This window comes from Aegilops tauschii, chromosome 5, assembly GCF_002575655.3.
Source record: "Aegilops tauschii subsp. strangulata cultivar AL8/78 chromosome 5, Aet v6.0, whole genome shotgun sequence".
NCBI classification, from domain to species: domain Eukaryota; kingdom Viridiplantae; phylum Streptophyta; class Magnoliopsida; order Poales; family Poaceae; genus Aegilops; species Aegilops tauschii.
In genome coordinates, this window is record NC_053039.3 from 245137380 (window position 1) to 245209166 (window position 71787).

The window sequence follows — 71787 nt, forward strand, 5'->3', positions numbered from 1 at the left end:
GAGGGTGGCAGCGCGCACGGGGGAGTGGAAGACCATGCGGCGGCCTCCGGTGGCTTGGGCGGCGCTGGGTGGCGCCGTCTGCGCTGCGCCTGCCTCTGGCGGCCGCAAAGCCGCCGCTGGCGTCGGTCACAGGGCGGCGCACCTCTTCCAGCTCGTCGCCGACGCCCGCAAGCATCCAGGCGCTCGTGCGGTGCAGAGGACAAGGGGGAGGGGACAGGAAACACGGCGACGCCGGGGCACTGGTGAGATCGACAACAGACACTGAAGAAACGACAGTGGTTCAGACACTGTTAACTGAATTTGACTGAACATGACATTGACAGTGCTCTGAAGGTGTTCGATGAAATGATTTGGTGTGAAGAAAAATTTTCCTGGAGCTGGGACTTGGTGAGATGACCTCTCAATGCACCCAGAGGCTGCCTGATTTTTCTCAGAATTTTTGGAGAAGGATTTGAATGAATTTCATCAAATTTGGCAAATCTGGTCCAAACTTGCAGCAAGTATAGTTTGAAAATTTTGAACTGGAGACCAGTGGATCTTCATGGATCTTGGTTGAGGGTTCAAAGGACTAGCTAGGGAAATTGGTTTGGAGACAAAACTCAAAGCAGAAAGGGTAGCTCCTTTGAAAACCTCCAAGGATCAAGATAGAAGGCATAAATTGCATTTGATAAGATATAAATGGAAATAATTATATGGAGAGGTTCAACTTGCTGTAGTTGAGGTACATCATGATCCAAAGGTGGGGAAAGGTTTGTGGAAGAGGATTTGCACATAGGTCATGGGAAGAGAGATTTGTTGAAAGTGGAAAAAGATTATTCCAAAAGCTATAGGGCTTTTTAAAGAAATTTTCAAAGGACATTTTTCCAAGAGAAAAGCATTTTGGTATAAGTCCAAATAAAAAGAAAGAACCTCCAAGACCAAAATCATGTCTTGGGTGAATCCGAATAAAACACTTGTCAATAAGAAAAATATCTTGAGAGGAAGGGTTCTTTTGAAGAAAAATTTAAATCACCTCCCTCAAGTCAAAAATAAATTTTTTGAAAAATCCAAATAAAATTTTGGGTGTCACACTTATCATCTCTATCAGATCTCACTTTTGCAAGTGGCCGTGAAGGGATTGACAACCCCTTTATCGCGTTGGTTGCAAGGTTCTTATTTGTTTGTGTAGGTACGAGGGACTTGCGTGTGGCCTCCTACTGGATTGATACCTTGGTTCTCAAAAACTGAGGAAACTACTTATGCTACTTTGCTGCATCACCCTTTCCTCTTCAAGGGAAAACCAACGCATGCTCAAGAGGTAGCAGCAGCAGAAAATAAACCAAAAAATATACGTGCTGACACACGCCCCGTGTGTCGTGCGAGCAGGCGTGAGTTGACGGGACACATGCGAGCAGTCCGCCGCGCAGGCATACCGAGAGGCGTGCATGCAGGTGTGTGTATTGACGGGGAGGCGTGCGAGTAGCTGTGTGAAATGATGTTAGGAATGGCAGATGTCCGCCGCGCAGGCTCACCGGGAGGCGAGACAACTTTTGGCCCCAGCCTGCCTCGCTCCCACTGGTCCGTATTAATTGCGCGCGCGAGCCGCCGGACATAATAGGCGGCCGCACCCCCGGACTACAGTGGTCATGGATGTTTGGACTCCGAGTGTATGACGATGCCGCCGAAGCGCACCATCGGAGGGAGTGGCGACGCCGGGGCTGGTGAAGCACCCGCACAACGCGTCAAGCTGGCCACAGAGGTTTCCGTCGCCGCCGCCGAGGTCTCGTGCGGGCAGTAGCACGACCTTGAATTCATCGGCGCCGTCGTGCCCCCCCCCAGCTAGAGCCGGAGGTCAACAGCAACTCCGGCAACAACTGCAACTTCGACGGAAAATTGGTTAGTCGCCTACATATATGTTTGTGCCTTTTTTCTTCCTGATCTTGGGAATTGATTTCGAATGTCCTACATGTTATGCCCTTTTTTCTTTCAGATTGGTATGAACACAGACGAGGCTCCGACCAGCGCCGTCGGATGTAGATCTTGACCCGGCTGTGCGGCCAGAAGCGCCCCCTGGACCCAAGGAACTAGTAGAATCTCCGGCGGGCCGCATCAGCGATCTCCTGTACGGAATCCTTGGGGAGATCATACCTTCTCCCCACTAAGGATGTCTGCCGCACACAAGTCCTCGCATCTCGGTGGCGCACTCTGTGGCGCACCGCGCCTCTTAATCTCGACTGTCGCCAGCTATGTGTCGATGATGATTCTGAACTCCCCGGAGCCATCATCTCCTCCCACGGTGGCTCCGTTCAATGCATCTTCATCCCGGCATGCTACCTGCTAGACATACCCTGCATGGTGGCCGCCTGGCTGACATCCCGTTAATTCGATAAACTCCAGCAGCTTGAGTTCTACCATGACTATGTATGTAACATACCACGAACCGATGTATCTGTGCCCTCACCACTGATGTCCATCACGTGGTTTTCCTCCTCTCTCCACACCACCACCTTTGCCAGGTGCCATCTAGCAGACAATCTGGTACAAATGCTTCGACTCCCACTGCTAAAAAAACTTGCGCTTGTGGTGGTTGATCTGTCGGAGGCCGCACTGCACATCATCATCCACTCCAGCTGCCATGCCCTGGAGCGCTTGCTGCTTGTTTTTGCAATGGAAATTCATATCCGTTGTCTCAAAATAAAGTCGCCCCACCTTGTAAGCATGGGAATTTTTTTTGGACATGATCTCATCACCGAAGATGCCCCTTCACTTCAAAGGTTGCTCCTTGATTCTGGTATAGTAACTTCGCAAATAGCTATAGTCTCTGCGCCTAAACTGGAGACCTTGGGTACAATTCGTGATCCTTTTAGATGGTTCAAAATGGTGTTTGGCTCCACATATTGAGGTATTGTATATTATTCACGTAAACTTTTGTAATCTGCCTTTTTTATTTGTGCGCATAAGTTAAGTATCATCTTGGATTACACTTTTGGTACTAATATTATGTTCTATGCTCAATGAAGGGCTTGTCCGTTCTATCAGTGGTGGTGGATTCTGTCAAGACCTTACATATCATTATGTTGTGTTTTGATCTGAACATGATTATTGGCTTGCTGTAATGCTTTCCATGTCTGGAGAATTTGTATATAAAGGTGATGATTTCACGCACATTGAAAGCCCATATATAATGTACTATAATTAATCGTTGAGCTATCACTCTTTCAACATAATCTTTTTAGACATTAACTGTTTTCAATCTTCATCTCTATTTAGGCACTAACACATGGAGAAAAAGGTATAACCAATCGATGGTTCAAGAAGCACCGGGATTTTCTCAGATCTCATGACATTCGTTTGGAGACAGTAACACTGGAAGGATATGCATCCAACAATGCAAACACTAGCTTTGTCACATTCTTCATGTTGAATGCGAGGGCACTATTGTCCGTGAGGATTAAGTTTTTCGACAAGAAATTTCTTACGGCTGCAAGTGTTGAACAACATAAAAAGAAGTTTCAGGTGGACCTAAGGGCTTCTGATCGTGCTCGGCTTCTATTTACAACAGCTTGTCATCATGTACCAGTAGAATTTCTGGCCGGGGATCTTGATTTTATGGATCAGACCGATCCATTTGATTGTGACTGCCGAAAACTTTGGTTGAGTTAGATGTCATTGTCCTGTTCAGTCTGGTTTTTGTCTAAACCTAATGAGCAATTAATCCTCGTGCTTTTGTACTGTTTGTAAGCTGGAGTTAGATATTGTTTCCCTTTTCAACTCGGTTTTGACCCATATTTTCTTTCATACTGGGCCAATGGCTTGCCATTTCTTTCATTAAGACATAAATATTATAAGCATTCACAACATAGGGAAAGAACATCACTGCTACTGTTAGTCCAATTTGTGACAAGTTTTGGTACAAACTTCTTACAAACCGGAGCTTCTCTCAAAAAGGCTCATGGTTCCGAGAGGGACCTTGTCACCTATGTGTGCGGAACGACATACGTTGTCTCTTCCCGCCTTGATTTATTTTACAGAGGCAACATGCAACTATATATAGTAGTGTCGTCCTAAAAATATGAAATTATTCACGGTTCGTTTTGGCTTTTTATAAATTATTTGAGTTTCCTAGGCATTTTGGAACATACTTTCGTGTGTGCAAAGGTCATGTGTGTACTAGCCACATATGTAATTCTATGTTCAATCTGTTTATGGAATCAAGTCCTTATAAGGTATAAGTACATATGTTGTTGTTCTGTGTGCAATGACATCGCACACGGACCCTCCTGGGGAACCCGTCGATGATCATTTAATCAATCACTGACAATTGTATACCACCAAGTGTTTGCCCACAACACACACGGCTTATTAGCAGCAATCATCTGTGTTATTATGGATCTTCGCACACATTTCTGATTACAGATCCGTTTGCCGCGTATCACACACATCTTGTTATATTGAACTGTTTCTGTTCTCTTGGCTCAAAGCAAACAGTTCATCCGAGTGAACCGTATGTCGTATATCGCACACACCTTCATCTGGCTGGCCGTTTCTTTTGTGTTGCCTAATCACAAACAGTTCATCCGAGTGAACCGTATGCTGTATACCGCACACACCTTCATCTGGCTGCCCATTTCTTTTGTTCCTCATCATCACAAACAGTTCATTGAACTGAACCATATGCCTTGCATCGCACACACAACTAAAATCTGAACCGTGTTTGATGCATCCTCCATCGCAAATGTTTTGCACCTTTTTTGACGGTTTTTTACATCCCCGTTTGCGATTAGTGCATCGCACACAGTTTCGTGAAAGGGTCTCTGATCGTAGTGTCGCGTTAGCAGCATCCTGCAGTAGTGCTGGTGTTTGGAATTCATTCCCATTTCTTGCATGGGACCTAAGCATGCACCCAAGGACACAGATTTGATTTTTCAACCAATTTATATGCATTAGAGCATGTGCATGTAGTTCAAATTTGAATTATGCACATAAATGCATTGAAAACTCAATTAATAAATAAAAATGTCCAAACGAACCCCAAAAAATCCCAAAAATTGACACAACACTCCTGTTGTTCTATGTTGACACGAGAAATTTTTTGAAAGCAATAATAGGCAATGGATATCGGTTTGTTCCCAACCGAAACCATCAGGCTTGTTGTGAGAAGCTCTGATTTGTGAGAAGCATATCCCCAAACCTGCCCCAAATGGGAAAAAAATTACCACGACATGTTGATGCCGCTCCATGATAGCATGCCAAGTTTCATGAATTTCAAACGAGCTTTGGATTTACTAGAATTTAAAAACCAGGTATCTCAATGTTTGCGGCCGAGTGACCGTGGCAGGGTGTTTGACATTCATTCCCATTTCTTGCATGGGACCTAAGCATGCAACCAAGGGCACAAATTTCATTTTTCAACCAATTTATATGCATTAGAGCATGTGCATGTAGTTCAAATTTGAATTATGCACATAAATGCATTGAAAACTCAATTAATGCATAAAAATGTCCAAACAAACCCTGAAAAATCCAAAAAATTGACACAACACTCCGGTTGTTCTATGTTGACACGAGAATTTTTTTGAAAGCAATAAGAGGCAATGGATATCGTTTCGTCCCCAAAGGTGAGTGATGTCTACTACGCAACCTTCTTCTTGTAGACGTTGTTGGGCCTCCAAGTGCAGAGGTTTGTAGGACAGTAGCAAATTTCCCTCAAGTGGATGACCTAAGGTTTATCAATCCATGGGAGGCGTAGGATGAAGATGGTCTCTCTCAAACAACCCTGCAACCAAATAACAAAGAGTCTCTTGTGTCCCCAACACACCCAATACAATGGTAAATTGTATAGGTGCACTAGTTCGGCGAAGAGATGGTGATGCAAGTGCAATATGGATGGTAGATATAGGTTTTTGTAATCTGGAAAATATAAAAACAGCAAGGTAACTAATGATAAAAGTGATCACAAACGGTATTGCAATGCTAGGAAACAAGGCCTAGGGTTCATACTTTCACTAGTGCAAGTTCTCTCAACAATAATAACATAATTGGATCATATAACTATCCCTCAACATGCAACAAAGAGTCACTCCAAAGTCACTAATAGCGGAGAACAAACGAAGAGATTATTGTAGGGTACGAAACCACCTCAAAGTTATTCTTTTGGGTCAATCTATCATAGAATTCGTACTAGAATAACACCTTAAGACACAAATCAACCAAAACCCTAATGTCACCTAGATACTCCAATGTCACCTCAAGTATCCGTGGGTATGATTATACGATATGCATCAAACAATCTCAGATTCATCTATTCAACCAACACATAGAACTTCAAAGAGTGCCCCAAGGTTTCTACCGGAGAGTCAAGACGAAAACGTGTGCCAACCCCTATGCATAAGTTCACAAACGGAACCCGCAAGTTGATCACCAAAACATACATCAAGTAGATCACGTGAATATCCCAATGTCACCATAGATAAGCACATGCAAGACATACATCAAGTGTTCTCAAATCCTTAAAGACTCAATCCGATAAGATAACTTCAAAGGGAAAACTCAATCCATTACAAGAGAGTAGAGGGGGAGAAACATCATAAGATCCAACTATAATAGCAAAGCTCGCGATACATCAAGATCGTGCCAACTCAAGAACACGAGAGAGAGAGAGATCAAACACATAGCTATTGGTACATACCCTCAGCCCCGAGGGTGAACTACTCCCTCCTCTTCATGGAGAGCGCCGGGATGATGAAGATGGCCACCGGTGAGGGTTACCCCCTTCGGCAGTGTGCCGGAATAGGGTCCCGATTGGTTTTTGGTGGCTACAGAGGCTTGCGGCGGCGGAACTCCCGATCTATTGTGTTCCCCGATGTTTTTAGGGTATATGGACATATATAGGCGAAAGAAGTCGGTCAGGGGAGCCACGAGGGGCCCACGAGGGTGGGGGGCACGCCTCCCTGCCTCGTGGCTTCCTCGAAGCTTCCCTGACGTCTACTCCAAGTCTCCTGGATTGCTTCCGTTCCAAAAATAACTCTCCCGAAGGTTTCATTCCGTTTGGAGTCCGTTTGATATTCCTTTTCTTCGAAACACTGAAATAGGCAAGAAAACAGCAATTTGGGCTGGGCCTCCGGTTAATAGGTTAGTCCCAAAAATAATATAAAAGTGTATAATAAAGCCCATGAAACATCCAAAACAGAATATATAATAGCATGAATACTTCATAAATTATAGATACGTTGGAGACGTATCAGTGAGACGTTCCCTACCGAAACCATCAGGCTTGTTGTGAGAAGCTCTGGTTTGTGAGAAGCATATCCCCAAACCTGCCCCAAATGGGACAAAAAAATTACCACGGCATGTTGATGCCGCTCCATGATAGCATGCCAAGTTTCATGAATTTCAGACGAGCTTTGGATTTACTAGAATTTAAAAACCAGGTATCTCAATATTTGCAGCCGAGTGACCGTGGCAGGGTGTTTGACATTCATTCCCATTTCTTGCATGGGACCTAAGCATGCAACCAAGGGCGCAAATTTGAATTTTTAACCAATTTATATGCATTAGAGCATGTGCATGTAGTTCAAATTTGAATTATGCACATAAATGCATTGAAAGCTCAATTAATGCATAAAAATGTCCAAACGAACCCCGAAAAATCCCAAAAATTGACAGAACACTCCTGTTGTTCTAGGTTGACACGAGAAATTTTTTGAAAGCAATAAGAGGCAATGGATATTGTTTCGTCCCCAAAGATGGGACGTTCCCTACCGAAACCATCAGGCTTGTTGTGAGAACCTCTGGTTTGTGAGAAGTATATCCCCAAACCTGCCCCAAATGGGACAAAAAAATTACCACGACATGTTGATGCCGCTCCATGATAGCATGCCAATTTTTATGAATTTCAGACGAGCTTTAGATTTACTAGAATTTAAAAACCAGGTATCTCAACGTTTGCGGCCGAGTGATCGTGGCAGGGTGTTTGACATTTATTCTCATTTCTTGCATGGGACCTAAGCATGCAACCAAGGGCACAAATTTGAATTTTCAACCAGTTTATATGCATTAGAGCATGTGCATGTAGTTCAAATTTGAATTATGCTCATAAATGCATCGAAAACTCAATTAATGCATAAAAATGTCCAAACAAACCCCGACAAATCCCAAAAATTGACACAACACTCATGTTGTTCTATGTTGACACGAGAATTCTTTTGAAAGCAATAAGAGGATGGATATCGTTTCTTCCCCAAAGGTGGGACGTTCCCTACCGAAACCATCGGGCTTGTTGTGAGAAGCTCTGGTTTGTGAGAAGCATATCCCCAAACCTGCCCCAAATGGGACAAAAAAATTACCACGACATGTTGATGCCGCTCCATGATAGCATGCCAAGTTTCATGAATTTCAGACGAGCTTTGGATTTACTAGAATTTAAAAACAAGGTATCTCAATGTTTGCGGCCGAGTGACCGTGGCAAGGTGTTTGACATTCATTCTCATTTCTTGCATGGGACCTAAGCATGCAACCAAGGGCACAAATTTGAATTTTCAACCAATTTATATGCATTAGAGCATGTGCATGTAGTTCAAATTTGAATTATGCACATAAATGCATTGAAAACTTAATATAAAAATGTCCAAACGAACCCCGAAAAATCCCAAAAATTGACACGGTGCCGTGGTGTTCGAAATTCATCCCCATTTCTTGCATGGGACATAAGCATAAATGCATGGACACATATATGATTTTACAACCCATGTTGGTGCACCGGACCATGTGCATGTGCTTTAATTTTGAACTGTGCACCTGAAATGGCTAGAAAACCAATTTAATGTATAAAAATTCCAAACGAACCCTGAATAATTCCAATTTTTTACGACATATATATAGTTGCATGTTCACTGCAGATAAAAGGTCTAGCAATTCAAACATCGTCCATTGCCGCTGTGACCTCATTATGTAATACAAATCAAGACAAAAAATCAAGTAGATCCCACACAGTTTATTATCACCAACCGTGTGAGATGCGGCACAAAATATCTTGGAGCACCGTCGGATTATAGTACACATACGGCTTACGCGAGAAGGTGCGATGGCTACAGTCCACAGCCCGCTCTGAATAAGGGACCGTGTCTGATGACACTTTGCGCGCCAGTTTTTTCGCGGAAGCAATTCCAAATTTTCGGCTTCCGTGTAAATATCTACCTCCCCGCCCCCTCCCCCTTACCAAAAGCCACATTTCCCCTGTTTTCGCCTTCCTTTCCAAGTTGAAACCTTCACTCCTTGCTTGCAGTGCCGCCTCCTCGCCGGCGACCCTCCTTCACGTTGCTCGGCCTCGCCTATTGATACGTCTCAAACGTATCTATAATTTTTTATTGTTCCATGCTATTATATATTCTGTTTTGGATGTTTAATGGGCTTTATTATACACTTTTATATTATTTTTGGGACTAACCTATTAACCGGAGGCCCAACCCGAATTGCTGTTTTTTTGCCTATTTCAGTGTTTCGAAGGAAAGGAATATCAAACGGAGTCCAAACGGAATAAAACCTTCGGGAACGTGATTTTCGAAACAAACATGATCCATAGGACTTGGAGTAGATGTCAAGAAACGAACGAGGAGGCCACAAGGCAGGGGGCACGCCTACCCCCTGGGCGCGCCCTCCACCCTCGTGGGCCCCTCGGTGCTCTCCTGATCGACCTCCTTCACCTATATATACTCATATAACCTAGAAACATCAGATGCGGAGCCAAAACCCTATTTCCACTGCCGCAACCTTCTGTACCCGTGAGATCCCATCTTGGGACCTTTTCCGGCTCTCCGCCGGAGGGGGCATTGATCACGGAGGGCTTCTACATCAACACCATAGCCTCTCCGATGATGTGTGAGTAGTTTACCTCAGACCTTCGGGTCCATAGTTATTAGCTAGATGGCTTCTTCTCTCTCTTTGGATCTCAATACAAAGTTCTCCTCGATTCTCTTGGAGATCTATTTGATGTAACTCTTCTTTTGCGGTGTGTTTGTCGAGATCCGATGAATTGTGGGTTTATGATCAAGATTATCTATGAACAATATTTGAATCTCCTCTGAATTCTTTTATGTATGATTGGTTATCTTTGCAAGTCTCTTCGAATTATCAATTTGGTTTGGCCTACTAGATTGATCTTTCTTGCAATGGGAGAAGTGCTTAGCTTTGGGTTCAATCTTGTGGTGCTCGATCCCAGTGACAGTAGGGGAAACGACATGTATTGTATTGTTGCCATCGAGGATAAAAAGATGGGGTTTATATCATATTGCGTGAGTTTATCCCTCTACATCATGTCATCTTGCTTAAAGCGTTACTCTGTTCTTATGAACTTAATACTCTAGATGCATGCTGGATAGCGGTCGATGTGTGGAGTAATAGTAGTAGATGCAGGCAGGAGTCGGTCTACTTGTCACGGATGTGATGCCTATATACATGATCATACCTAGATATTCTCATAACTATGCTCAATTCTATCAATTGCTCGACAATAATTTGTTCACCCACCGTAACACTTATGCTATCTTGAGAGAAGCCACTAGTGAAACCTATGGCCTCCGGGTCTATTTTCCATCATATTAATCTCCCGTCAACAAACTATTTCTATTACCGTTTACCTTGCAATCTTTACTTTTACTCTTTATCACAAAAATACCAAAAATATTATCTTATCATCTCTATCAGATCTCACTCTCGTAAGTGACCGTGAAGGGATTGACAACCCCTTTATCGCGTTGGTTGCGAGGTTCTTATTTGTTTGTGTAGGTGCGTGGGACTCGAGCATGGTCTCCTACTGGATTGATACCTTGGTTCTCAAAAACTGAGGGAAATACTTACGCTACTTTACTGCATCACCCTTTCCTCTTCAAGGGAAAACCAACGCAGTGCTCAAGAGGTAGCACCTATCCAGCAGGTAATCCACACCCGACCCCCATCCTCCTCCTTCCACATCCCACATGCCCCGACCGTCGGCGTGAGCGCGACACCTTCCACCCAAATCACCGACCCCTCCACCAAATAAGCGCCGCCCTAAGCCATGGTGCACGCAGTATAGCCAGGATCTCAAGGAGCATTTGGTAGCGGAGAAGCAAATCGCGGCCGCACGCGCGGATGAGGTCGCGATGGCTGCCATTCGTGCCGACCCCCAGATCTTGGAGGAGCTGTTGGAAATATGCCCTAGAGGCAATAATAAAATGGTTATTATTATATTTCCTTGTTCATGATAATAGTCTATTGTTCATGCTATAATTGTGTTATCCGGAAATCGTAATACATGTGTGAATACATAGACCACAATGTGTACCTAGTAAGCCTCTAGTTGACTAGCTCGTTGATCAACAGATAGTCATGGTTTCCTGACTATGGACATTGGATGTCATTGATAACGGGATCACATCATTAGGAGAATGATGTGATGGACAAGACCCAATCCTAAGCATAGCACAAAGATCGTGTAGTTCGTTTGCTAGAGCTTTTCCAATGTCAAGTATCATTTCCTTAGACCATGAGATCGTGTAACTCCCGGATGCCGTAGGAGTGCTTTGGGTGTACCAAACGTCACAACGTAACTGGGTGACTATAAAGGTACACTACAGGTATCTCTGAAAGTGTCTGTTGGGTTGACACGGATCAAGACTGGGATTTGTCACTCCGTATGACGGAGAGGTATCTCTGGGCCCACTCGGTAATGCATCATCATAATGAGCTCAATGTGACCAAGTGTTTGGTCACCGGATCATGCATTACGGCACGAGTAAAGTGACTTGCCGGTAACGAGATTGAACGAGGTATTGGGATACCGACGATCGAATCTCGGGCAAGTAACGTACCGATTGACAAAGGGAATTGTATACGGGATTGATTGAATCCTCGACATCGTAGTTCATCCGATGAGATCATCGAGGAACATGTGGGAGCCAACATGGGTATCCAGATCCCGCTGTTGGTTATTGACCAGAGAGTCGTCTCGGTCATGTCTGCATGTCTCCCGAACCCGTAGGGTCTACACACTTAAGGTTCGGTGACACTAGGGTTGTAGAGATATTAGTATGCGGTAACCCGAAAGTTGTTCGGAGTCCCGGATGAGATCCCGGACATCACGAGGAGTTCCGGAATGGTCCAGAGGTGAAGAATTATATATAGGAAGTCCAGTTTCGGCCACCGGGAAAGTTTCGGGGGTTACCGGTATTGTACCGGGACCACCGGAAGGGTCCCGGGGGTCCACCGGGTGGGGCCACCTATCCCGGAGGGCCCCGTGGGCTGAAGTGGGAGGGGAACCAGCCCCTGGTGGGCTGGTGCGCCCCCCTTGGGCCTCCCCCTGCGCCTAGGGTTGGAAACCCTAGGGGTGGGGGCGCCCCCCACTTGGCTTGGGGGGGGGGGGAAGCCACCCCTTGGCCGCCGCCCCCCTTGGAGATTTCATCTCCCAGGGCCGGCGCCCCCCAGGAGGCCTATATATAGTGGGGGGGAGGGCAGCTGTACCACAGCCCCTGGCGCCTCCCTCTCCCTCCCGTGACACCTCTCCCTCTCGCTGTGCTTGGCGAAGCCCTGCCGAGATCCCCGCTACTTCCACCACCACGCCGTCGTGCTGCTGGATCTCCATCAACCTCTCCTTCCCCCTTGCTGGATCAAGAAGGAGGAGACATCGCTGCTCCGTACGTGTGTTGAACGCGGAGGTGCCGTCCGTTCGGCGCTCGGTCATCGGTGATTTGGATCACGACGAGTACGACTCCATCAACCCCGTTCACTTGAACGCTTCCGCTCGTGATCTACAAGGGTATGTAGATGCACTCCTTCCCTCTCGTTGCTAGTAAACTCCATAGATGGATCTTGGTGATGCGTAGAAAATTTTAAATTTATGCAACGATCCCCAACAGGAGCACCTCACCGTCGAGGCCACCATCGACACCTCGCGCACCGACGCTGCAACGTGGTTGGCTGCTTTAAACGACTGCTCGTGGCATTTTCTCGAGGCCATCGTTGGTGCCTTCGATGAAGACTACGAGGTGTTTTCTCAGCGTGCACGTGCTTACCTCATCCCGAGAGCCAGCAAGTTTGTGCCCGGAGCGGCTCAGGCAACTCACCACTACGATGAGAGCACCCACGAAGCGAAGGACTCACCCTCTTCCATGTCCAAGGAGCCAATCGTCATCGATATCTCTGACAATGAGGAGTAGCTTGTCTTATTAGCTCACTATAAGGACCCATGTTCAGTTTGCTAGCTACTGCCTTTCCTTAACAAATTATAGTGAATTGTGCTATCTACTTTTACCATGCAATCTTCTGCTCTAGAGTATATGTTCTATATGTCGTAAAATGTGGTGTTCAGTTTACTATTTGGTTCAATTCTGCAAATGTGATGTTCAATTCTTCAGGGTGCAATTTTCCAAGTTGTCAAGCATGCTTTGTTTGGTTAACTGTCTGATCTTCCATTAGGAGTATGTTATATTGTGCAATGTGGTGCTCAGTTAATGTTTGGTTCATTTGTTGTGGTGTCTAGTTAACTGTTTGGTTTAATTCTGCAATGTGATGTTCGTTGTGGGTGCATTCTGTTACTGTATACCATGTGAGAAATAAATCGAATTTGGTTGTACTAAATACATGAAAAACAAATACAATTGCTATATCTCCAAGTTGTTAAGCATGCTTGGTTTGGTTAACTGTCTGATATTCTATTAGGAGTATGTTATATTGTGAAATGTGGTGCTCAGTTAACGTTTGGTTCATTTGTTGTGGTGTTTACTTAACAACATGGTTCAATTCTGCAATGCGATGTTCAATTGTTGTGACTGCATTCTGTTATTGTATACCATATGAGAAATAAATCGAATTTGGCTGTACTAAATACATGAGAAACAAATACAATTGCTATATTTCCAAGTTGTTAAGTATGCTTGGTTTGGTTAACTGCCTGATCTTCTATTAGGAGTATGTTATATTGTGCAATGTGGTGCTCAGTTAACGTTTGGTTCATTTGTTGTGGTCTTTAGTTAACTGCACGTGCATGGTCCGTTGTCTAATAGCACATTATTGTGCAATTGCAAGAACCATTCTAATATTTAGGTTTTTAACAATTTGGTCTTGCACATGTAGGTCCTGTTGTCAGAGGTTTTGACCCACTGCTCGACCATTTTTGCATATGGAGAAATGAGTTGTCCATGAATATCAATCAAGTCAAGAAACTCAGAAAGATTGTTAGGATAATGAAATTCACGACAAAAAACAACAAGATCTTTGTCTGCACAGTGAAGAAGACATCAGTTCACTACAAGATGGTACTAACTATTATACCTTGCCTTTTTTTTATTCCTTTGCCCCATTTCCAATATAGAGAAGATATTTATGCACATCCTTGTTTTCAGGCCTTTCGAAAGCAGTTCACTGATGATTACCTCTCAAACTACCTCTATGGTCAGGAGGCGAGGAGGGTTTTCATACAACACCCACGGTTTAATATTGAAGTGTTTCTGAAGAGGACGAAGGACGGACGGTCAATCATCCACAGGCACTGGCCTAAAGTTGCAAAGACCTTCAACATGAATGAAGGATCAATATTCGCCTTCCGCTTCAGCAGTTTTCTAGATGAGATGCATCTGTCTATATACCGTCTACGATGATAATTTCGAAAGGTTCTACATGTTGCATGTGAAACTTGGTGCTGGTGCAGTTGTGTAATGGGGTAGCTGAGTGCTGAAGCTATATCATGTTGTACTCTGATGTATTCCAATTATGAAATTCTGCTTCCTTAATATGGAAATGAAATATATTATGTGCTTAATATGAATGTCAATTAGATTAATAAATGGATTATTAATAATAGGGCACTGCTAATGGCGAATTAGCCTGCTAATTGGGTCTTGCTATTGCAAACGGTTATTGAAAATATACCGTGGGCGATGACCTCAGGCAACGAACACAGTTTCGAGGAATAACCCGTCTTGGATCAATGAACAATCACACACGACTTTCTCTTGAAAACTGTTTGCGTTAGCCCACCTTGCGCAAATGTTTACCACATAAAAATTGTGTGATGGACAACCTTTGCCACACGGTTTCTTCTACGGACCGTGTGTGATGCATTCAATAACGCAAACGATAAAATTGTTAATATCGTGTGCAATGGCAACGCTATCACAAACGATTTAACGGGAAAAATTGTGTGTGATGTACTTGTGAACGAAAACGTTTTCCTTGGAGCGACTGTGTGAGATGTACATACAAACGGAAACGTTTAGCAGGGACTGACTGTGTGGGATGTACTTGCGACCGGAAACAATTTCGCCTGTATAATTGTATTTTTTAGCTTTATTGTACGTATTTCCGTATTTGAGCGCTCGCCGGTCGCACACGACCTCATTTTGCCGAGCGTGTGTGCCAAGAGGGCATATCCCCGACGGTTTCTGGGTCGTGTGGGAAGGACCCCCTATCGCCGTCACTCACTAGGCGATGGTTCCAAATGCCGTCGCTGAAAGGGGTTAAAAACTGTTTGTATAGCACCGACGCGTACTAGTGGTGGGTGAAATGATGATACCATGCCAAGTTTCAACCTTTTCAGAGTTCATTTGTAATGCTTTTCAATTTCAGGGTCATTTAGCTCCAAAAAACAGTAAATGCATGAAAAATAACAAATGATGTCAGAAAGGGTTGAAAGTTGATGACGTGGCTTTGAATGGTGCATACCGAACGCACAAAAAGTCTGGAATTGTAATAAGTTTAAAAAAATTAAATGCCTTTGTAACATATGAGTTTTTGTTCGAAACCATGATACTTCGAAAGAGATTGTCCAGTTTGTACACGAAGTGCATCCAGTTTTTGCCGTAATCCTCTCAACTTTTTAGCACATGCTATGTGGGTGAAATGATGATACCATGCCAAGTTTCAACCTTTTCAGAGTTCATTTGTAGTGCTTTTCAATTTCAGGGTCATTTAGCTCAAAATAAATCATTAAATGCATGTAAAATAACAAATAAAAGCAGAAAGGGTTGAAAGTTGATGACGTGGCTTTGAATGGTGCATAATGAACGCACAAAATTATAGACCAGTGTAGGTGAGATGGAGCAGAGAAAAAGAGTGACACGTGCACTAGTGGGGGTCGCCGTGAGAAGTCCAACTTTGAATGGTGCATACTGAACGCACAAAAAGTCTAGAGTTGTAATAAGTTTAAAAAATGAAATGCCTTTGTAACAGATGAGTTTTCGTCCGAAACCCTGATACTTCGATAGAGATTGTCCAGTTTGTACACGAAGTACATCCAGTTTTTGCAGTAACCCTCTCAACTTTTTAGCACATGCTATGGAGTTGTAATAAGTTTAAAAAATATGAAGGAGAGGCGCAATGCTCACCTGCACGTTCAGGCCTTGAAAAAGGACACATAACTCTGTGCAGTCTACACCATTTCCTCAAGGCCTGAAGTTAAGCAACGTGCAGGTGAGCATTGCGCCTCTCCTTCATCATCGTTCCTCGTCTCTGCACTCAGGACTTATAAACCGCTGCGAGTCCCTCTCGCTTGGCGAGGTGGAACTAAAAAACGCTGCAAAAAGGATCAACTAAAACACTATATTACCAGTTTGTGGCATGAACCGGTACTAAAGGTGTTGGTGGGGCCCCAGCCTGACAACAGCCTGCCACCACCTCTTTAGTACCGGTTCGTGGCATGAACCGGTACTAAAGGTTCGCCACAAACCGGTACTAATGAGTGTCGCCCGCCTAGCCATTGGAACCGGCATTAATGGTCACATTAGTGCGGTTCAGTTACAAATCGGGACTAATGTGTTTCACATTAGGCCTTTTTTTCTACTAGTAGGTCAACTTTCAGTGAAATGCCATGGTTGACACCTTGACTTATCACTTATTGTCTATATATTAGCCCATCCGTGATTAACTATCCAATCAAGGCTTCACTGACTTATCACCGATGCAAATTTCATGGCCGGTCAATGACGAGCCTCGTCTTTGACCGATGCACGCTGACCGTTCAGTGATGAGGGGTTAGTGTTGTTTGCGCCTATAGTAGTGGATACCGAATTCTTCATGATTCTATGGTGGCTTACACGGTGTCAAACCATTGATGATTTAATTTACTGCCTTTGATCTTATTCTAATGGATTTGTAGTTGCTTTAAAATTGTTTTTTTTAACACTGGAAATACCTAAGAAGTTTCATTTCTGCTATAATTTTGAAGGCCGTCTGTTTTGGCCTCGTAGGAGAGGAGGGGGGAAACTTTGTTTTTGGCACTCTAGTTTTTGCCCACTTTACTTATGCCACTCTATAATTTAACATCTCACTTTTGCCACTTTTAAATTTTGACAATGCATCACAAATGCCATTCCGTGGCAAAAGCAATAATGTTTGTTTAATTTCACTTTTGTCACTCTTAGCTTTTGACAATGTATCATAGTTGTCACTTGGAAAATTTTGTTTTGCCACGGAATGACAATTGTGACTATTATCAAAAGCTAAGAGTGACAAAAATAAAACGTCAAATTCTAGAGTGGCATAATCAAAGTTCTCAAAAGCTAGAGCGGCAAAAACAAAGTTTTCCAAGAGGAAGATGGGAAATCTTCATTGACTAATTGTTTTAGTTGTATTCAGAAACGGATTTCTCATGGACTCATGGTCAAATGATAAAGTGGACGATTGATCATACATACTCCCTTCATTCCAAAATATAGTGCGCCCGCGCTTTCCGAGGTCGAACTTTGACCATAAATTTAACGAACGAGACCGACTGCGGCGGGAGAAAAAGTTACATAATTAAAAACTTCTTTCGAATACGAATTCACTGATATAACTTTTGCTCCCGCCGCAATCGGTCTTGATAGTTAAATTTACGGTCAAAGTTGAAGCACGGGATAGAGAAAGCACTACATTGTGGAATGGAGGGAGTACATCTTTGTTGTAATTTGTGGGTGCATACAGAGTTGTTGGGAGGATCAGTGCGAGGTGTGGGGGTTGGTCTCCACTTGCCATAGCATTAGCACCTACCCAATCGCCGATATTCCTTTTCGAAGAAAAACAAATCGCCGACATGTTGGACCACACGACGATACATGCAAGCCACAGTGCAGGAGGAAATAGTATCGTTGAACAATGAGTTGGGGTTTCAGTTCAGTGCACAGCCGGAGACCGATATTTATGCTTAATTTAACTGTGAGTGCAGATAGAACAGTACGGTAGGTATGGACCGACATGCTGTTGTTGCAATATTCCAACCGAAGTTTCTAGACCACCTTATTTATGTTCGAGAACATTAGGCAATTGGTCCCAGTGTCCTTTAAAAAAAACATGTTACAAAATGACTTCGGTTTCAGTTCAGTGCTCACACTGACACTTACGTCTGAAGTTTCGGACATACTCACAACATGTTTGGAAGGACAAGACAAACTCGGCAATCTCAATAGAAACTTGGAAATAAATTTTATTATTTCAGTCCATGTTGGTCCATTTTAACGAAAGGAACCATTGAGAAAGAAAAAAAAAACGTGAAAGAAATGCAGGGAAATGCAAAGATCAGGAACAAGGACTCTCAAGGATGGTTCAAATCTTCAATCCTGTGGATGCAGCATTTGAGGCTGGAACATTACTTGTCCTTGGTTGGGTAGGAGGCCATCTTGTTGATGCCGCAGAGGCCCTCGCCGTTGCTGGTGCCCCTCTTCATCCTGATATAACCCTTCTCGCCCCACTCCGCACCCCACGAGTTCCTCACGATGATGTAGTCGTGGCCCTTCCCCTTGTCCGACCCGTATCCCACTGCCGCCACGCCGTGATCTAGCTGCGCGCCGCAAGGACCATCGAAAACTCCCTGCAACAACCAAGAAAGGAAATGGTTTCATATCCCAACTTCTTTTCAAAGACTGAAATCCAACGTGAGGTGACGACATGTGGTGTGGCCACATGGCAGTGACACGTTGGATGGTGTTTTCCGTTGCTAGAAAGAGTGACACGTTGGATGGCTGTGTGCATGTCTGATGCAGAGGCCGGGGTACTCCCATTTTCGAAAGAAAAAGAAAGATGATATGCTTACCCCGCTGTAGAACTGGAAGTGCCTGCCGGAGGCCTCGATGGCGACAGAGACGGGCTGGTGGGCGAGAGCCTTGATCAGTGCCTGCTCGTCATTAGCGGGCACGTCCTCGAAGCCGCTGATCGTCACCGCCTCGGACTCTGCCTTCTTAGCGTCGCCGCAGCTGCCTTCCTCCATGAGGTAGGGGTACGCCTCCTCGGTGTGCAGCCCGCCACTGGATGCGATGTAGGAGAAGGCGTAGTCCATCAAGCCGCCATTGCAGCCGCTGTTGCCATCGACGCTGCAGTCGATGAGCTCCTGCTCCGACAGCGCGGTCAGGTTGCCTGTCACAATGGCGTTGATCCCTTCCACTGCCGCCACCGTCGAGAAGGCCCAGCAGCTGCCGCACTGCCCCTGGTTCTTCACCTCCGTCACCGCGCCCTTCTTCCTCCAGTCCACAGACTTGGGCAGGTCGCTCGCGCTCACGTCCTCGTACCTGAAGCTCCGGCTGCTGCCCCGACGAGCCGGAGCAGCATTGAGGCCGAGGTAGGCGGCCTTGAACTCGTCGTTGGTGAGGTCGGCAAACTCGTTGAGGCCGAGCCAGTAGCTGGTCACTTCCCGGTTGATCTTGTCGATGTGCTTCAGGTTGTCCTTGAACACCTCAAACTTGTGCAGCTTCTCCTCGAAGCTCGCGTACGCCTTCTGGTGCTTGGCCAGCCACTTCTCAAACAGCTCGACGAGTCTGTCGTTGGACGACAGGTCCTCCTCCGAGTAGCCGACAATGGAGAAGTCACTGTTGCGAGCGACACACACGCCGACACAGAGGAGGAGAAGAGCACCCGAAAGCTTCAGCAGATGCCGAGGAGAAGCCATGGTTGATGCCTGGAATGGAAGTGTTGGCGGTCGGTTGGTTGCAGGATGGAGGATAGGATGCATGTATTTGTAGTCTCAATTTGGGCATGCCATTGAATTGCTTCAAAGCAAAGTCAAATGGAGAAAAGATAAGATGCAGCATTGAGTATTTTTCTGGATCATGCCAAGGCTTTAAGCTTTGATCTCTGACGGCGAGACTTCGCTTGCAAGCATGTATGCTAGGTTCAGAGTGAGCATCTCTTTCTGTTTGTGGTGCCTGCAAAAAAGTTTGGAGGAAATCTTAGTGCTTCTGGACCTCACTGAAAGCAAAATCTTAGTGCATATACCTAAAGAAGAAGAACGTACATGCAACCTGATGGGTGATCTATCAGTGTCAAGAGGTTGTCATGAGTCTTTTCCATGGAAATGTTTCTTGTCTCAGCAAGCTGAAAATAGTAACGTACAATGTTTTCTACCATGTGTTCACCAGATTGCTTCAGAAAAGTAGTCATGTGCCTTTCCTTAAAAAATATGTACCTTCTGAGAGAAAGTAAGGAAATTTTATCTCCTCGTGAGTACACTTGCTACTTGGAGTAAAAGAGGGGCATCTGTTCATCATACTGTGTCATGTGCATACAGTGACATCATTTTTGTGACATACTCATTTCTCTTTTTAGACCACAAAAAAGCCAAAGCAAGCTATGCACGCAAGGTACTCCCTCCGTTCCTAAATATAAGTCTGTAGAGATTCCACCTTGAACCACATACGGATGTATACAGATGCATTTCAGAGTGTAGATTCATTCATTTTGCTCCGTATGTAGTCCATAGTGGAATCTCTACAAAGACTTATATTTAGGAACGGAGGGAGTAATTTTTTTGTTGGTTCCTTTTAGCTTTGCAGGAACATATTTCTTTGATGTACAATGTTGTATAAACATTCTGGAAAAGGCATATACTGATCTGCTGGTATTAGTTTGCTGTCAAGCAGTTCAACATGTGTATATCTATACCCTTGGTTATCTATCACGTCATCTATACTATGTGTAACTTTTCTTGTGGATCCGCTGATGATACGCTTGGGTGCCCGATCTTCATGAATTGATGGAGTGATTGTATGAATATGAATTTGTAGTGTGACTATGTTCTTGTTGCTTATGTGTGACCATGTTGCAACTTTATCTGTATGTTATGTCATTGGTTCAGCCAGATTACGTTTCCTTTGAGATTGTCTGATGGACCCTCATGTAATGTACTCCCTCCGTTTCTAAATATAAGCCCTTTTAGAGATTTCAATGCAAACTACATACGGATGTATATAGACTTATTTTAGGGTGTAGATTCACTCATTTTGCTCCGTATGTAGTCTATATTGGAATCTCTAAAAAGGCTAATATTTACGAACGGAGGGAGTACTAATTTTGATTGGCGATGAAGTGTAACTTAAACTTCAAACTATATTGGAATTTTAGTGTGCCTGAACCACGGTGCACTTAGGCATTTCTTACTTTTTACCCGTAGCAACACACGGGTATTTTGCTAGTGTATGGCAAGAGTATTTGTGGCAAACTCCAGCCATACTGGGATGCTGATCAATGTCAGTATTCTCCGCACACTATATTCTGTTGACAACCTTCAGCATCTTGTACCTCAATGACTTCTAGGAGTTCATCTAAAAGAGGACTCCTTTAGGACTGAAAGTAAATATGTGGATACATGGGGGGCACCAAAACTAACGCAAAGTTATATGCTACACATTAAACTATATTGAAAATCAGGCATCACCAGGAAAGATGGGAACAGAGTAAATAGAAAGAAGCATAAACATCACAAGTAGTATCTTTTAGCAAGGACATTGTTCCAAAACTATGTCAAACTTTTGTATTAACATGATATCTGCAAACTCGAAATTAGCACGAAAAACATGGAAATTTCACCGCTGTGACCTCGACGGCTGGACCCAATCTATCCAATGTTTAAATGCATCACAGTGGCAACTGGCAACTATTATACATCCTTGACCTTGCAATCAAGTACCCTTCTTCACCTTATTCATACATTCCACAAAAAATGGTAGTCCAAGCACTAACTACTAGCTTCGTCAAACGGCAGGAGAGTCTGGACTACAGATTCCATGGTTGGCCTCTTGTTTCTATCTTCCTGCAAGCAGGAAACAGCCAACTTGAGCATTGTTCTTGCTTGGACATAGCTGAATCGTCCACCCAATTCAGGGTCAACAAATTCATTAATCGATGATTCTTTATGTCCTCCCAGTTTATCAGCAAGCACCCTGACAAGCTTCTGCAGCATGCTATGCACCTCTGCACCTGAACCTACGGCCAGCTCTGAAACTCTTGTCCCAGATAAAAGCTCAAGCAAAACAACTCCGTAACTATAAACATCGACTTTCGCCGTGATTGGGAGGCTTGAAACCCACTCAGGAGCTATGTAACCTATCGTTCCTCGCACCTGTGACATGTTCTGTGTGGCTCCGCCTCTGTTTAGCAACTTTGCCAACCCAAAGTCAGTGATCTTAGGCTCAAAGTTTGTGTCCAACAATATATTCTCAGGTTTCACATCACAATGGATGACCCATTCTAAGCACTCATGGTGAAGATAGGCCAATCCTTTCGCGACACCCAATGCGATATTAAACCTTTGCTTCCAGTCCAGCACGACAGTTTTTTGGTCCTTGAACAAAATGTTTGCCAGGGATCCATTCTCCACGTACTCACAAACCAACAGCCTGTGTGACCCTTCTGAGCAAAACCCCCATATTCTGGCCAAATTCATGTGGTAGATCCTCCCAATTACGCTCAGCTCAGCTTGAAACTCTTCCTTGCCTCGACTTACATTTTCCAGCTTCTTCACAGCCACTGGCCTTTCATCTTCTAGGACACCTTTATACACAGTGCCTGAGCTTCCCCTTCCTAGCTCAACTCTGAACTTTCTTGTTGCCTCAACAAGCTCTCTGTAACTGTATCTTCGAAAATGGCTAGTCATCACCCTGTAACCTTCCTCAGCAGCCCACATTTCTGATGGCCTCATCTCTCTTCTCAAGACAAAGAACCATGCGAATGTTATGAAAGAAGCCTCAAAAACAAAAATTGCAACTATGAAACTGTAGAAGTACAACCAATTTAATTCTTCATCTCCAGTTTTGTGCAAATCTGGAAATGGATATCTGATTCCTCTGCTCATCTGATTGCAGTCGAGACGAGGAGGCGCAGGATCCAATACATTGGACTGAGGAATAGGTGTATCTGAAACATTCAACCTGGCAGGAAGTTTGAGATATATTGTTCGCACGCTGGGTGTCGCACAGCTCTTTCCATTGAAAAGAAGAGCTTTCGGGTAGCATGACCCTGCACCTTGCTGGTATTGAAAGCCTTTGCAGGTGCAGTCACTGATGCAACTGTTCCTACAAGTCTCAAAGGAAACTCCCAGAAGGCGCTTCTGATCAGATCCCCAGAAATCCGTGTGCGGGAGTTTCACAAACTTCATAGGTTCCTGATCATGACATGGTATGTTGAAACTAGCCGTGCAGCCTTGGGTCCAGTTACCCGGGTTGGTCATCACATAACCCGGTGGGCATGAACACGTTGGTTCAGGCGAGTAATGACAGATTCCATTCTGACCGCATATACCATGGATAGTACAAGGTTGGGAGATTGCTACCATTGAAACTGACCACATCCCATCTGAGTCGTTCAGGCTGTACAGCCGGAGATTACCATCAGGATCAAGAGTTAGCCTTCTCCTAATCCCCGGCGCTGCATCAGAGGCCTTAAGTAGCACTCCATCAGCAAAATCACTAGATGCAAGGATCCCATTATTGTCTAGAATTGCCAATCTAGTACTGTTATACCGGCTTCTGTTATTTTCGTACACACTGTTATCAGGGTTTGGCCAGTATATATCCGAAACCTCGGGAACATCGTATATAAGTGACAGCACTGATATATCATTGAAACGGAAGATGTAGTTACCAGGAGCATGCGACTGGGTTGTTGGGACCAAGTTTGTCGCAGCCATGATGCGCTGGGCTGGTAGGAGCGTGTCTGTCGGTGAATCGAAACTTTGCCATATTATCCTGCCGCTGGTGTTCTTCATTACGAGATTCCCAGTGTCCAGCAGCTGAACATGCTGAACATTTCTGCGGGAGTTGCCATCATCATCAGCTTGCCACACAACCGCGTCATCGTAATCTGTGAGGACCATGTTGCCATCCTTGTGCAAGGTCAGGGCTGACCTCCTGGAGTGGACGGGGCGGTCGCGGTTCGCACTCCAGACGACGGTCTTGTTGGCTGCCTTGGAGTACCATATTGAGAAGGTGAAGGCGTTGCCGTAGACGCCGTAGAAGCCACAGGAGAAGCTGCCATCCGGTGATTGCAGGATTTCACTTTGGTAGGCTTCAACGGCGAGGGAGGTTCCCGGTCGCAGTATGTCTCGATTCGCAGCGCTCGAGACTAACGTGAAAAAGGAGAGAAGGGAGACAGTGGCAAGGTGTGTTGGAAGAGCAGGAACCATGGTTGCAGAGGTAGGAGCCCCAACTGACGGCCTGAACAAGTACCACCCGTCTATTTAAGGTGAGTTTCTGTCTCAATCCTAAAAGGAAAATATCAATCCAAAGTGAAATTCATGCTGCTACAGGGTTTCAACTCCTTAAACACTAAAAGTTTCAGGGCTGTAATCATGCCAGTGCCTTTGCCTCACAGCCTCACAGGCAGTCCAAGTCAGACTTGCACCCACCGGAGCTAGCCCTGGTAGAGAGTGACACATTTGACCAGATAATCAAAACACTATGCCAGCGTCAAAATCACCAATAAAGGCGGGTTCCCGCGTATCCATTACAGCTGGCTGATTGATGCTTTGATGGTGACTTTGACTTATCTGCATTTGAACATTCAAAGGAACTGACCATGCATCAGGCCTGGATGGTCACTTTCAGGGAACTGACGCCCACGCTCTAGCCCACATAATAGAATCTGCAGCTTCCAGGAATGGAGGCAGTTGACTAATACCACGTTGGGGGTCCAATATGCCCAATAGAGGGCTCGATTTGGTTTACCAATATTCGGTAAAAACAACTTTTCTGCAGCTGAACTAATAAAACGAGTTTCTAAATAAGCACCTAACAAGCTAGCGAGGGTTCAATTAAGTTTGTCATGCAAACGATACCCAACGCACACAATCTAGAGAGTACGATAAATTAGTTAGAGGCATACGGTGGCATACAATTTGACTGCCCGCACAAGTATAAGAATGTTGATCATGTTAGTTTATGTCATGCTTATAAGATCGGAGGAGAATAAAAGCAAATCATCAGCTATGAAATTGATAGTTCAGATGCTCCATTCGGTTGATGAAGCTAGAAGTACAATGAAGCAACGCTCTCGGAATAAAGTTCATGTTTGACCTATAGACACTTATATTTGGCTATTTTATATACTGCGGCACGAAGGAAGAAGTTGGATCTTCTTTCCCAATGATAATCTTCTGTGATGTTTTGTGGCACGTGATCATATGGTGCCTATTAGTCTAACTCATGACATAATTCATGACAAAAGACGTTCCAAGAAAAATGAGAGAAAGAAAGAGAGGGACCTTAACCCTCGTAGTCAATACATCGAGCAGGACGCGTGCAGGATGGCCGAAACGAACTCCATCCACCCCTGTCCCCTGTACCGCGCTCCTGCGTGAGAGAGGCGGAGGAAGAGAGCGGCCATGTCTCGGTGTTCAGGGGAATTCCTGTATCTGGTAAGGACGAACGCGACGCGCCGCCGCAGGCGCACGGCGACGGTGCTTGACCGGCGGGAGGGGTATGAATGAAGAAGCAAAGGGACGTTTCTTTCCCGAACTCTAAACGCAGGAGGAGGCGCGCGCGACGCCTCTCAGCCGTTGGATCGAGGTGGAAGCCGTATCCGCACCGCCCGTGCTTCTTACGCGACGGCCCCAAGGGTTTATCAATTCTCAGTCAAGCAGGTCTTCTCCTCCCCTCCTCCCCGCCACAGCCACCACCGGCCGCCTCGCTCCCGGCCACTCGCCGCGCCGCTCTCCGCCCCGCCGCGTCCTCCTGTCGTCTGCTTACTGATTGAATCTTGGACCCCATTTCGGATTGGGAAGGCGAGCGCCCCCAAGGCCCCAACCCTAGGCAAGGGAGCCCGCCGCCCTCTCGCCGGCCGCGACGATGCCGAGCTTCCCCCCGCCGGGCGGCGTCACCGTCTGCGAGGTCAACCGCGACCTCGGTACGTACCCCCACAACCAGCTTCCAGCTCCTCCCCCCCCCCCCCCCCCCCCCCCCCCCCCCAAACAACCACACACCACTAATCGATTGCGCATTTGGCATTGGCTCGCAGTCGTGGCGGACTCCCTGTCGGAGGATCGTGCCAAGGAGGCCTACGGGGATGTCCTCGTCAGTTCATCTTCACCTCAACTATCAGCTTTCATCTTTCTGCGGAGGATTTAGAGTTTTAGCTCACTAATTTAACTCGCAATGTGTATATTTCAGGGGATGGTCTTCAGCCCAATTCCTTTTCAGCCGGATGATTTCCTAGCGAAGCACGAGGCTCCTGCTCCAGACGAAGCTGAGCTCGCTGAGAGTGTCCCCATGACAAGTTTGGTGTCCACCATAGCCGAGTCCTTCAAGCAAATGCTCTTCCCTTCTTGCAATGTGAGTTTTCTGAATTTCTTGCATTCAGTTGTGTTTTATTACCGTTGCTCAGTAATGTGTCTTGTCCAAAGAAAAAACCTCATGTTCCGAAAGAAAACCCTGCATTTCTTTGTCTGGTTGTGATTGATATGGTCAAAAGATTCTGCCAGTATACCATATCGTCATAGTATGTTATCTCGAGAAGTAACCATATGTCTGTATGAGAAGAAAGGGTTGTGTGGGATTTTATACTCATCAACTGCCAATGCGTATAGCTACTGAAAACTACATCGGTATCTATGTAACTCGGCTGCATGCGAGTTGCTCCCTCGCCTGTGTCTCACTACTGAGCTTGCATAATCTGTTCTACAAGTTCCAAAAGGTACCGTCTGGTATTGCGGTGGATTAAGATAATTCCATTTGCCCAACAGCTTTTCCCTATTTTAGTGGCTAATTTTCCGCAGCTTGATCATAAAATAATCACAGCACACACCAGCACACTTATCCTTAGTAAGAGTGTTGAGTTCATCAAGATATGTTTACATTACAACTGCACCGCTCAATACAGCTTGGAAAACTTACCATGTTATTTCATGACATGTTTTATGCTTACTATGTCTCTCTCTGTGCATGATTTTCCCGCTTTTCTAACATACTTGCTCTATTTCTTGGCTTTAGTCGGTTATCTCAAATTAAATCCTCAAGTTGCTCTTTTAGAATATTCTCGAGTTGCTGTATAGTTTCTCATTATGGTTATTTAAATTCATGACAATCATACTGACAAAGGACATTTCGTTTACCAGCCAAAACTGCTAGAAGAATTTGATACCCAGAAAGTAAGCTGGAATCCACACAAACACTGTTTAGCATTTGTATCTGGGAAAGACCAGGTTACGGTCCATGACTTTGAGGATTCAGGTGAGATTTGCCTACTTTCTTGTATCAATAAATGGATATCATTCCTGGTTTTTGAGGTGCATAACTTCGTGAGTGCCTGTTTCAGTTTTTAATGAACTAATATGTTTATTCACTTAGTTGAAGTCCATAATAACTGCTGATTTTCTAAACAGATGGTAAAGAATCGTGCATTCTAACAAGTGAACATCAAAAGGAAGTTAAAGCTATTGAATGGAGGCCAAATAGCGGGAAGATGATTGCAGTTGGCTGCAAGTACGTAGTAGTATGCATTAGTATCACCTAATAATGGAACAGTATTAAAATGCCTCCACATTATTGGTCATTTCATAATAATATACTTTTTGACTGGGTTGGCAATTTTCTTTTCAGGGGAGGTATATGCCTCTGGTCAGCATCATATCCTGGCAATGTTGCATCCGTGAAATCTGGTGTCACCTCTTCTTCCTTTGGCGCCTTCCCTAGAGGTTCTAGTGGTCATTGGATTCTGGTGGATGTTCTTCGTGGTTCTTCTCCTGAGCTAGTTAGTGCACTTTGCTGGAAACCTGATGGAAGATATCCTTTATTAGTTTTTAGAATGGCATCTATTGAAGGTTACCATTGATTTTATCTCTCTTATTTGAAAACTAAGAAAACATCAAAAGAACTGCAGGCAACATGTGAAAATTCCATTTTTCCAGATTGGGCAGCAAAGAACAATATGTAAATTCTAGATTAATATTTATGATGCACCCTGCAAACAGAAAGATTTACACTACTTGTTACTTGAATTTACAAACTGTTGATGGTTTTAGATAATTTCCCTTGACATATCTCCACATACTTGGCCTCGGCCTCTTGTAATGGCCAGTCATTCACGATTTGGGATGTTTCTCAAGGTATATCCGTTTCTTCTGAATTCAGACATCCAATCCTGTCTTTTACAGATCTGTATATTAATGTATATACATATTTGTTTTGTTGCAGGGTTGGGAACTCCTATACGACGCGGATTGAGTAGCATATCATTGGTGCGGTGGTCACCTAGTGGAGATTACTTTTTGACTGCTAAATTGTATGACTATATATTTTGTTCCTATCTTTCATTACTATTTATTTTTATGAATGATATAATTCAATTTTTTGTGTTAGCGATGGAACTTTTCACTTATGGGAAACCAACACATGGACGTCAGAACCCTGGTCTTCATCCAATGGATATGTAACTGTAAGTGGTATATATACATTCTTATAAATAACTAAAGTTTGAAGACTGGACAGTCAAATTCCTAAGTATAATGCTATTGTAGTATTTTAAACCTAAGCATAATTCCTAAGTTGTGAAATCAACAAGCAACTTATTGCATGCTACAGTATATTATGCTTATAACTCCGTAGGTTATCTGGGGTCTGTATGTATATAACATTATTCTCCTGAGTCCATGAAATCTAACGTGCTTAGCGTGATTGTGAAAAAATTAACTTATTCCTGACTTCGTAATGGTATATATGAAATTATTTTGAATGCTAATATGTTTAGCATGATTGTATGACAACTTTGCACCATTTGTTTCTTGAGGTTTGTTACATTTTCTTATTAATGTGTTTTAGATCGCTGAAAGTAATTTGAATTTTTTAAGGTAATATAATAGTTATTTTTCTTCAGCAATTAGCGTTGCCTCTGTTTGTTCAGTTTGAACATTGTTAGTATTGGCTTTGCATAACTCTTAATTTGACTTACAGCCATATATCCGGTGTCGCTTACAGACCTTTAAAACAGTATAGTGGATTGATTGTGGTGCTACTGTTTTTTTGGAGGCATGATGTTTATTGATTCTTGTATGCTTAATATCAGGGAGCAAACTGGGACCCAGAAGGTCGTGTTGCATTGTTATCCTTTTCTAACTCAACCACACTAGGTTCAGTTCACTTCTCATCAAAGCCACCATCTTTAGGTATATAGACATTACTGCATTCTTTCAGTTCAAGCTATGCTATTTTTTACATTTCCTTAATCCTGATCAGTTATGATGTGTTTTTTAACTTCAGATGCCCATCTCCTACCAGTGGAGCTTCCAGAAATTTCCTCTCTGATTGTTAGGTAACAAAAGCGGCACTACCATTCTACTCTTGACTTGCAACATATTTTACTGCTGTCTTGAATGCTAATTTTAGCTGGTGATATTTCAAAGTAACCACATTTGTGGTTGCGTTGTTGATTTTATTTCTGAAGTAACAAGTTTTGTGAATTCAATTTGCTTTCATCTTATCTAGCTTGGAGGTCATTCATATACATATACATATACGCTTTATATCTTTGTAAGGTCGAACTGTAGCAACCCAGAAATACAACCTGGTTGTGGCTGGCTTCCATGCACTAATTTATACTTTTAACTGCTTCATCATCCAGTCGAGGCATAGAGAAATTAGCATGGGATGCTTCAGGAGAGCGTCTGGCATTGTCATTCAAAGATGGTAATGAAACATATCAGGGACTTGTTGCTGTCTATGACGTGAGAAGATCTCCGCTTGTGTCAGTTTCGCTGGTGTAAGTTCGCAATCTTCCTGTTTATGCCCATTATCTCGATTATGATGATTGTGTCATGAATCCTGATGACACACATGGTCTGATGAAATTCCTGTGCACACGTCTAGTGGATTCATCAGAGGACCTGGAGAGGGCGTGAAGGCGCTCGCGTTCGCCTTCCACAACAAATTCAAGCAAGGACCGCTGCTTTCTGTGGTAAGATGGAGGTCCCTGAAGCTTTTCAAGTACTCCCTCTGTAAACTAATATAAGATTATTTAGATCACTAGTTTAGTATTCTAAACACTCTTATATTAGTTTACGGAGGGAGTATATGATAAAAAACAGCTTTGCTCACAAATCGTTTTCCAATTTGATAATGCAGTGCTGGAGCAGCGGCTGGTGTTGCACATACCCACTGATACTCCGCTCCCATTAACTATCTGCTGGACACTCGTGTGGCGTTTTGCTCCCCGAGACCTATTTCTGATTTCGGCAATATATATCTGTACTCTTTAGAGATGACGGGCTTCTGATACCTCCCTACTGCATAGCACTTTCTTGGTTTGTTTGTGCTCCTTTTGTCTTTTTGCATTGGGAATGTTTTGTATATCGGCTGTCTTTATTGATGGTGATGGTGCTTAGAGCATTACAACCGGATCCCTCAAACCCTCCCCAAACTTTCACTCACTACCAGGTCATAAAATTGCCACCCTGCCGGATGCTCCATAGCCAGCCCAGACATTTGGGCTGTTTGGCACCCCTTAAACCTAACCAATATGTGGGGCGGATTTGGGAATGTCTGGATGCGCCCGGGTGTGTTCACCATGTCAGATCCATCAGATTGGACCTATTACCAACGTTCGGGTTTACTAGTCCTTGTATTTTGGGTCATATTTTGACCATGGCTTTTTAATATAAATATAGGTTTGATAAAATGTAGGTTATACGTAGTAAAAACAAGGGAAACTCTTTTCATCATCCGGCGGATCGTAGCGGCCGTGTCCGCCACTTCCCCTGCATTACACATGTCTAAGTGAGAGCCCGCGTACCATCCTTTGTCAAATGAGCTTCTGCAACAGGAGCTATGTTTCTAAAACATATGTACTGTTGCAATGGTCTACGACTGCTGTACGTTTTGCAACAAAACTTCTCTTCTGAAATTTTTCTACAACAAAACCTCGGTTGCAAAAAAATGCAACAAAACAACTGTTGCAGAAATAATACAACAAGACCTGTGTTGCAATGGTTGGGCGTGCTCGGCCGTTTGATGCGGTAAATTTGACGGCTCGTGACCCGGCTCATCTTTTAAAAAGATCAGTCGGTGAACGCGTAGCACGCTCCTAAAAACAATATCATTGGGGCGTATCATTGGAAACTACATTTATAAATATGAATACAACAATATATTTAACACATGTGAGATGTGGCGACGCTGGCTCTTGCTTCATGCGGTAGTGAGGGTGGCTCGCCTATGCGTGCTTGCGATGGCAGTGAGGGTGGCTCGCCCATGCGTGCTTGCGGTGGCGGCGCTGGACCATGTTCCCGGAGAGACCACTCCGTCAACAGCTCTATCTTTTTTTCGAACCGGGCTAACCCCCTTTCCATTACTTAGATCGGAAATACATCAGTTTGGAGAACAGAGCGAGAGACTAAGAACATGAAAAAGGGGAGAGCGAGTTCGACGCACTATCAGGAAAACCACCGCACTCGCCCGCCATCGAAACGAGTGCCGTGGGGCGGAAACCTAGTAGCACGATACAACGAGCCCTATTACAAAAGGCAGCCAAAAGCCACAAGTCTAGAGATGACAAGTTATCCGGGAAGTTTTAAGCCATACAACCAGCACTATCGACGAACAAGACAAAAGGAGACAGTAGGACATGGTACTTGAGACGATCAGCTCGGATCTCCGATCTTGATAGTCGCATCACAGGCCTTCATCATCATCAGAGTCTCGTTGCGAATCATCTCCGCCCCTGCTCGAAGTTGCTTGACGTCGTCTCCGCCCTGAAGACCTGCCCAATAGAGTAAAAAGGAAACCACCGTAAAAACAATCTCGAAAGGAGTTTTGATCATCTTCTTCTCAAAAGTAGCACTGTTTCGTGCCAGCCAGATAGACCAGGTGACCGCACCCAAGGCCACAGTATAGAACGACTCATATCCAGGTAGGAAGGAGTAGCACCACACAAAGAATTGCCATTGGTTTCTAGGACAAAGGTCAGTCCCAAGTGTCAGCCCAATAGATCGCCACACAACCCTGGCAACAGGACAGTCAAAGAACAAATGCTGAGAGGTTTCAACTTGCTGGCAGAAGGAACACATCGGGTTCCCCGGCCATTTGCGTTGCCGCATCACATGCCTCGTCAGAACAACATCTTGCGAAAGTTGCCAGAGGAAGATCTGGATTTTAAGCGGAATCTTAGCATTCCAAATCCATCTATAGTTGCATCCACTAAGGGGTTTGTCCGCCACTTATACATAGACTTAGTAGTATACTTGCCCATTTTGTTCAGGCCCCAGTACACGGAGTCAGGGGTGTCTGACAGGCGCATGCCGCGGACCTGATCACGAAGATTAGCCCATTGTTCCATAAGATCAGCGTCCAATCTTCTACGAAAGAAGTTGGAACAAACTACAGACCCCAGTTTATCCAGAGTGCAATTCTGATCGACACAGATGTCAAACAGACGAGGGAATTGTTCATGAAAAGGGGCTAGCCCATTGATAGAATCTTTCCAAAGCCTGGTCAGATTGCCGGCCCCCACTTGGATTTTCCTGCCTATCATATACAAGTTCTTAATCTTCAGCAGATTTTTCCAGCAGGGTGAGTCAGAAAAATGAGGCCTCACAATCGCAACATTTTGATCACGCAAATATCTAGCCCTGACAATATCTTGCCAGATCCCATTCTGGGTGTCTAATTTCCACCACCACTTAAGCATAAGGCTAATATTCTATTTGCGTAAATCTTTAACTCCCAGTCCACCCTTATCTTTAGATCTACAAATTCTATTCCATCTGATCAGGTGGTATCTTCGTTTCTTGTTGCACCCCTGCCAGAAGAATCTCCTCCTATGCTTATCTAACCTTTCCACGAAGGTTTTGTTCATCAGCCACATAGACATGTGGTAGAGCGATAGTTGTGTGACTATCGAGTCTAACATGGTATGTCTCCCTCCCATAGAGGCAGCATTACCAACCCATGCATCAAACCTAAGAAGGTATTTGTCGACAATGAATTCCCAGTCAGAGTTTCTAAGAGCTATGAAGCTAACCGGCATACCCAAATACTTAAGAGGGAATTGACCTATGTCACAATTGAAGAGGTCAGCATAAGCCCTAGTAATCTGGGCATCCCTGAGGGAGTCCTGGATTAGGGGGTACTCGGACTGCCGGACTATATACTTTGGCCGGACTGTTGGACTATGAAGATACAAGATTGAAGACTTCGTCCCGTGTCCGGATGGGGCTCTCCTTGGCGTGGAAGGCAAGCTTGGCAATTCGGATATGTAGATCTCCTTCTCTGTAGCCGACTCTGTGTAACCCTAGCCCCCTCCGGTGTCTATATAAACCGGAGGGTTTAGTCCGTAGGACAAACAACAATAATCATACCATAGGCTAGCTTCTAGGGTTTAGCCTCCCCGATCTCGTGGTATATCAACTCTTGTAATACTCATATCATCAAGATCAATCAAGTAGGAAGTAGGGTATTACCTCCATCGAGAGGGCCCGAACCTGGGTAAACATTGTGTCCCCCGCCTCCTGTTACCATTAGCCTTAGACGCACAGTTCGGGACCCCCTACCCGGGATCCGCCGGTTTTGACACCGACATTGGTGCTTTCATTGAGAGTTCCACTGTGTCGTCACGATAAGGCTTGATGGCTCCTTCAATCATCAGCAACGATGCGATCCAGGGTGAGGGTTTCCTCCCCGGACAGATCTTCGTATTCGGCGGTTTCGTACTACGGGCCAACTCGCTTGGCCATCTGGAGAAGATCGATAGCTACGCCCCTGGCCATCAGGTCAGGTTTGGAAGCCTAAACTACACCGCCGACATCCGCGGAGACTTGATCTTCGACAGATTCGAGCCCATGACGGGTGTGCCGAACAGTCACGAGGAGCATGACTTAGATCTGCCATTGGACGGCGTTCGGGAAATCACACCGGCGGTTGCCCTGGCTCCTAATCCGGAGCAGATCGTGCCGTCCGAGGATGGGTGGATGGACCCCGCCACGGAGGCCGCACACTCATCGGCGGTAGAGCCGAACACAGACTTCGCCTCTAATGAGGTCTGCATCATCGGACCCTCGGACTCGTCTCCGGCCATAGGCTCCGAACCGCGTGCATCCATGCCTATAGAATCTGATTGGGCACCGATCATGGAGTTTACCTCCGCGGATATCTTTCAGCACTCACCATTGGGTGACGTGCTAAATTCGTTAAAATCTCTCTCCCTGTCAGGAGATGCTGGGCCGAACTATGTCTGGCTTGAGTGGGGAGCGGACGACGAAGAAATTTGTTACCCACCCACCACCCACTTAATAGCCACTGTCGACGACTTAACCGACACGCTTGATTTCGACTCTGAAGACATCGACGGTATGGACGACGATGCAGGAGAAGAACAGGAACCACCGCCCACAGGGCGCTGGACAGCCACCTCTTCATATGATATATATATGGTGGACACACCACCCAAAGAAGGCGATGGCGATGAGGCAATGGAGGATAATCCCCTTGGGAAGCAATCTAAGCACCAGCGTCATAGGCGCCGCTCTAAGCCCCGCCATAGCAAAAATGGTGATACCGGCACAGGAGACAATAACACTCTGGATAATGCCGAAGACGAAAACAATCCCGCCTAGCCAGACTTCGAGCAGGCTGAACGGGAGAATGGGCACACTAGCCCCGATGAACAGGCAACGGATGGAGACTTGGAGGACGACAATTACATGCCCCTCTCCGGCGACGAGGTGAGCCTCGGCGACGACGAATTCACCGTGCCTGAGGATCCCGTCGAGCAGGAGCGCTTCAAGCGCCGGCTTATAGCCACTGCAAAAAGCCTGAAGAAAAAGCAGCATCAGCTTCAAGCTGATCAAGATCTGCTAGTTGATAGTTGGACTGAGGTCCTGGCAGCCGAGGAATATGGACTCGAGCGCCCAATCAAAAGTTACCCAAAGCGCAAGTTGTTACCTCAATTCGAGGAGGAGGCACTAGAGCCCACAATACCAGCGCAAGATGCGGCTGATCGGCCACCACGTGGCCGGGACAAGTCGTATCAGCTCGAAGTCCAGACCGCACCCCGCCGCCAAATAAGTAAAAACACGAAGGCCCGAGGCTCCACACATGACCTGCGAGACAAATTGGAAAACAAAGCAGGACAGTCAAGATCGATCTACGGATCACGGGGGCGCGCCCCAACGCGTGTCGATGATCACCACGCCGGATACAGTAAATATAAATCCGGCTGGGCCGAATACAACCGACCAGACTCACTCGAACTGCGTCGTGATATAGCCCGGCATAGAGGCGCCGCACACCCCCTATGCTTCACTGACGAAGTAATGGACCATGAGTTCCCTGAAGGGTTTAAGCCCGTGAACATCGAATCATATGATGGGACTACGGACCCCGCGGTATTGATAGAAGATTTCTTTCTCCACATTCACATGGCCCGCGGGGATGATCTACACGCCATCAAGTACCTCCTACTAAAACTCAAGGGACCGGCTCGGCATTGGCTGAATAGTTTGCTGGCAAATTCCATTGGAAGTTGGGAGAACCTGGCAGACGCATTCCTGGATAACTTCCAGGGCACGTATGCGCGACCACCAGATGCTGATGACTTAAGTCACATAACCCAACAGCCCGGAGAGTCAGCCAGGAAATTCTGGACTCGGTTCCTAACTAAAAAGAACCAAATTGTCGACTGTCCGGATGCCGAAGCCCTAGCGGCCTTTAAGCATAATATCCGCGACGAGTGGCTCGCCCGACATCTCGGCCAAGAAAAGCCGAAGTCCATGGCAGCCCTCACGACACTCATGACCCGCTTTTGTGCAGGCGAAGATAGCTGGTTGGCTCGTAGCAACAACACAGCAAACAATCCTGGCACATCAGAGGCCAGGGATAGCAGCGGCAAGCCCCGATGCAACAAACACAAGCGTCGCAAAAATGGTGATAACGCCGAAGACACGGCAGTCAATGCCGGATTCAGTGGCTCTAAATCCGGTCAGCGGAAAAAGCCACCCCAAAAGAACAATTCGGGCCCGTCCAGTCTGGACCGCATACTCGATCGTCCATGCCAAATTCATGGCACCCCAGGAACACCAGCCAATCATACTAACAGAGAATGCTGGGTCTTCAAACAAGCCGGCAGGTCAGGTGCCGACAACAAGCAGAAGGGGTCTCAAAGTGACGACGACGACGAGGAGCCCCGATCACCGAACACGGGAGGGCAAAGGAAATTCCCCCCGCAAATCAAAACGGTGAATATGATAAACGCCACCCACATTCCCAAGCTGGAACGGATGTGCACCCTTGCGGATGCCGACTTGACGAAGTCAGTCGCCCCACAATATACACTGCGGCCGATCACTTTCGACCGTACGGATCGTCCGACCAATGCCAATCAGGCCAATTCAGCCGCACTAGTCCTTGACCCAATAATTAACGGATTTCACCTCACGCGAGTCCTTATGGACGGAGGCAGCAGTCTAAACCTGCTGTATCAGGACACAGTGCGCAAGATGGGTATCGATCATTCGATGATCAAACCCACTAAAACCACCTTTAAAGGTGTTATACCAGGTGTGGAGGCCCGTTGTACAGGCTCCATCACTCTGAAGGTAGTATTTGGATCACCGAACAATTACCGTACCGAAGAGTTAACCTTCGACATCGTCCCTTTTCACAGTAATTATCATGCACTGCTCGGACGAACCGTGTTTGCTCAATTCAACGCGGTGCTACACTATGCCTACCGTAAGCTCAAGATGCCCGGTCCGCGTGGCGTCATAACAGTTAACGGCAAGGCTGACCTCTACCTCCATGCCAGAGTATGTACCGCCGCCTTGACAGTAGAAGCAATGAAAGGCATCTTTCAATCGAACCTCGAGTCAACAGCCAAGCTCCCGGACACCGTCAAGGAAGACCGAACTACTCTGCGGCAGGATAGCCCGGCTTGCCCGGAGCTCAATTAAAACACTCCGGCAGTAAACGAAGGCACGTCCAGGAAAGGCTACACAATGCGGATTAACCGCCCCATGGCACATAAATATCTTTTCTACACTTTCTTTGCAGGTCAACCTTTGTGTAGGCCAGGACCGGCGACATGGACACAGCTCGAATGCGTAAGGGAATCCTTAGAGATGCCCCTTGATCATCATCCGACCATACTACAGATCCGCGCACAGCCTCCTCCTGCCTAGTCTCAGCAGGTTCCGAAGTCATATTTATTTTTTATCACATTACCTATACTTATACGCATAGACGTGTTATTTTCCAGCATGTGGCTTTATATGACGCTTATCTGCTGTTGTTTTTTATCGACACTCTTTGTCAAATGGCATCCGCATATCGCGATACGCCTTAATATGCCAGGGGCTTCCTTGTACCCATAATACGGCAATAAAGTCCTAACACCTTCACGGTCGTTCGGCACCCCGAACTTATAGCATTATATGCATCAGCTCCGAATCATGTCTTGGGTCAATAGTTGGGTTTGCCCGGCTTCCTTGTTTTGGTGCCTTACGTTCCGCTATATCGGCTAAGGTAGCGCAGGGAGAACTACTGCGATTGTGTCCCGGTTCTTCCGGACGAGCACCTCAGTAGAGAAAGCCGAAAACTGACTGTCATGATGCGGCGAGAGTTGGTCGCTGTTCAAGAGGTTATAAAATCTTTAAGGATTTCTTCCGCATTATGCGATAACTAATGCAGCGTGCGATGGATCGCCTCTCTTCTGATCAGGCGCTCATAGAGCCCCTCGTGCGGTCTTCCGAACACCAGGGGCTATGCCTACCTTTCTTTTTGTCAAACTCCTATGGCTAAGTGAGAGTGATAAAGCCTTATAGTCCGATTGCCTAGTTCGTTGTGCTGAACACCTCCTTCAAGGACCCAAAACTGGGATAAAGAGTGCTCAGGTTTATCCCGAACACTTCCGTACTTCCTACGTGGGGGTAGAAGCCGACGACTGGCCAACTCTCAGGATTAATATATAAAACAGTCGCGCAGGAGGATTTTTTTTCAAACAACAGGCAATAAATAATAGAAATGACCTTGTTCAACACTACAAAGGACAACATGACTGTATTCATGGAAATATAATGTCCTTAGTGCATTGCTCCGCCGCAAGGCAGGACCCTTTCAGCACACTATCATAATATAATTCGGGCTTGCGGTGCTCCTTACCCTCCGGCGGTCCCTCGGTCATCAGCTTTTCAGCATCCATCTTCCCCTAGTGCACCTTTGCGCGGGCGAAGGCCATTCGCGCACCTTCAATACAGACCGACCGCTTGATGACATCAAGTCGAGGGCAGGCACTCACAAGCCGCTTAACGAGCCCGAAGTAGCTGCTTGGAATCGGCTCGGCGGGCCATAGCCGGATAATTAAATCCTTCATGGCTAGTTCGGCCGCCTTATGCAGTTCGATCAGTTGTTTCAGCTGATCGTCAAATGGCACCGGATAATTCGGCGCCAGATACTGCGACCAGAAGAGCTTCTCCATAGTGCTCCTTTCTTCGGCTCGGTAGAATTGGGCGGCATCAGATATGCTGCATGGCAGCTCCGCAAATACCCCTGGAGAAATCCGAATTCAAATTAGTAAATGTGATTTCCTCCTTTCACATACACGCTATGCATAGACAAAGCCTTACCAGTCGCAATCTTCCTCGCCTCCTGAATTTCCTTCAAGGCGCCCTGGGCTTCCCCCCGGGCATCACTTGCGGCTTGGTGAGCTTGGGAGAGTTCGGATTCTTTCCTTGATAAACTCTGCTCCAAGGTCTCGCATTTCTTCACGGCCCCTTGAAGCTCTTGCTCAGCTTCAATAACCCTGGCCTCGTGTTTTTTGCGAAGAGCCTGCTCTATGGCTGCTTTCTTCTCGGCTTCGGCCAAAGCCTTCTTAAGAGCCTCAATTTCGGTCGTTGCCCCTAGAGCATATCATAAAAATATTTTCATCATACAAACTTAATCATTCGCGCTAAATGCGAACAAGGTTTCTGCATACCTTGGTTATCCTCCAACTATTTCTTCACTCGGCTGAGTTCTTCTTCGGCCCGCTCCAGACTATGTCTCAGTCCGGAGACTTCCTCAGTTTGAGAGGCGGCAGTTGCTACAGACGCCTGCTTATTCACATAGACATATTCTGTTAGACTTCTGCGGTTGATTATTTGATCCTCTGTTCGGCTTTGCTTTCCGAACACCAAACAGAGCATCAAGGGCTACTGTCTATACCGTGATATTTTCTTATAATTTTACTACATACCTCAAAGCCCGTTATAAGGCTGATGCAGGCTTCATTCAGTCCACGCTCAGCGGACTGAATCTTCTCAATCACAGTACCCATAAGGGCACGGTGTTCTTCAACGATGGAGGTGCTCTTTAGCGCCGCCAATAAAGTATTCGTCACCTCTGGTTGGACAGAAGTTGCCGGCGGAACAGGCGCACCCCCTCCAGCCGGCGGGGGTTGCCTTCCTGATTCTGGAGCCGTATTGGTCTCTGGGATTGTGTCCGGCTAGGGGCTGAATTCAAGATAGCCCCCGCCATCAACATCCATGGGAGCTTCTTCTCCCGTGTGTCCGGCCCTTGAAGCTGGACCCCCTGGCGCCGCCTTTATCGTCTTCTCCCCCCTCCTTGGCCTGGGTCCCTTTGGGGCGACACCTCGATGTCGTTCGCTTGTTTTGGGGAAGGGGCCTTCGGGGGTGTCCCGCTATCCATAGCGTCCGAACTCAGTAAATCCTCCGATGAGGATTGTTCGGTGCGGGACCGCGCCGGACTGTAAAAAGCATGGCTCAGATTAAAGCATTATGCCATGGTAAGTCTGGATGCACAAACACGTTCAGATTGTATATACTCACAAGTTCACCAGGGGCTGGTCCCTGGGATCCCACTCCGGGCTGCTGTCGGCAGCGGCGGTGGACTCCTCCGCAAAGGGAGTTTTTCCCTTCTTAGGCGACTCGGCCTCCATAGATGTGGAGGCCGTCCTTTTCTTTTTTCCCCTCACTGGGGATTGGTCTTCCTCCTCTTCCTCGACCTCTTTGGGGGAAGAGCGGGCATCGGAGTCTTCGGGTATTGCGTCCGAAGTATCGCGGCAACAAAGGCCGCCCCTGGTCCTTTTGGCCTCCTTTTCGGCCTTCTTCTTCGGTGCCTTGTAAGGCGCCGGGACCAGCATCTTGCTCAGAAGTGGGCCGGCCGGTTCTTCTAGCAGCGTGGACGGACAGTAGATCCGCCCCGCCTTCTTCGTCCAGCCCTGGGAGAGTGGTGGAAAACTCATCAAGCATTTCCCTCGAGTTATGCGAATAACACTTATGAATTGTCAACATACAATGACTTACCGGACTTGCGGGGCGGGATAGTTGGTACCCGCGGTCCTCGGCGGAGTCCGGCCACGATTTGCCGGACTTGAAAAGCACCTTCCAGATGTCCTCGTGCAAGGAGCCGAAGAGCTCTCGCAGGGTCTGGTGCTTGGCCGGGTCGAATTCCCATAGACTGCAAGACCTGCGTTGGCAAGGAAGGATCCGGCGAACTAACATCACCTGGACTACATCGACAAGTTGGATACTCTTGTCTTCCATATCCTTGACGCGCGTTTGGAGCACCGACAGTTCGTCGGGCAAAGACCAGTCAGACCCTTCTTGGGCCAGGACGTAAGCCGCAGGGGAGCTCCGGATCAGAATTCGGGAGCGGCGGCCCATTCCGTGCCGCGCGGCTCAGTGATGTAAAACCACTGCTGCTGCCATTCTTTGACAGAATCATAAAAAGTACCTGTTGGCCATGTGACGTTGGGCATCTTGCTCACCACGGCGCCTCCGCACTCGGCGTGATCGCCGCTCACTACCTTGGGCTTCACATTAAAAATCTTCAGCCATAAGCCGAAGTGTGGTGAGATGCGGAGAAAGGCCTCACACACGACGATGAATGTCGAGATGTTGAGGACGGAATTGGGGGATAGATCATGAAAATCGATCCCGTAATAATACATAATGCCGCGAACAAATGGGTGGAGGGGAAATCCTAGCCCGCGGATGAAATGAGGGAGGAATACAACCCTCTCGTGGGGTTCCGGAGTAGGGACGATCTGTCCCGCCGTTGGAAGGCGGTGGCTAATTTTCTTGGCCTGATATCCGGCCTCCCGAAGCTTTTTGATATCCTTCTCCCGGACGGTAGAGGCCATCCACTTGCCTCCTGCTCTGGATCCGGACATTTTCGGAGGGCCTTTGTGGGCGGAGAAGATGAATGCTTGGGCGCTGGAGCTCGAGCGAGAGAGAGAATGGATGAGCAGGGGAAGAAGAAGGCGTGGGTGAAAAGGGGGAATCCTTATCTCCTTATAAAGGCGGCAGGCATCCTGTGTCTCCCCGCTTGCCCGGTAAACTCGCTCATTCCCCAAGCGCCGCGTTAATGGCGCGGTTGGGTTACCCACACCTGTATTGATGAGAATCCCGTAATAAGGGGACACGATCTCTGCTTCGACAAGACGTGCCAATGAAACCGCCTCGCAATATGTGCAGTTGTTGGTTGAGAAAAACGGTTCGAATAATGACCGGGCCACGACGTGATGTCACGCTATGAAAAGTTGTCAGCAGATTAGATTTGTGGAATATTATTCTCTCCGGTGGTATGTGGAAATTGTTTTGCAGAGCCGGACACGATCCTTGTGTTCAAAATCTTCTATGGAGTATTCGGAGAAGGAACCCGCCTTGCAATGCCGAAGACAATCTGCGCGCCGGACTCATCGTCATTGAAGCCTGGTTCAGGGGCTACTGAGGGAGTCCTGGATTAGGGGGTACCCGGACTGTCGGACTATATACTTTGGCCGGACTGTTGGACTATGAAGATACAAGATTGAAGACTTCGTCCCGTGTCCGGATGGGGCTCTCCTTGGCGTGGAAGGCAAGCTTGGCAATTCGGATATGTAGATCTCCTTCTCTGTAACCGACTCTGTGTAACCCTAGCCCCCTCCGGTGTCTATATAAACCGGAGGGTTTAGTCCGTAGGACAAACAACAACAATCATACCATAGGCTAGCTTCTAGGGTTTATCTCTCCGATCTCGTGGTAGATCAACTCTTGTAATACTCATATCATCAAGATCAATCAAGCAGGAAGTAGGATATTGCCTCCATCGAGAGGGCCCGAACCTGGGTAAACATTGTGTCCCCCGCCTCCTGTTACCATTAGCCTTAGACGCACAGTTCGGGACCCCCTACCCGAGATCCGCCGGTTTTGACACCGACAATCCCCCCCTCCCCACACAGTTAAAATCTCACTTTTATGGAAATTAACTTTGAGCTGATCAGGTGGTCAGCTCTATCTGCCGCAAGAACTCTTCTCGTATGTGGTTGTGGCCTCCAAGAGGAGGCGCGACTGCTGCAACGACGCTTGGTTCTCCTCATCGGAGGAGATGACGATCTCCTGGTCGAAGAAGAGCTCAAGGGCCCTGGAGAACGACGGTGGCGGTGCCAAGATCTGAACGATGGTGCGGAGCTGGAGCTGCCTGCCCGCCGCCAAGATTTGGACGATGGTGCGGAGCTAGAGCCACATGCCCGCGCGAAGAACCACGACTTGGGCATAATGGATGGGGAGAGGAGGTGTTCAGAGATGACGAGAGGCTTAGCGCGGAGAGGAGTTTGAAGCGATGCAATGTGGACAATGCCGAAACACGACTAAAAAAGGCGCGGTGGCCCGGTGAAGGGATTGGAAGCCAGCTTCAATGCGGCGCAACAGTCAAAGTAGGCTTCCCGGCCGCGTGTGCCTGCATTGAAGCGTCGTTCGGTGCGTCGCTCCGACCGATATCAATGTTGCAAAGTCACGTCCATTGTGGAGCGGCGCTGACCGGTATGAGCGTGCGGCAATCGCTTTGCGCGAGAGGGTTTTCAGTCGAGAGTGTTTTCTGGTGGGACCAGGTTGTTGGACACGTGTGTGGCGGTGGTCCAAACGCTCGCAAACCCCCCTGTTTGCCTTCAATTTGCATGAAAGCGAACGCCTGAACCGGTTCATGGACCGATAGGGTATCAAAATGTCCATATCGGTTCATGGACTGATAGGGTACCAAATGCGTCCGAACCACGGGCAGTTTACGGGTCCATGTTGAAAATAAGACAAAGGTCAATGAAAGTTGTGCCATTCTGTCAACTTTTCTGTGATGAGAGGATTTTGACAAAATGACTTACCGAGGGATACCGATCCAAATCCTGCAACATATGAGTTGTTGCGGTGAAAAACTGCAACAAGGGCTCGATTGCAAAAATCATAAAAGATAATGCTAGGTGTGCCCCGGGGACACGTGTCACATGGATGAGACGGCGGACGCCCGCGTGTGATTTCCAGCTGAAGCCAACTACGCATACGCTAGTGGATAATCTGAAAAAATACACCTCCTCAACAGCCGTTAGATCTGGTCCAACCACCGGTCTTAACCCCATCCTCATTATTGCAACAAAGAAACATTCAAGTGTTGCAGTTCTTTTTGTGTGCTCGCCTTTTTCAACATGGATGATGTTGCGGAAGGATTTTTGCAACATAAATAATGTAGGAAGAACGGAAGCTTAGGAGTAACACGGGAGGTAATTGCGCTCGAAGGATCTAGATCCAGATCCTACAACATACGAGTTGTTGCGGTGTAAAAACCGCAACAAGGGCTCAGTTGCAAAACTGTAAAAGATAATGCTAGGTGAGCCCCGAAGGGGACACGTCACACGGACAAGGCGGCGGAAGCCAAGCTTTTCCCAAGAGACAAACCTTTCCTTTTACCTTCACCAAGAAAAACTGAAAATGTGCTTTCAGAAAAGAAAAGAAAACAAGCCTGACGTGATTTTTATTTACGCCAGTATTTCCTTCATGCCACACCACCATACACACATGATACAGTGCTTTATCAGGACACAAGCGCGCGCACTGACCCCTCTCCGCTCGCTGTTGCCGGTGCTTTGCCCTGCCCATCGTTCTCTTATTCTCCAACGCCGTGTCATTCGCTTCACATCTCCGCTACAAGCCTGGACTGCGCCAGCGCCAGGTCGAATGCACTGAGAGAGTGGGGAGGCAGCGTCACCTCCATCTCCTCCGAGGCGTTACGCAACTCGATCGTCACCGGCACAACCTGCATCGTTCATCATTGTCAAACGCAAAGCGCATTGGCTGCTTCAGATGAGCTGACCAGAACAAACAGACAACAGCATTTGCAATTGCCATGCCTTCAATCATATCATATCGGGCAACGGGATCTACACTTTGCGACGCATTTGATCTGAATGCGAGCAGAGATCGGTGTGATACCTTGTTTGGGTTAGCGAAGGAGTTCTCGTCCATTACACTGCCAGATGTGAGAACAGTGGCGGTGGATCCGAGCGCATTGATGCTGCCCTGGAGCCCAGTTGCCGAGAATGTAAGGCTCACGGCATCTGGCCCAAAGTTCACAACCTGCAAATGCATGAGCTTCCGAGATCAGTACAACTCCGTCCAGATATCGGCTACGTCTAGGATGCGAAAAGATTTTACTTGCCTTAACTCTCAGGAAGCTGTTCTCGTCATCATGCCACGTGATCACGGATGCTGCCAGCGAACCAGAGTAGCTTGAACTGATTGTGATGGGATGGATTGTAGCGCCGCTTGATTCACGGAAAAACTTCTGCATCCAGTAACTGGGAGTTCCATATTGCTGCCAGGAGTTGAAGACGATAGCGTCTGGGTTCCACCTGATTGTCACGTTCGAATGTAATTATCGCAGTTCTAAAATAATCAACATGAACATGCGAAATGTTGAAGAAAGAGCAAGCCGCGATTGATAACTAACGTGCGGTCGTTATCATTTATGAAGAGCGGTGCATAGCTTGCCATATGAACAACATCACTGTAAGAAAAGAAGCGAATGGTCAGGTAACTCAAAAGTAAACATCACTTCATTGTTGCTAGTAGAATGCAATAAATCTCCATTAGGTAGACTCGATGAGGAAACATAGTGTCAAACTTTTATCCATGAAACTCAGGTGCAAATCACCCAACAACAAAGTGCCAAATAAAAAATATTTTGAAGGAGAATTACCTATTCTTCTCCAGCCCAGTAAGGAAAGCGGCCTCTGCCAATGAAGCAAGAAGACTTCCTCTGCCGGCATCGTTTCCTGTAACAGCATACTCGCTAACAAAAGCCTGCACCCAAAATTAGATTCACAAAGATGCTTAGTGTGGCTAACCAGGATGAGGCGATGCCAACACCCAAGGCATCTACAGTGATGTAAATAAGTAAGAGAATGCATCAAATTCCCAAGATTTCTCCACAACATATGAAAACATCACGCGGTCAATATCCTTCTTACTCATCCTCATGATATTCATCAATGAACTTACATTGGCAAATTGCATAACATATTTAGGTGTAGTCGGCAGAACTGTATGACCCCCCCCCCTCCCCTGGCCTAATTTAGCCTATGTTCAGCACTTGATGCTAGAAGTGGTGGCTTTTCTCCTACATGGCTGATTTTGGATTTCGGTTGCATATAGGACCTGGTAAAACATCCATAGCAACTGGGTGTCTAGTTCAACCATTTTAGGTGAACTGATAATAAACCTAAACAAACATGGAGTGTTACATAACTAATATTAAGAACAAGAGAACCATTTTACAGTAAGCGTACGTCAACAAGCTAGGCTATCCTAGGAACACCCCTTGAAAAATATGAGCAAGTTGTGAATTCATATAAAAGGTAGTACCATGAAAACAAGAGCCTTTGCAAGGCTGTTTCACAGGCATCTTTCTGCAACATAAAAAGGTCCACAAAGCAATGACAACTAAGGCATACCTTGGGCCCACTACGAGAGGTATTGTCAAATGTATTCTTCATGGAAAATAGTGCCCTGGAACCGGTATAGACCTAAAAAGAAGAAAAACTTGAGTGCTCGACCTTGGTGAGGTAGAATTATAGTATCTATACAACAAGAAAGGCAAACAGATCTGGTAGCAAGTAGCGTACATGGAAATCATATAGATCAGCAGGATGGTCAAGTGGTCCAGATGAACCATCACAGTTTGAAATCATCTGAATGTCTGGATAGGCCTCTCTTATAGCATTGTAGAACTTAAGGTAGTTACCTGTTCAATAGAATTAGAGAATGTCATGTATCTAAAGACATCATATCAGTTGTAAATAGTTGTAACCGGTGGTTCTCTATAGTTCAAGTAAAATTTATACACTACAACAGGGAGTTATGGTAAGATAGAAACACTTTACATGCAAAATCAACCAAAATAATTAAGGGGCAGATAACTACTTTCGTGTTTTCTTAGCTGTTGGGAACATATCGGTTTATCTCGGGTACAGAATGCTCTTAAAATACGAGCATTAATCCACAATATCAGTGTCTGGTCAGCGTTGGAATGAATCACCTGCACTGAATCTAAACCTTGGGACCTTAGAAACGCGATCATTGCTATCTACCAGAATACACTGGACAGTAGTCTCCCCATTATCAGATGGATGCAAATTCTTCTTCCCGCAATCAGACCACTCAGATGATGAGTACATATTCTCTTAAGTTTAAGGGATTTCTATTTGATATCTATAGGCACTGCTCAGCCTGATAAAATACTAGAATGAGAAACATTGCCTCATCAAAAACTTTGACTTGATATCCCTCTCTTCCGCATACTTGGAAATGCTTGACAGAAAGTTGAATGGTTGATTATCAAATGAGATCGTTAGCTTATATGGGTAGGTCGGACAAATTTGAATTATGTACATGATGCACCTTGCATGTTAATATATTCTTGTGATTTTTCATATGCACAAATGTGACTCTCCGCACGCAATCACGAAATCACATATTGTTTTCCTTCGATTACATATGTTATTTATTTTAGTAGATATATCATGGTCCAGCTATGCTTCCTGCTCCTTGATTGTACATCTTAATATTGTGCACAGGGCATTAAGTGTGCAGATTACCACAAAAAAGACTTCAAGTGTGGAATGAATGCAGTTGAAATTTTACCACGGTAATTTTCTTTCCCACAATCTTCATTTCCGATTGCAACATATTTGACTGGGAATGGTTCAGGATGCCCCATTGCAGCTCTAACAGAACCCCATGTTGATTCTGCACTCCCCCTTGCAAATTCTAGACTGTCCAGTATATCCTGTAGAGCAGATGATAACAACAGTTCCATAATAATGAACCTAAATGGTGAGTTATGACAACTACCTAAGCCTGCAAACGAAATTGGAATCTCTTGATGAGTGTGATACTATTCACTATTCAGAGAAACGTACAATTAACTTTGTGTTCAATATCATATCTATTTCTCAGCTATGTTAATAAGAAACTAAAGAAATAAGACCAACACCATCTCTGTTCCAATATTGATCAGCAAGAAAAAAGAATTTTACTATTTTAGGCCACTCGAGCAGACTCATCATACATATTTCTCCTGTTAGGTTCAGAGTAATAAGGTTTCTAATCTTCAGATATGCCCAGAAAAGAAAATGTATTGGTCCGCTCTGCTAGAAAATTAGTTGGGAGTTCAAACTTCAGGACATACCTTTACGAAAGGAGCAATAGCAGTAGTATCAACTTCATCATGGTGGCTGATTCCTGATAATTAAGGAAGAACTTTCGTAAGTAAGGAGGGAAACAGTAGTGATCAAAGATATAAGATATCTAGTAATAATTACCATTGTTGAATACCCAGACTGGGGCAGCACCGAGGTCTTCAGAAAGCTTTTATATAGATTTCAAAAGTTATATATAATTAAAGGTAATAACAGAAAAGGAAAGGGTGAAACGTTGTAAACAAGCACCTGAAGAAACTCATAATATCCGAGGCCATCATCCGTCCAGTAATTCCAGACATCCCCATAGTGTCCAGGCCTCTCTTCCCATGGACCTATAGAGTCCCTCCATCTGAATGCGTTTCTTAACCAACTGCCTTCAACAAAGCAACCTCCTACAATAGTTGCATGTGATCTAGTCAATAATCCCACATATGTCTGAATAATGTATGTGCAAACATCACGAATTCGATTTTTTCAATCAGAAGCAGTTTCAACAAACCAGGGAATCTCAAGAACCGGGGTTTTAAATCCAAAAGCATGGATATGAGTTCTGTGCGGAAACCGTGCCCCTGAGAGTACAGAGAAATTTGGTATGTCAAACTCTCAGATAAACATATGCACCACTGGTATATTCATATACTACAATGATTTAAAAAAAAATTAAGTTGAAGTTTCTAAGTTTTAACAAGATTAAATTCCAGTATAGCTTTACTTGAGATGTACTAATATTCTGAGTATCAATATTGACAACAAAAGTATGATTTACCTTGTATGTATCCGAAGGCATGAGTGATACTTGATCAAGCCATACAACTCCCTTTGTCTTAGCTGTTATTTGAAGTCTTGAGGTTCTGTCTGTTCCTTGAGCAACCAACTTCTGGTCCAATTTTATCCAATTCGATCCGCCGGGTACTCTGCAGAAGTGCAAACCTTTCCTTACTGTTAATCAGTGGCACAGCTAGAAAAGTACTTCGGGGGGTGGGAGGGGTGGCAAAAGGCAAATCTGAAGATCGGAGGGGGCAAAACACTATTATTATTTTTCCATCTAAGCCCTCCAAATATGTTTTTTCCTTCACAATTATTTCTCTTTCAAAGGCTGGGGGTACAGTGGCCCTCTCTGGCGTACACATACCTCCACTAGTGTTGCTAATAGTCAAATTTACTCGTCATGATGTCCAAATTTGAGAGAGAAGATGCTAACCGTATGGCAGCTGAAGCCAGAACTCGTAATCCGTCAGAGCTTGTTAGTGAAACTGTCATTTCTATCATTTCTGGTGACTTGGCATGCATAACTAGATTGTAGGTCTTCCCATCCTCTATGTTCTGGAGATTGGAATGATAATTATGATGGCATTATTGGAAAGCAAACAAATGAAAATGCAGTATATTACATAATGTGCACAAAATTTTGACAAACACGACAGATTGAAAGCTAACATTACCTGAAAGCTACACACAACATGCATGGTGCTAGTTAATTCTGGTTTCATGAGGAAAAAACGCGAAGTAACAGCAGTATGCTATGATTAATCAACCTATGATCGACGTAAACTCATACCATGCCCCAGAACCCAGGGTTGTAAATGCCAACACCGACAGCTGGGCAGTTATCACAGAGAACCTCCATTCTTAGAGCAACCTTGTTTCGCCTGAAACATGACGTGCGGTCTGTTCCCACAAATATGGAAGAGTCATCTCCAATGATGGACCATGGTTCAATATTTGATGGAGTATGGGGGCCTCCAGCTTCAAAACCTGGATCATAGGAAAACCAAGTTATTCTAGACCTTGAAAATCAACAGCAACTTAAGTGAATGCCTATTGGTTTATTCAGGATGTGTAAGATGGAATTTCCGTAATTGGACAATAGTCATGACTGACTTGAAGATGTTGTGGTAAAGTAGAGTTGAATTCATCATGAAGAATAGGTCAATAGGGAATTGTAACCTTCAGACAATAATATTTAAGGGTAGCTCTTCTAAATTTATTCTATATACTTTCCTTTGTCAACAGATATAGTTCCCTGTTTAAGTTCAGATGTTCAAATGGACTGGATTGGATAGGAATGTTGCCACATGTCAGTTTTACTTCAAGTGTTGTGTATTAGAATTGAGAAGTATTTAAGTACCTCTATTACTAACAAGCTCTGCCCATATTCCACCAGCTCCTGCATGGTTGATCTCCTACATTATTAGTCAATCCAGTTGAAGTGAGAACCTGATGGAACATAATTGGTACAGATGGATTATTCTGTGAATGCAGTGAACCTAGAGATGCCTGCAAAGTGCCACGAGAAAAAGATGAACTAACAAGATCTGCATCACTTTTCTCACCTCAAAAAATATTCCAAACAGCGTATCAGGGATCTTTCGAGCAAGGTGCGATGAGGCATCAACACCAAGGCTTGCCACTTGTGTGATCTCAAATTCTGATGCCGAACATTTGCAGCTCACGCAGAAGAGAAGCAAGAAGCAGAGAATAGTACGGGTACGACAGAGCGTTTCTTTGGAACCCATACGCTCCAAGTTCTAACGACTAACCAATCTGTCAGTTTGAACAGATAACAAATCAGGATACATTATGCAATGCCAATCACGTCTTTTGATGGAAATTATAAGAACAAACTACTCAAACATGTCACCACCAAATTATAAAACGACAATAAGGCCGACCCTGGCCATGGAGTCCTGCCAGGGTCAGTTGGCATGTCCAAAACAACACCTATCTATACAACTTAACCAAATAACTTGCCACTCTATACTATTTGTAGAGCATGAAGTTTAAGAATTAAAAGGCATTTATTTACAGATTATACAACTAAACACTTGTTTTTAGACAGGAAATGGGAGCTGAATTCAAATGGTCCTATCACTGGTCGAACGAAAGCACAGACATGGAGCAATTCTCTTGTATTGGCCATTTCATCGAACAACTCATCTACGAAATCAAGAACCGAAGGAGTAAACAAACAGGGCCAGAAGCAAAGAAAAAGATCGCAGTTCGAGGAGGGTCCTCACCAGGCAGCGCAGGTCGAGGAGTGAGTGCGGGGTGCAGGGAGACCCGGAGGCTGCGGCCTTAAGTAGGCGAGGCCGGAGGCGACCCGCCGGTGGCTTCGGAATGAAGCGCGCGGGGTGCACAACGGCCTCCGCCGTGGGATGACGGAGGCTGGCGGCGCCACGGCTGGTTGCTTGCCGGGGTGTGCTTCGGCGGCGGCGTCAGGCCACTGACACGCGTGGGCCCCGGAGCGAGCGGTGGTGCCTATCCGCATCGCTGTGGCCTTTTAATTCGTGCGCGGCGCATTCGTCGTGGCAACGATCCGTCCAACGGCTTTGGAGACTGAGTTTGTCTGTGGCCGGATCTCTGTGTCCACACATACAAGGATGCTCTTGGAGGAATTTTATAGGAAAAAAAATTGAAGTGACATTTTGTGCATGTCTGTCCCGACATTTCGTCGAACACGTAGCGTGCAGGAGAGCTCGCGGCGAGGAATGACGCCGGTGCACGTTGACCATGGCCGGGACGAGCTGCATCGACGCGAGCGCGTACGAGGGGCGCCTGGTGGCCGTGACACCTGCTCCAGCAACACCGGCCAGGCGCGAGGCGAGGCCGGCGGTCGAGCTACAACGCGGAAGTGGCTGGGCGCACGAGCTCCAATGCAGAGGCACGCGAGCGAGACGGCACGCGGGGGCGCGAGACGAGGTAGGGCGAGCGCGGCTCGGCACGGCGGCTGGGCGCGGCGAGCTCCAACGCGCGAGCGAAGACGGCACGACCATGGTCGCGAGACGAGGTAGGGCGAGCGCGGTTCGGCGCGGCACGACAGGGGTGGCACGGCTAGCGCGACCAGCATGGCGGCTGGGCGCACGAGCTACAACACTCCGCTGGCAGGGGGCACGAGCTCCAGGGCTCCAACGAGCGAGCGGGAGGCGGCGGGCACGCGACCTCCAACGCGGAGGCAGGGCAGAGAAAAATAGAACAGCATCGACGAGGAGGGGAGGCGCAGCAGGGCGAGTGCGGAGGAGCACGTCGGCAGTCGAGCTCGAGCCGCACGCTGGCGAGACGAGGCAGGAGTGGCGGCCCACCTCCTAGAGGCGTGGCGGTGCAGATCTCTGACGGCGCGGCTGTGCACTTCTCCGGCGTGCGGCGGTGACGTGGTTGGCATTCGGCGGAGCGACTCGGTGGGTGGGCAAGTGGTGGGCCAGTGTGAGAGAGAGATAAATGATGGGTGGGTGAATGGCGGGTGGCCACAAGGACGTGCAGCGGGCGGAGACGGACGAAGAGGACACAAAAAAGTCTGCTTTGTGGCCACTCCGGACCCAAATCAGTCTTAAATTTGGGTCGAAAATGAAGAAAATATGCCCTAGAGGCAATAATAAAGTTGTCTTTATATTTCTTTATATCATGATAAATGTTTATTATTCATACTAGAATTGTATTAACCAGAAACTTGATACATGTGTGGATACATAGACAAAACACTGTGTCCCTAGTAAGCCCCTACTATACTAGCTTGTTAATCAAAGATGGTTAAGTTTCCTAACCATAGACATGTGTTGTCATTTGATAAATGGGATCACATCATTAGGAGAATGATGTGATGAACAAGACCTGTCTGTTATCTTAGCATATTAATCGTTCAGTTTTATTGCTATTGCTTTCTTCATGTCAAATACATATTCCTTCGACTATGAGATTATGCAACTCCCGGATACCGGAGGAATGCCTTGTGTGCTATCAAACGTCACAACATAACTGGGTGATTATAAAGATGCTCTACAGGTATCTCTGAAGGTGTTTGTTGGGTTGGCATAGATCGAGATTAGGATTTGTCACTCCAAGTATCGGAGAGGTACCTCTGGGCCCTCTTGGTAATGCACATCATAAGAAGCCTTGCAAGCAAAGTGACTAATGAGTTAGTGATGAGGACATCACTAACAAAATTACACCCACAGCCCCTACTAATACATATACAGGACCAATTACTAGAGCTCGCGCATGCCAATTAAATTACCAGGTACTTTCGTTTCTTGGTAATGATTCTAATGTTCGTGAGAATATGATGCTGCCTAAATTGGATACATTTGTCTTGCTTACAAATGAAGGGCCTAGCTTGGACAAGAAGGATGATCATTGGAGCAAGATCAAGCATGGAGATGATGGCATGCGCAAGGGGAACAAGAACGGAGTTACAAGTGATGATTTCAGGACTTTGAAACCACCATAATGAGTGCGTGAAGCCTTGGACGAATATACAAGATGCCACTTCATAAATTTCATCCAGAGGCTATTATAGGTGTTGCGTCACCTGATTATTGGGCCAGGCCCATGTAAGTTCGAAATACTTGAGTATAGGCTGTTTTTAGAGTCCGTATGTATGGGGAAACAAGAGTTAGGGTTGGTCCCGGACCCCTCCTCCAAGGGCCACGAAATTCCCCCCTCTTCCTCCATATATACAACCCTTAGGGCGTCGTTTAGACTTTGGGTTTTGTTTAGATTAAAAGTTTGTCATAGCTGCAACTTCGCGTACTTTGTTTGTGTTCAACGACCAGACAAAGGCATCACAGAACCTCACCTTCATTAATAAAGCTTTCCTCTTATATTCGCAATATCTAGATTGCAATCTCAGTTTCTTGCTTGTTCTTCGTTTGCTCGCAGGAAACAGACCCTCGTGGTCAGGTTGATCGTGCTACGGCGTGGTCAATAACCTCTCGGAGTTGGTTTAGCGATTGCTAAGGGCGACGTCCTCGCACGTTCATAGTCGGATCGTGAAAGTCTACTCCTCCAAAACGATAATCACCATCTCATCAAAAAAGGGACACCTTTGCCTCTATCAAGTGGTATCAGATTTCCAGGTTGCTCGGTGAGATTTTACAATTTTTCGAAGTTTAGATCGAGTCTGTTCTTCATACCTACAGTCCACGAAAAAGCCACGAAAAAAAATTAGGGTTAATCCATCATATCTGAACCAATCTGAGCCTTTGCATAATCTTTTTAGGGTTTTTGCTTTGTTGAATTTGCGGTTGCATCGTCGTGTCTAGTTGCTGGTCTTAGCGTCTAGTCTTTTAGAGTTTCAAGTTCTGGTCATAAGTTGTCATGCCGCCGTCGCACCATCATCATCGCCCCTGCCATCTACCACCACCGCTTATCCGCCACCGATCCATATCCATATACCCTCACCAATCCGTATCCATATACCACCACCAATCCGTATTCATATACCACCACCGCTACCATATACCACCACCGCTGCCATATCTTACCATCATGTATCCACCACCAATCCGAGTTCTTTTCATATTAGGTTTGTTTTCGAGATCCATCTATTTTCCGTTTCGTGTTTCCTTGCCTGAGTAGGTCTCAGAAAAAAAGTCTCGACACCCCCGGGCAGTTTTTAGGCCAAAATTTTGGCAGGCGAAAATATTTTTCCCTATCCTGTTTTAGGCTTTTCTGGGTCTTTTGAGACACTTGCCATCATAGTGATTTTTTGTCGCACTTTTTCATCGTCGCTGCCCTGATTTCCAAAAAAAATTTGTCAAAACAATTTCGTGCCTGCCCTGTTAGTTTCACTTGGGAAGAGTTTTGAGACACTCGCCATTATAGTGATTTTTCGCAAAAAAAAGGAGCGCAAAAAAATTCAGAGTGTGCTTTTCCCTTCTTTACGTGTCGCGCCGTGATTTTGTTCATGTTGTAGGCTCGCGTCTCTAGTACGGTCTAGCCTAGGACCAGCATAGTACCGTTGTTGAGCGTTTATTCAACTTTGCATCTCTAAATTGATTATTGCTGACCCTTTTTGCTACCATATTATAAGCCTTCCTAGCTCCACATACATCTACGTCATGCGTTTGACTCTCCCTGGTAATCGCTCTATCCAAGCTTTGAGAGTTTTGACTATAACGGTTGCCGATCACCGCCTGCTGTTGGGTAAGAACTGGTAAGAATTTGAGATTTGCTTGAAGGATTTGTGACGCCCCACCACCACCATTTTCTAGTAGTCTGTAGGATCATATTCTTGTGTGTTTCTATTGCTGCCAACCATGGCAGGATCACAAGTCGATGAGACTGACTGGGAGAACATGATGAATAAAGAGTTGCATGATAAATTTCAGCAAATGATGACTGAACAGGTGCAATATGTGCTGAACAATTTTGAAGAGGCCATGGATAAGATAACTGGCCTTGAGAAGACGTTCGAAACAAAGCTCGATAACAAATTTAGTGAACTGCTTGCGCGTCTTCCACAACCACCACCGGCTGCACCTGCCGCACCTCTGCAGCAGCAGCAGCAACAACAACAACAACAACAACAACAACAACAACAACAACAACAACAACAACAACAACAACAACAATAACAACAACAACAACAACAACAACAACGACGACGACGACGACGACGACGATGACTACCTCCACGTCGCGAAACAACCCTCTGCCGAGCGAGCCGTGTCCCTCTTGAGCCTGGCCAAACTGTTAGTGCTGGTGTTGATACTTCTGTGGCTCCTGCTGCTGATGAGGAGGATGATGATTACGCGGGAGATTACGAGGATGAGGTTGATCAAAATCAGAACTATGTGCAACCACCAGGTCGTCCACATGCAAATAATCGCAATGGTAGGGCTCCCCCTCAGGTACGAGATCATGACCATCTCCCTAAACTGAAATTGAATACTCCACCATTTGAGGGTAGATACGTTCCTGATATATATCTTACTTGGGAGTTAGAAACCGAACAACGTTTTACATGTTTAGAATATCCCGAGGAGAGACGTGTTGCTGCTGCACTTTGTGCTTTCACTAGTTTTGCTTGTGTGTGGTGGTCTGAACATCGTAGATTATATCCGAATAATATTCCAACTACTTGGGCTGCTTTGAGAACTGCTATGCGTACTCATTGGGTTCCACCATATTATCAACGTGAATTACTTCAAAAATTGCAGTGTTTAAGACAAGGAAAAAATTCTGTAGAGGAATATTGTCAGGAATTACAAACTGGCATGATTAGATGTGGTATTGTTGAGGATAATGAAGCTATGCTCGCATGTTTTATGGCTGGATTAAATAGAGAGATTCAGACCATTCTAGAGTATAAGGAGTATAATAATATCACTCGTTTATTCCATCTTGCTTGTAAAGCTGAACGTGAAGTGCAGGATCGACAGGTATTGGCACGAACTAAATTTTCTGTAGGTCGACCTTCCTCATGGACACCGCGTGCATCCTCTACTTCCACACATTCTACTGCATCGGCACCTCCATCAGCTGCCACCTCCAGTCGTGATACAAGAAAGCAGGCACAACTACCACTATCTACCAAGAGCACACCTGTCGGGCTTGTACAGAGCTCTTCTTCTTCCATGGCATCAACAGGACACACAAGTGATATTATTTGTCGTCGTTGTAAGGGAAGAGGTCATTATGCGAGAAAATGCAAATCTCAGCGTGTGATGATTGCTACTGAGGATGGTGGTTATGAGTCCGCTAGTGTCTATGATGAGGAGACTTTGGCTCTTATTAAACGTGAAGAACACGGTGGGGATCATTCTGAAAATGAGACGCAATACATGGCTCCTGAAGACACTGACAAGTATGAATTTTTAGTTGCTCAACGTGTTTTGAGTGTGCAAGTCACACAAGCAGAGCAAAATTAGAGGCATAATTTGCTCCATACAAATGGAGTTGTGAAGGAACGTTCTGTTCGCGTCATCATAGATGGAGGGAGCTGCAACAACTTGGCTAGCATGGAGATGGTGGAGAAGCTATCTCTCACCACAAGACCACATCCACATCCTTACTATATCCAATGGTTCAATAACAACGGCAAGGTTAAGGTAACACGTACTGTTCGTGTGCATTTTAGTATCTCTATATATGTTGATTATGTTGATTGTGATGTGGTACCCATGCAAGCTTGTTCCTTATTACTTGGTAGACCATGGCAATTTGATAAAAATTATGTACACCATGGTAGAAACAATCAGTATACTCTTGTTCATAAGGATAAACATATTACTTTGCTTCCTATGTCTCCTGAATCCATTTTGAAAGATGATATTAATAGAGCTAATATAGCAAAACAGGAGAAAAAAAGAGTGAAAATCAGATTGTGGCAAAAGAATTTGAGCAACAAATGAAGCCTGATAATAAACCATCTAGTGTTGCTTCTGAAATTAAATTGAAAAGTGCATGTTTACTTGCCACCAAATCTGATATGGATGAGCTAGATTTTAGCAAATCTATTTGCTATGCTTTTGTGTGCAAAGAGGCATTATTTTCATTCGAGGACGTGCCTTCCTCTTTGCCTCCTGCTGTTACTAACATTTTGCAGGAGTTCGCTGACGTCTTTCCACAAGACTTGCCACCGGGATTACCACCTATTCGAAGGATTGAGCATCAGATTGACTTAATTCCCGGTGCTTCGCTGCCAAACTGTGTGGCATACCGTACCAATCCAGAGGAGACGAAGGAGATTATGCGTCAAGTACAGGAGGTGCTTGACAAAGGTTATATACGTGAATCTCTTAGTCCTTGTGCTGTTCCTATTATACTAGTGCCAAAAAAGGATGGTACGTCACGTATGTGTGTTGATTGTAGAGGCATTAATAATATTACATTCATTATCATCATCCTATTCCTGGGCTAGATGATATGCTTGATGAATTGAGTGGTTCTACAATATTCTCCAAAGTTGATTTGCGTAGTGGATACCATCAAATTCATATGAAATTAGGAGATGAATGGAAAACATCATTTAAAACTAAGTTTGGTTTATATGAGTGGTTAGTCATGCCTTTTGGGTTAACTAATGCACCTAGTACTTTCATGAGACTAATGAACGAAGTTTTACGTGCTTCCATTGGATGATTTGTGGTAGTCTATTTTTATGATATACTGATTTATAGCAAATCTTTGGAAGAACATTTGGAACATTTACGTGCTATTTTTATTGCTCTATGTGATGCATGTTTGTTTGGTAACCTTGGAAAGTGCACCTTTTGCACCGACCGAGTATCTTTTCTTGGCTATGTTGTTACTCCACAGGGAATTGAAGTTGGTAAAGCCAAGATTGAAGCTATTGAGAGTTGGCCGCAGCCCAAAACGGTCACACTAGTGAGGAGTTTTCTTGGACTCGTTGGTTTCTATAGGCGTTTTGTGAGAGATTTTAGCACCATTGTTGCACCTCTCAATGAGCTTACAAAGAAGGATGTGCCTTTTGTTTGGGGTACCGCACAGGAAGAAGCCTTCATGGTGTTGAAAGATAAGTTGACACATGCTCCTTTACTCCAACTTCCCGATTTTAAGAAGACTTTTGAGCTTGAATGTGATGCTAGTGGAATTGGGTTAGGAGGTGTGTTATTACAAGATGGCAAACCTGTTGCATACTTTTCTGAAAAATTGAGTGGGCCTAGTCTGAACTATTCTACTTATGATAAAGAATTATATGCTCTTGTTCGGACCTTAGAAACATGGTAACATTATTTATGGCCCAAAGAATTTGTTATATATTCTGGTCATGAATCTTTGAAACACATTAAAAGTCAAGCAAAACTGAACCGTAGACATGCTAAATGGGTTGAATTCATTGAGACTTTCCCTTATGTCATTAAACACAAGAAGGGTAAAGAAAATGTTATTGCTGATGCATTGTCTCGTCGTTATACTATGCTTTCACAACTTGACTTTAAAATATTTGGTTTGGAGACCATCAAAGATCAATATGTGCATGATGCTGATTTTAAAGATGTGTTGCATAATTGTAAAGAAGGGAGAACTTGGAACAAGTTCGTCATTAACGATGGATTTGTGTTTCGTGCTAACAAGCTATGCATTCCAGCTAGCTCCGTTCGTCTATTGTTGTTGCAGGAGGTGCATGGAGGAGGATTAATGGGACACTTTGGCGTGAAGAAGACGGAGGATATACTTGCTGTTGGGGAACGTAGCAATTTCAAAAAAAAATCCTACGCACACGCAGGATCATGGTGATGCATAGCAACGAGAGGGGAGAGTGTTGTCTACGTACCCTCGTAGACCGTAAGCGGAAGCGTTTATCAACGCGGTTGATGTAGTCGTACGTCTTCACGATCCGACCGATCCAAGACCGAACAAACGGCACCTCCGAGTTCTGCACACGTTCAGCTCGATGACGTCCTCGCCTTCTTGATCCAGCAAGATGGGCGAAGTAGTAGATGAGTTCCGGCAGCACGATGGCGTGGTGACGGTGTTGGTGAAGAACAATCTCCGCAGGGCTTCGCCTAAGCACTACAAAAACTATGACGGAGGATAAACTAGAGGGGACGGGGTTGCCGGCACACGGCTTGGTATTTCTTGATGTGTCTTTGGTGCTAGCCCTGCCCCTCTATTTATATGTTGAGCCCTGGGTCGAAACTTGGAGCAAAAGCCTCCTCAAAGTCGGTTTTGCCCGAAAGGCAAGAGTCCCACTCGGACTCCACGACCAAACGCCACAATCCTTGGCGTCTGGCCCAGGACCAGACGCCAGGGTCTCCGGTGTTTGGCCCCTGGCCTCCGCAAAACTCCTTTTGCACCGACTTATAGCCCCGTGGGCCTGACCCCTTGGCCTAACCATATCATCCAATATATGAATCTTTACCTCCGGACCATTCCAGAGCTCCTCGTCATGTCCGTGATCTCATCCTGGACTTCGAACAACATTCGGTCACCAACATACATAACTCATATAATACTATATCGTCAACGAACGTTTAAGCGTGCGGACCCTACGAGTTCAAGAACTATGTAGACATGACCGAGACACCTCTTTGGTCAATAACCAATAGCGGAACCTGGATGCCCATATTGGCTCCTACATATTCTACGAATATCTTTATCGGTCGAACCGCATAACAACATACGTTGTTCCCTTTGTCATCGGTATGTTACTTGCCCGAGATTCGATCATCGGTATCTCAATACCTAGTTCAATCTCGTTACCGGCAAGTCTCTTTACTTGTTCCGTAATACATCATCCCGCAACTAACTCATTAGTTACAATGCTTGCAAGGCTTATAGTGATGTGCATTACCGAGTGAGCCCAGAGATACCTCTCCGACAATCGGAGTGAAAAATCCTAATCTCGAAATACGCCAACCCAACAAGTACCTTCGGAGACACCTGTAGAGCACCTTTATAATCACCCAATTACGTTGTGACGTTTGGTAGCACACAAAGTGTTCCTCCGCTAAACGGGAGTTGCATAATCTCAGTCATAGGAACATGTATCATGAAGAAAGCAATATCAACATACTAAACGATCAAGTGCTAAGCTAACGGAATGGGTCAAGTCAATCTCATCATTCTCCTAATGATGTGATCCCGTTAATAAAATGACAACTCATGTCTATGGCTAGGAAACTTAACCATCTTTGATTCAACGAGCTAGTCAAGTAGAGGCATACTAGTGACACTCTGTTTGTCTATGTATTCACACATGTACTAAGTTTCCGGTTAATACAATTCTAGCATGAATAATAAACATTTATCATGAAATAAGGAAATAAATAATAACTTTATTATTGCCTCTAGGGCATATTTCCTTCAGTCTCCCACTTGCACTAGAGTCAATAATCTAGTTCACATCGCCATGTGATTTAACACCAATAGTTCACATCACCATGTGATTAACACCCATAGTTCACATCGTCATGTGACCAACACTCAAAGGAATTACTAGAGTCAGTAATCTAGTTCACATCGCCATGTGATTAACACCCAAAGAGTACTAAGGTGTGATCATGTTTTGCTTGTGAGAGAAGTTTAGTCAACGGGTCTGCAACATTCAGATCCGTATGTATTTTGCAAATTTCTATGTCAACAATGCTCTGCACGGAGCTACTCTAGCTAATTGCTCCCACTTTCAATATGTATCCAGATTGAGACTTAGAGTCATCTAGATCAGTGTCAAAACTTGCATCGACGTAACCCTTTACGACGAACCTTTTGTCACCTCCATAATTGAGAAACATATCCTTATTCCACTAAGGATAATTTTGACCATTGTCCAGTGATCTACTCCTAGATCACTATTGTACTCCCTTGCCATATTCAGTGTAGGGTATACAATAGGTCTGGTACACAGCATGGCATACTTTATAGAACCTATGGCTGAGGCATAGGGAATGACTTTCACTCTCTCTCTATCTTCTGCCGTCGTCGGGCTTTGAGTCTTACTCAATTTCACACCTTGTAACACAGGCAAGAACTCTTTCTTTGACTGTTCCATTTTGAACTACTTCAAAATCTTGTCAAGGTATGTATTCATTGAAAAAACTTATCAAGCGTCTTGATCTATCTCTATAAATCTTGATGCTCAATATGTAAGCAGCTTCACCGAGGTCTTTATTTGAAAAACTTCTTTCAAATACTCCTTTTATGCTTTCCAGAAAATTCTACATTATTTCCGATCAACAATATGTCATTCACATATATTTATCAGAAATGTTGTAGTGCTCCCACTCACTTTCTTGTAAATACAGGCTTCACCGCAAGTCTGTATAAAACTATATGCTTTGATCAACTCATCAAAGCATATATTCCAACTCCGAGATGCTTGCACCAGTCCATAGATGGATTGCTGGAGCTTGCACACTTTGTTAGCATCCTTTGGATCGATAAAACCTTTAGGTTGCATCATATACACTCTTCTTCCAGAAATCCATTCAGGAATGCAGTCTTTACATCCATTTGCCAGGTTTCATAAAATGTGGCAATTTGCTAACATGATTCGGACAGACTTAAGCATCGCTACGAGTGAGAAGGTCTCATCGTAGTCAACTCCTTGAACTTTGTCAAAACCCTTTTTGACAAGTCTAGCTTTGTAGATAGTAACACCACTATCAGCGTCCGTCTTTCTCTTGAAGATCCATTTATTTTCTATGGCTTGCCGATCATCGGGCAAGTCAACCAAAGTCCATACTTTGTTCTCATACATGGATCCCATCTCAGATTTAATGGCCTCAGGCCATTTCACGGAATCTGGGCTCATCATCGCTTCCTCATAGTTCGTAGGTTCGTCATGGTCAAGTAACATGACCTCCAGAACAGGATTACCGTACCACTCTGGTGCGGATCTTACTCTGGTTGACCTATGAGGTTCGGTAGTAACTTGATCTGAAGTTTCATGATCATCATCATTAACTTCCTCACTAATTGGTGTAGGCGTCACAGGAACCAGTTTCTGTGATGAACTACTTTCCAATAAGGGAGCAGGTACAGTTACCTCATCAAGTTCTACTTTCCTCCCACTCACTTCTTTCGAGAGAAACTCCTTCTCTAGAAAGGATCCATTCTCAGCAATGAATATCTTGCCTTCGGATCTGTGATAGAAGGTGTACCCAACAGTTTCCTTTGGGTATCCTATGAAGATTTACTTCTTCGATTTGGGTTCGAGCTTATCATGTTGAAACTTTTTCACAGAAGCATCGCAGTCCCAGACTTTAAGAAACGACAGCTTAGGTTTCTCGCCAAACCACAGTTCATAGGGTGTCATCTTCACGGATTTAGATGGTGCCCTATTTAACGTGAATGCAGCTGTCTCTAATGCATAACCCCAAAATGATAGTGGTAGATCGGTAAGAGACATCATAGATCACACCATATCTAATAAAGTACGGTTACGATGTTCGGACACACCATTACGCAGTGGTGTTCCAGGTGGCGTGAGTTGCGAAACTATTCCGCATTGTTTCAAATGAAGACCAAACTCGTAACTCAAATATTATCCTCCACGATCAGATTGTAGAAACTTTATTTTCTTGTTACGATGATTTTCCACTTCACTCTGAAATTCTTTGAACTTTTCAAATGTTTCAGACTTATGTTTCATTAAGTAGATATACCTATATCTGCTCAAATCATCTGTGAAAGTGAGAAAATAACGATACCCGCCGCGAGCCTCAACACTCATCGGATTGCATACATCAATATGTATTATTTCCAATAAGTCAGTTGCTCGCTCCATTGTTCCGAAGAACGGAGTCTTAGTCATCTTGCCCATCAGGCATGGTTCGCAAGCATCAAGTGATTCATAATCAAGTGATTCCAAAATCCCATCAGCATGGAGTTTTTTCATGCGCTTTACACCAATATGACCTAAACGGCAGTGCCACAAATAAGTTGCACTATCATTATTAACTTTGCATCTTTTGGCTTCAATATTATGAATATGTGTATCACTACGATCGAGATCCAAAAAACCATATTCATTGGGTGTATGACCATAGAAGGTTTTATTCATGTAAACAGAACAACAATTATTCTCTAACTTAAATGAATAACCAAATTGCAATAAACATGATCAAATCATATTCATGCTCAACGCAAACACCAAATAACACTTATTTAGGTTTAACACTAATCCCGAAAGTATAGGGAGTGTGCGATGATGATCATATCAATCTTGGAACTACTTCCAACACACATCGTCACCTCACCCTCAACTAGTCTCTGTTTATTCTGTAACTCCTGTTTCGAGTTACTAATTTTTAGCAACTGAACAAGTATCAAATACCCAGGGGCTACTATAAACACTAGTAAGGTACACATCAATAACCTGTATATCAAATATACCCTTGTTCACTTTGCCATCCTTCTTATCCGCCAAATACTTGGGGCAGTTCCGCTTCCAGTGACCAGTCCCTTTGCAGTATAAGCACTTAGTCTCAGGCTTAGGTCCAGACTTGGGCTTCTTCACTTGAGCAGCAACTTGCTTGTCGTTCTTCTTGAAGTTCCCCTTCTTCCCTTTGCCCTTTTCTTGAAACTAGTGGTCTTGTTAATCATCAACACTTGATGCTCTCTCTTGACTTCTACCTTCATCGATTTCATCATCATGAAAAGCTCGGGAATCATTTTCGTCATCCCTTGCATACTATAGTTTATCACGAAGTTCTAGTAACTTGGTGATAGTGACTAGAGAACTTTGTCAATTACTATCTTATCTGGAAGATTAACTCCCACTTGATTCAAGTAATTGTAGTACTCAGACAATCTGAGCACATGCTCACTGGTTGAGCTATTCTCCTCCATCTTATTGGCAAAGTACTGTCAGAGGTCTCATACCTCTTGACATGGGCACGAGTATGAAATACCAATTTCAACTCTTGGAACATCTTATATGCTCTATGGCGTTCAAAACATTTTTGGAGTCCCGGTTCTAAGCCGTAAAGCATGGTGCACTAAACTATCAAGTAGTCATGATATCGAGCTTGCCAAACGTTCATAACGTCTGCATTTGCTCCTGCAATCGGTCTGTCACTTAGCGGTGCATCAAGGACATAATTCTTCTGTGCAGCAATGAGGATAATCCTCAGATCACGGATCCAATCCGCATCATTGCTACTGACATCTTTCAACTTAGTTTTCTCTAGGAACATATTAAAAAATAAAACAGGGGAGCTAAATGCGAGCTATTGATCTACGCCATAGATATGCTAATACCACCAGGACTAAGTTCATGATAAATTAAAGTTCAATTAATCATATTACTTAAGAACTCCCACTTAGATAGACATCCCTCTAATCATCTAAGTGATCACGTGATCCAAATCAACTAAACCATGTCCGATCATCACGTGAGATGGAGTAGTTTTCAGTGGTGAACATCACTATGTTGATCATATCTACTATATGATTCACGCTCGACCTTTCGGTCTCAGTGTTCCGAGGCCATATCTGCATATGCTAGGCTCGTCATGTTTAACCTGAGTATTCCGCGTGTGCAATTGTTTTGCACCCGTTGTATTTGAACGTAGAGCTTATCACACCCGATCATCGCGTGGTGTCTCAGCACGAAGAACTTTTGCAACGGTGCATACTCAGGGAGAACACTTATACCTTGAAAATTAGTGAGAGATCATCTTATAATGCTACCGTCGATCTAAGAAAAATAAGATGCATAAAAGATAAACATCACATGCAATCAATATAAGTGATATGATATGGCCATCATCATCTTGTGCTTGTGATCTCCATCTCCGAAGCACCGTCATGATCACCATCATCACCGACGCGACACCTTGATCTCCATCGTAGCATCGTTGTCGTCTCGCCAACTATTGCTTCTACGACTATCGCTACCGCTTAGTGATAAAGTAAAGCATTACAGGGCGATTGCATTGCATACAATAAAGCGACAACCATATGGCTCCTGCCAGTTGCCGATAACTTAGTTACAAAACATGATCATCTCATACAGTAAATATAGCATCAAGCCTTGACCATATCACATCACAACATGCCCTGCAAAAATAAGTTAGACGTCCTCTACTTTGTTGTTGCAAGTTTTACGTGGCTGCTACGGGCTGAGCAAGAACTGTTCTTACCTACGCATCAAAACCACAACGATAGTTCGTCAAGTTAGTGCTGTTTTAACCTTCTCAAGGACCGGGCGTAGCCACACTCGGTTCAACTAAAGTTGGAGAAACTGACACCCGCCAGCCACCTATGTGCAAAGCACGTCGGTAGAACCAGTCTCGCGTAAGCGTACGCGTAATGTCGGTCCGGGCCGCTTCATCCAACAATACCGCTGAACCAAAGTATGACATGCTCGTAAGCAGTATGACTTGTATCGCTCACAACTCACTTTTATTCTACTCGTGCATATAACATCTACGCATAAAACCAGGCTCGGATGCCACTGTTGGGGAACGTAGTAATTTCAAAAAAATTCCTACGCACACGCAGGATCATGGTGATGCATAGCAACGAGAGGGGAGAGTGTTGTCTACGTACCCTCGTAGACCGTAAGTGGAAGCGTTTATCAACGCGGTTGATGTAGTCGTACGTCTCCACGATCCGACCGATCCAAGTACCGAACACACAGCACCTCCAAGTTCTGCACATGTTCTGCTCGATGACGTCCTCGCCTTCTTGATCCAGCAAGACGGGCGAAGTAGTAGATGAGTTTCGGCAGCACGACGGCATGGTGACGGTGTTGGTGAAGAAGAATCTCCGCAGGGCTTCGCCTAAGCACTACGAAAACTATGACATAGGATAAACTAGAGGGGACGGGGTTGCCGGCACACGGCTTGGTATTTCTTGATGTGTCTTTGGTGCTAGCCCTGCCCCTCTATTTATATGTTGAGCCCCGGGGTCGAAACTTGGAGCAAAAGCCTCCTCAAAGTCGGTTTTGCCCGAAAGGCAAGAGTCCCACTCGGACTCCAGGACCAAACGCCACAATCCTTGGCGTCTGGCCCAGATGCCATGGGCCTTGGCGTCTGGCCCAGGACCAGACGCCAGGGTCTCCGGCGTTTGGCCCCCTGGCCTCCGCAAAACTCCTTTTGCACCGACTTATAGCCCCGTGGGCCTAACCATATCATCCAATATATGAATCTTTATCTCCGGACCATTCTGGAGCTCCTCGTCATGTCCGTGATCTCATCCGGGACTCCGAACAACATTCGGTCACCAACATACATAACTCATATAATGCTATATCGTCAACGAACGTTTAAGCGTGCGAACCCTACGGGTTCAAGAACTATGTAGACATGACCGAGAAACCTCTCTGGTCAATAACCAATAGCGGAACCTGGATGCCCATATTGGCTCCTACATATTCTACGAAGATCTTTATCGGTCGAACCGCATAACAACATACATTGTTCCCTTTGTCATCGGTATGTTACTTGCCCGAGATTCGATCGTCGGTATCTCAATACCTAGTTCAATCTCGTTACCGGCAAGTCTCTTTACTCGTTCCGTAATACATCATCCCGCAACTAACTCATTAGTTACAATGCTTGCAAGGCTTATAGTGATGTGCATTACCGAGTGGGCCCAGAGATACCTCTCCGACAATCGGAGTGACAAATCCTAATCTCGAAATACGCCAACCCAACAAGTACCTTCGGAGACACCTGTAGAGCACCTTTATAATCACCCAATTACGTTGTGAAGTTTGGTAGCACACAAAGTGTTCCTCCGGTAAACGGGAGTTGCATAATCTCATAGTCATAGGAACATGTATAAGTCATGAAGAAAGCAATAGCAACATACTAAACGATCAAGTGCTAAGCTAACGGAATGGGTCAAGTCAATGTCATCATTCTCCTAATGATGTGATCCCGTTAATCAAATGACAAGTCATGTCTATGGCTAGGAAACTTAACCATCTTTGATTCAACGAGCTAGTCAAGTAGATGCATACTAGTGACACTCTGTTTGTTTATGTATTCACACATGTACTAAGTTTCTGGTTAGTACAATTCTAGCATGAATAATAAACATTTATCATGAAATAAGGAAATAAATAATAACTTTATTATTGCCTCTAGGGCATATTTCCTTCACTTACTACACATTTATTTTGGCCAAAGATGAGACGGGATGTTGAATGTTTTGTTGCTCACTGCACTACATGTCAAAAAGCTAAGTCACGACCCAATCCTCATGGTTTATATATGCCTTTGCCTGTACCTAGTGTTCCTTGGGAGGATATATCTATGGACTTTGTTTTAGGTTTACCTCGAACAAAGAAGGGGAGGGATAGCATATTTGTTGTCGTGGATAGGTTCTCGAAAATGGCACACTTTATACCATGTCATAAAAGCGATGATGATGTTAATGTTGCTGATTTGTTCTTTCGTGAAATTATTCGGTTGCATAGTGTGCCAAATACTATTGTTTCGGATCGTGATACTAAATTTCTTAGCCACTTTTGGAGATGTTTAAGGGCTAAGTTGGGGACTAAACTGCTTTTTAGTACTACATGTCATCCCCAAACTGATGGACAAACTGAAGTAGTCAATAGAACATTGTCTACCATGCTTAGGGCTGTTTTGAAGAATAACAAGAAAATGTGGGAAGAATGCTTGCCTCATATTGAATTTGCTTATAATTGGTCGCTGCATTCTAGTACTAAGATATGCCCTTTTGAAATTGTGTATGGTTTTCTACCTCGTGCACCTATTGATTTGTTGCCTCTTCCATCTTCGGAGAAGGTTAATTTTGATGCTAAAAAACATGCTGAATTGATCTTAAAAATGCATGAGTTAACTATGGAAAATATTGAGCGCATGAATGCTAAATATAAACTTGTTGGAGATAAGGGTAGAAAACGTGTTGTCTTTGCACCTGGAGATCTTGTTTGGTTACATTTGCGTAAGGATAGGTTTCCTAATTTGTGCAAGTCAAAGCTAATGCCACGTGCTGATGGTCCTTTTAAGGTGTTAGAAAAAATAAATGATAATGCATATAAACTTGAGTTGCCTGCAGATTTTGGGGTTAGTCCCACTTTTAACATTGCAGATTTGAAGCCTTACTTGGGTGAGGAAGATGAGCTTTCGTCGAGGACGACTTTAATTCAAGAAGGGGAGGATGATGAGGACATCACTAACAAAGTTACACCCATAGCCCCTACTGATACATATATAGGACTAATTACTAGAGCTCGCGCACGCCAATTAAATTACCAGGTACTTTCGTTTCTTGGTAATGATTCTAATGTTCGTGAGAATATGATGCTGCCTACATTGAATACATTTGTCTTGCTTACAAATGAAGGGCCTAGCTTGGACAAGAAGGATGATCATTGGAGCAAGATCAAGCATGGAGATGATGGAATGCGCAAGGGGAACAAGAACGGAGTTACAAGTGATGATTTCAGGACTTTGAAGTCACCATAATGAGTGCGTGAAGCCTTGGACAAAATATACAAGATGCCACTTCATAAATTTCATCCAGAGGCTATTATAGGTGATGCGTCACCTTATTATTGGGCCAGGCCCATGTAAGTTCGAAATACTTGAGTATAGGCTGTTTTTGGAGTCCGTATGTGTGGTGAAAGAAGAGTTAGGGTTGGTTTCGGACCCCTCCTCCAAGGGCCATGAAATTCCCCCCTCTTCCTCCATATATACAGCCCTTAGGGCGTCGTTTAGACTTCGGGTTTTGTTTAGATTAAAAGTTCGCCATAGCTACAACTTCGCGTACTTCGTTTGTGTTCAACGACCAGACAAAGGCGTCACAGAACCCCACCTTCATTAATAAAGCTTTCCTCTTATATTCGCAATATCGAGATTGCAATCTCAGTTTCTTATTTGATCTTTGTTTTCTCATAGGAAACAGACCCTCGTGGTCAGGTTGATCATGCTCCGGCGTGGTCAATAACCTCTCGGAGTTGGTTTAGCGATTGCTAAGGCGCGACGTCCTCGCATGTTTGTAGTCGGATCATGAAAGTCTACTCCTCCAAAACGATAATCACCATCTCATCGAAAGACGGGACACCTTTGCCTCTATCAGTTAGTTGCAGGATGATGTATTACTGAACGAGTAAAGAGACTTGCCGGTAACGAGATTGAACTAGGTATGTAGATACCGATGATCAAATCTCGGTCAAGTAACATACCGATGGACCAAGGGAATAACGTGTGTTGTCATAATGGTCGACCGATAAAGATCTTCATAGAATATGTAGGAGCCAATATGAGCATCCAGGTTCCGCTATTGGTTGTTGACTGGGGAGGTGTCTCGGTCATGTCTACATAGTTCTCGAACCCGTAGGGTCCGCACGCTTAACGTTCGATGACGATATTGTATTATATGAGTTATGTGATTTGGTGAACGAATGTCGTTCGGAGTCCCGGATGAGATCACGGACATGCCGAGGAGTCTCGAAATGGTCGAGAGGTAAAGATTGATATATAGGATGATAGTATTCGGACACTGCAAGTGTTCCGGATAGTATCGGGTATTTATCGAAGTATCGGGGGGAGGGGTTACCGCAACCCCCGTGGGGAATAATGGGCCTTATTAGCCATAGGAGCGGAGCACACCAGTCCACAAGGGGTGCCCCCCCTAAGGAAGGAGTCCGAGTGGGAGAAGGAAGAGGGGATTTGCCCCCCCTTTCCTTCCTCCCTTCTGTAAGTGCATCTAGTGCCACCCCTAGTTAGTTTTGGAGTATTGACGACAAACTTGGTTGAGGGACTAATGTGTTTGTGAGAATTGCAGGATAACACAGGTAGTAGTCCCTTATTGATTCAGTTTACCTACTAGAGATGACCCCTAAAAATGTGTGAAGACATTGAAGACAATGGTGGTTCATGAAGACATTCACGATGAAGATTATGACATGTGAAGACATTCACCTGAAGACTATGGAGTGCGAAGACATAGTTGTTTCGTAGTTTCCTTTTCTTCCTTGTTGAGTCATAGGAACCATTGTACTGTTAAGTGGGGTCCAAGTGAACAAAGTCAGAGTGACTGATGTGATGCTCAACCAAAATCCTATGTCTTCGAGCGAAGACAATGAGAGCAAATCTTATCCAGAGCTCGATGAGTCAGCTTTGCTTGTAGCCCAAGTAAAGCTGTCGCGTGTGTTTGAAATCCGACCGTTGGACACGTGTCGGTTCCTTAGTGACCCAGGGTCATTTCGGACATATCAGGTCAGGTTGCCTCATGGCTATAAATAGCCCACCCCTACACCATAAATTGGTGGCTGCTTAGAGTTAGTGCATGGCTTTTATCGTTTGAGAGCAACCCACCTCCGAAGCATTTGAGAGAGAGATCCTTGCGAGGACAAAGCCCAAAACACCCAGAGCCAAAGAGTGTTAGGCATCACTGAAGTCTTTCTGTTTGCGTGACCTGAAGACTTGTTACACTTGAGGACTGTGAATCCTCTAGCCGGCTAGGCATCGCGTTCTGAGCATCCAAGAGTCATTGTGGATCACCGGTGAACGAAGTCTGTAAAGGTTTGGAAGTCTACCTTGAAGACTTACCGGAGTGATTGGGCGAGGACTGGGTGTCCTTAGCTCAAGGGGAATAAGGTGAAGACGTGGTCTTCTGAGTTAAATCTCAGCCTCCCTAACTAGACGTACAGTTGTCACAGCAACTGGAACTGGTCTACCAAATCCTTGCCTTCACCAAGCAACTGGTTCTATCCCCACTTCCCTTTACTTTCAGTTTGTCTTCATGAAGTCATTGCTTGCTTGTCTGATCTGATTGACTTCACTGTGTGAAGACTATTTACTGTTTGGCTTCATACACTACAAAAAAATATACACTTCCGTGATGATACGTGTTTGTCACAGTAGGTCACGTTTTCTGTCATGCATGTTCATCCATGACGATTTTATGACAGAATCAAGATAGTCATACTTGTGCTGTCGTAGAAGTGTTCCATGACATTACCAAAATTATCATCATGGAAGTGTCCACTTCCATGACGATAAATCGCGCGTCATGGAAGTGCTTTCGTCAAGGGTGACCGACACGTGGCATCCACCGTAACGGGTCGCCGTTAAGCTATCGGGTCCGGTTTTGGATCCAATAACCCATTAACAGCCCGGACCAATGAGGATTTTCCACGTGTAAAATTGTCATTGGCCGGAGGAAACACGTGTTGGCTCACCGTTGGGACAGATGTCATCCATTCATTGGACAGGAGGCGCCTATGATACGTCACATGGCACGGCCCAACAGAGGCCCATTCCGGTGAAAAGGCCGACCCGTTTGACTTGGTCAAAAGGTGACGGGCCGGCCCACAAAAAGCCTGTTAACGGCCTGTTCGTATATAGCCCATTTACTGCCCGCTAACTCATGGCCCGTTACGGCCTATCAAAATTAAGCCCAGTAGCTTCATCTGGGCCGTCCAATATGATTCCAGCCCGTTGTAACTTCCAGCCCATGTATGGCCCATGATGTCTTTCGGCCTATACAAGGCCATTTGTAACGCTTGGCCCACTAACGGCCCGTGGTGACTCTGGCCCGCAATGAACAGTGTATCACTTTATACCCATTAAGGCCCATTATTCCATTGGGCCGTTTCCAACCCGTGTTATCTTTCGGCCTTCTCAGGGCCCATTTATTCTTGGGCTTATTTCCAGCATTCGGTTACTTACGGCCCGTTACTAGCCTCTTCTGCTTGTGGGCCAAATTCAACCCGTGGTTACAATCGGCCCGTTTGCGGCCCGTTAATCCGTTGGGCCGTTCTCATAGTGTCATCAAATACGGCCGATTAACGACGACCCATCATTATCGGCCCATGAATGGACGATTCCAAATATAGCCCGTTTACGACCCATAATGTGGTCTGTTATTGGCCCATGTTTGGCCGATCGATCATACGGCCCGTAGAAGGCCCATTGATGCTACGGCCCGTAAAAGGCCCATTGTTTC

The 71787-nt window shown here is 45.2% G+C and overlaps 4 protein-coding genes across 7 annotated transcripts; 1 reads left to right on the forward strand and 3 right to left on the reverse strand.

Annotated features, from left to right (window-relative positions):
• Window positions 1-18391: 18391 nt before the first annotated feature.
• Window positions 18392-25668, reverse strand: LOC109769943 (cysteine protease XCP2). The gene is made up of 3 exons (XM_020328648.4): window positions 25451-25668; window positions 19016-20120; window positions 18392-18793 (listed from the first exon to the last, which is right to left on the reverse strand). The coding sequence occupies exons 2-3, from the start codon at window positions 19925-19927 to the stop codon at window positions 18572-18574; spliced, it is 1134 nt and encodes a 377-aa protein (XP_020184237.3). The 5' UTR covers window positions 19928-20120; window positions 25451-25668; the 3' UTR covers window positions 18392-18571.
• On the reverse strand, window positions 21673-24582 carry LOC109769941 (putative receptor protein kinase ZmPK1). The gene has a single exon (XM_020328646.4). It carries the CDS (start codon window positions 24371-24373, stop codon window positions 21929-21931), a length of 2445 nt encoding a protein of 814 aa, XP_020184235.1. The 5' UTR covers window positions 24374-24582; the 3' UTR covers window positions 21673-21928.
• LOC109769942 (aladin) lies at window positions 25669-30569 on the forward strand. Its single transcript, XM_020328647.4, has 14 exons — window positions 25669-26091; window positions 26203-26258; window positions 26355-26516; window positions 27299-27413; window positions 27566-27665; window positions 27783-27965; window positions 28230-28288; window positions 28377-28464; window positions 28542-28617; window positions 29245-29344; window positions 29439-29490; window positions 29800-29937; window positions 30045-30132; window positions 30300-30569. Exons 1-14 carry the CDS (start codon window positions 26034-26036, stop codon window positions 30351-30353), a joined length of 1329 nt encoding a protein of 442 aa, XP_020184236.1. The 5' UTR covers window positions 25669-26033; the 3' UTR covers window positions 30354-30569.
• A 13280-nt stretch (window positions 30570-43849) lies between these two features.
• LOC109769940 (alpha-L-arabinofuranosidase 1) lies at window positions 43850-51938 on the reverse strand. 4 transcript variants are annotated; one of them, XM_020328644.4, is made up of 18 exons: window positions 50688-51938; window positions 50004-50214; window positions 49799-49853; window positions 49229-49425; window positions 48872-48993; window positions 48437-48584; window positions 48170-48239; window positions 47917-48062; window positions 47791-47836; window positions 47658-47710; window positions 47111-47255; window positions 46093-46211; window positions 45922-45993; window positions 45168-45271; window positions 44919-44975; window positions 44628-44820; window positions 44402-44545; window positions 43850-44225 (listed from the first exon to the last, which is right to left on the reverse strand). In XM_020328644.4, exons 2-18 carry the CDS (start codon window positions 50184-50186, stop codon window positions 44103-44105), a joined length of 1977 nt encoding a protein of 658 aa, XP_020184233.1. In that variant the 5' UTR covers window positions 50187-50214; window positions 50688-51938; the 3' UTR covers window positions 43850-44102. The 4 variants fall into 4 exon arrangements, with proteins under 4 accessions (XP_020184233.1, XP_020184234.1, XP_040245451.1 ...); XM_020328645.4 differs by having other exon boundaries at window positions 51750-51925; XM_040389517.2 differs by having other exon boundaries at window positions 49799-49887; window positions 50688-51916.
• Window positions 51939-71787: the final 19849 nt, after the last annotated feature.

Bases quoted from the DNA above. Each gene is read 5' to 3' on its own strand.
- LOC109769943 (XM_020328648.4), bottom strand. From the start codon at position 19,927: ATGCATCCTATCCTCCATCCTGCAACCAACCGACCGCCAACACTTCCA. The intron at 18,794-19,015 runs GTAAGCATATCA...TGGTTGTTGCAG, and splicing joins ACTTCCAGTTCTACAGCGGG to GGAGTTTTCGATGGTCCTTG.
- LOC109769941 (XM_020328646.4), bottom strand. From the start codon at position 24,373: ATGGTTCCTGCTCTTCCAACACACCTTGCCACTGTCTCCCTTCTCTCC.
- LOC109769942 (XM_020328647.4), top strand. From the start codon at position 26,034: ATGCCGAGCTTCCCCCCGCCGGGCGGCGTCACCGTCTGCGAGGTCAAC. The intron at 27,414-27,565 runs GTGAGATTTGCC...TTTTCTAAACAG, and splicing joins CCATGACTTTGAGGATTCAG to ATGGTAAAGAATCGTGCATT. The intron at 28,618-29,244 runs GTAAGTGGTATA...GCTTAATATCAG, and splicing joins CATCCAATGGATATGTAACT to GGAGCAAACTGGGACCCAGA.
- LOC109769940 (XM_020328644.4), bottom strand. From the start codon at position 50,186: ATGGGTTCCAAAGAAACGCTCTGTCGTACCCGTACTATTCTCTGCTTC. The intron at 48,063-48,169 runs GTTTGTTGAAAC...CAACTATTGTAG, and splicing joins CCGGTTCTTGAGATTCCCTG to GAGGTTGCTTTGTTGAAGGC. The intron at 47,837-47,916 runs GTGCTTGTTTAC...TCTATATAAAAG, and splicing joins GATATTATGAGTTTCTTCAG to CTTTCTGAAGACCTCGGTGC.